The sequence below is a fragment of the Sinocyclocheilus grahami genome, unplaced genomic scaffold, assembly GCF_001515645.1.
Source record: "Sinocyclocheilus grahami isolate Dianchi unplaced genomic scaffold, SAMN03320097.WGS_v1.1 scaffold47.1, whole genome shotgun sequence".
In the NCBI taxonomy this organism is placed as follows: Eukaryota; Metazoa; Chordata; class Actinopteri; order Cypriniformes; family Cyprinidae; genus Sinocyclocheilus; species Sinocyclocheilus grahami.
In genome coordinates, this window is record NW_015505226.1 from 3,440,595 (window position 1) to 3,507,474 (window position 66,880).

At 37.4% G+C, this 66,880-nt stretch overlaps 3 protein-coding genes across 4 annotated transcripts; all 3 read right to left on the bottom strand.

Moving 5' to 3' along the window:
- Positions 1 to 9,606: 9,606 nt before the first annotated feature.
- LOC107582741 (sclerostin-like) lies at positions 9,607 to 14,598 on the bottom strand. Its single transcript, XM_016268712.1, has 2 exons — positions 14,292 to 14,598; positions 9,607 to 11,538 (listed from the first exon to the last, which is right to left on the bottom strand). Exons 1-2 carry the CDS (start codon positions 14,536 to 14,538, stop codon positions 11,144 to 11,146), a joined length of 642 nt encoding a protein of 213 aa, XP_016124198.1. The 5' UTR covers positions 14,539 to 14,598; the 3' UTR covers positions 9,607 to 11,143.
- Positions 14,599 to 25,935: 11,337 nt separating this feature from the next.
- On the bottom strand, positions 25,936 to 36,637 carry LOC107582744 (dual specificity protein phosphatase 3-like). Of its 2 annotated transcripts, XM_016268718.1 has the most exons (4): positions 36,086 to 36,637; positions 35,820 to 35,995; positions 30,493 to 30,719; positions 25,936 to 27,387 (listed from the first exon to the last, which is right to left on the bottom strand). In XM_016268718.1, the coding sequence occupies exons 2-4, from the start codon at positions 35,984 to 35,986 to the stop codon at positions 27,179 to 27,181; spliced, it is 603 nt and encodes a 200-aa protein (XP_016124204.1). In that variant the 5' UTR covers positions 35,987 to 35,995; positions 36,086 to 36,637; the 3' UTR covers positions 25,936 to 27,178. The 2 variants fall into 2 exon arrangements, with proteins under 2 accessions (XP_016124204.1, XP_016124203.1); XM_016268717.1 differs by having other exon boundaries at positions 35,820 to 36,637.
- A 23,982-nt stretch (positions 36,638 to 60,619) lies between these two features.
- LOC107582746 (ADP-ribosylation factor-like protein 4D) lies at positions 60,620 to 62,902 on the bottom strand. The gene is made up of 2 exons (XM_016268719.1): positions 62,653 to 62,902; positions 60,620 to 61,895 (listed from the first exon to the last, which is right to left on the bottom strand). The coding sequence occupies exon 2, from the start codon at positions 61,768 to 61,770 to the stop codon at positions 61,168 to 61,170; it is 603 nt and encodes a 200-aa protein (XP_016124205.1). The 5' UTR covers positions 61,771 to 61,895; positions 62,653 to 62,902; the 3' UTR covers positions 60,620 to 61,167.
- Positions 62,903 to 66,880: the final 3,978 nt, after the last annotated feature.

The window sequence follows — 66,880 nt, forward strand, 5'->3', positions numbered from 1 at the left end:
GCTTACAAGGAGCTAGCACTGGAGGATGCTCTGGAGGAGCAGGCACAGCAAGGCGCTTTCGAGGAGCCGGCACTGGATCCAACTCAGGGCCTGGAGCCGACACTGGAGCGAGCTCTGTGGCTGGAGCCGACACTGGAGCGAGCTTGACATCGGAGCGGCCAGCAGACTTGAGTGCTGAACGGCCGGCGGGCTTGTGTGAGCCACAGCCGGTGGGCTTGAGTGCTGAACGGCCGGCGGGCTTGTGTGTGCCGCAGCCGGCGGGCTTGATATCAGAGCGGCCGGCAGGCTTGACATCGGCACGGCCGGCGGGCTGGAGAGAACCGCGCGGGCTTGACTTCGTAGCGGCTGGTGTGCTTGACATCAGAACGGCCAGCGGGCTGGAGAGAGCTGCAGCCGGCGGACTTGACTGAGGAACGGCCAGCGTTTCTGGGCTGAGGACAAAGACGGTACTTGGAGGAGATGGGTGGTCGGAATATTTGGCTGGGTATGTGGAGGGTCCTGGGGAGGGGTGAGCTGGTGAGGCGCGGTGGTTTTCGGGAAGGACTGGATGATCGTTCCGAACTCTTTCTACCTCCAGATTAACTCCATTTAAATAAAGGACGAGGCCATGGCGGAGTAGGAAGCACGGGGGGGCCCTGGCGGATCAAACAGTTCAGGAAACCATGGCGGAGCTGCCCCCTCCCCCGCCCCGGCCTCTATGGCTGGAGCCTTACTAACCCCCCCCCCCAAATACTTGGGGACGCTTATGGGCTCCAAGGCCCTATCAGGGCCAAAACCGGGGACTGGAGCCCTCCCTGGGCTTAACTGGGGATCTGGAGCCCTCCCTGGGCTAAACTGCGGATCAGGAGCCCGTCCTGGGCTTAACTGGAGATCCGGAGCCCTCCCTGGGCTGAACTGGAGATCAGGAGCCTGTCCTGGGCTAAACGAGGAATCAGGAGCCCTTAACTCTCATTTAAATAAAGGACATGATTAACCAGCTCGATCAGGGGAAAACTATGCGTGGGAAAATCGCAGCCGATTACGTCATCATCCAGCCCCAGCCGAAAACAGACACCGAGAGCGGAGTTGAACCAGCTCACCTGGTTGGAGAGCTCTAGGAACTCCTCTACATACCTCTCAGATTCCCGACCACCCTGCCGCAGACACCAAAGTCTGTCTTCAGCCGTAATCATTTTGTTTGGTCCGCCGTTCTGTCACGTCATCATCCAGCCCCAGCTGAAAACAGACACAGAGAGCAGAGTCGAACCAGCTCACCTGGTTGGAGAGCTCTAGGAACTCCTCTACATACCTCTCCGATTCCCGACCACCCTGCCGCAGACACCAAAGCCTGTCTTCAGCCGTAATCATTTTGTTTGGTCCACCGTTCTGTCACATTTCACTTGGGAGGAACAAGGAGTAGCTGGAGAATACTTTAACTTCGATAATAAAGGGATACAAACACAGGAACTTAGGTATGACGTTTAACAGCGGACAGAGAACTAGGAATTGGGAACACTTTAAATACACAGACACCAAATGGGACACACCTAGGAATTTCACTTGGGAGGAACAAGGAGTAGCTGGAGAATACTTTAACTTCGATTTTAATCAAACAAATAAAGGGATACAAACACAGGAACTTAGGTATGACGTTTAACAGCGGACAGAGAACTAGGAATTGGGAACACTTTAAATACACAGACACCAAATGGGACACACCTAGGAGCAAATGAACTAATGAATCAAACACCGCTGGATACAAATTCACACAACGAGGGCAGGAACAGGAAAGACCAAATAAGGAAAACAGGAACTAAGACGGGTAAAACAAGGAACCCTAAGTCCACAACACTGACATCAGTAAGATTTTTTTTTTTAAGAAATTAATACTTTTTATTCAGCAAGTTGTCTCCAACTTATTCCAGTGGTTATTTTTAAACAGGCCGTAATCATTTTGTTTGGCCCACCGTTCTGTCACATTTCACTTGGGAGGAACAAGGAGTAGCTGGAGAATACTTTAACTTCGATAATAAAGGGATACAAACACAGGAACTTAGGTATGACGTTTAACAGCGGACAGAGAACTAGGAATTGGGAACACTTTAAATACACAGACACCAAATAGGACACACCTAGGAGCAAATTAACTAATGAATCAAACACCGCTGGATACAAATTCACACAACGAGGGCAGGAACAGGAAAGACCAAATAAGGAAAACAGGAACTAAGACGGGTAAAACAAGGAACCCTAAGTCCACAACACTGACATCAGTAAGATTTTTTTTTTTAAGAAATTAATACTTTTTATTCAGCAAGTTGTCTCCAACTTATTCCAGTGGTTATTTTTAAACAGGAGCTGTGAGAATTATCTGGAACACAGTATTAGAATTTGGCAAAAAGAAGAGGCAGCATATTTAAGTTAGCAGAATTTCAAAACAGTGTTTGTGTCACAATCGCACCTACGAAGCTTTAAAATGCTGCCTAGAGAGGATGCTCACTTGTTTTTGGAACTGAGCTTGTGATTCCAAACACAAGATGTTATGCAAGATTAATAAAATTGAGATGTTTGTTGACCTTCAAAATATTTAGGAATTATGTAATGTTGGTCATAGTGTGTGCAGTTCCACCCAGTGCTTGTGCCCTCTACTTATGCGGCTGTGGAGAATGTGAGGTATGTGTGTCGCAGTTTTAAGGGAGTGTAAAAAGCAGTCACATCTTCTGTATATGTGTGCTTCATCCAAGCTTTGGCTTTGGGGGAAAACACCTGCTGAACGATTACTGCTTTGTCTCCACAGCAACTGCGAGTTCACCACTTTCTGGTTTCATTTATCAGGCCCAGACAAGATGAAACCATCGTAATCACCGATCTTGGCCATTGTAAATATCAGGGACATTTCTCGACCATGTCCTTTTATGGGAAAAATGTGCTTGCCTGCAGATGTATCTTTTATGCTCAGATGATCAGATTTTTCATTAAGTGGTAAGCGATTGCGAGATGGATGGAATTTGCTCCGACCCACACCATTTGTTTGTTATTTGCACGTCTCTGTGGTCTAGCTGCTGTGGGATTTATTGTCCAGATGAATGCACTGAAGCCAAGGGAACCTGCAACATGCTTCACAGATTTCAACACTTGCGTTCACCCAGAACGGCTCATTTAGAGAGGTGACCATAGGGGATGCAGGGTAGAACGCTGATGCTTCCCTGTTGACTCCAGCCCTAGGTCTTGTGGATCTCAGGATAATTTACATTCAGCAGTACACGTGTACTGTATGTCTAGGGTTTACCATTGCTATGGCTATCAGAGGACTCTAATGTTTCAGTGGGGCCTCAAAACAATTCTGACAGATTGAAGCATTCAAACTATTCAGTTTTTGAAAGGAATGACTGATGCCAATAGGATATTTAGGAATATAACTATTCAAATAATAATAATAATGTTGCAATTTTTTATTTTTTATGCTTCCTTTGGAAGCTTGAAATTGTTTAAAGTTGTTTGAAGTTGTCTGTTAATATTGTGAAAATTTCATATGAAGCATTTTATGGCTGAAATGTGATGATAACCAAGAGAAAGTGAGAAAAGAAAACAGGCTTATGACTTAAATTTTTTTTTTTAAAACTACCTCAGAGAACCCGGAAAAAAGGTCTCCCATCACTCATCTGGTGGGATTAGGACTGATTTCTCCAAGGGTTTGGTGACAATGGGAAATTTCAAGTCAGAGCGTCATCAGAGAAAGTGAAATTCCTGGTTTACGCATTTCGGTTCAGGCTTTCCGAAGATGTTGTGTTATGAGCTTTCTAGTTGTATTTGATACCTGTCCGTCAGGGGCTGTACCGAGCTTTAGCGTCACTCTGGATCTAGTGGGAGTTAAAAACTGTAATTTTAGCCAGTGTCTGGTAAAGTAGTTCACAGATCATGAGGCAGGTGACCCTTAGACTGGATTTGTATATCTTGAGTTCACATATATTGATTTAACTATTATTATGTGCTTAATAGATATTGAGAAAAAATTGCATGCCATTATGTCATAAAATGTAATTTTATTTCTACGTAAACATTTACATTTAATTCGTTGGCAACTAGAAAAGTATTATTGTGCAATTATAATAATCTCTCTCCCTCCTTCTCCATCTGTCTCCGTCTCTTACACGCTCTCTGTCAGAAATCTCAGATGGTCTCAGATTGATAATGTGCTTTGCATATGTTTGAAGGAAAAATATTGAAAACACATAGTTAGGATGCGTGTCAGGAGGACATGATGATTTCCACCACATTTATTTTCCCTCTGGCTTGATTTTTTTTGACGAATTCATAAAGAAATATTTGGCTTATGTCCATCTTATTCACTGGAAAAAAAGGTTTAGTGACCCTGAAGTTTAGTTTAGTGAAGAAAAAAATGCAGATGCAACCAGATTTGTATTCTTAATATAAAGTTTTCGGTTGCAAGTTAATGCAAAGAAGGCTGTCCAAGTATTTTGGAATGGCCATGGCTGATTTGAGTGGAAATTCTACATGCCAATTTACATGTTTTTCCTACACGCTTCTCTTCTAAACTGTTTTTGGATATGCATCTGCTAAAATCATCCCACTGCGTGTCTCCTCCATCTGAGGTTAAAATGGGCTATTCACCCATCTATCTTCATTCCATCTTGAAAGGAAAAATTGAAGTAAATTCAGATATTTCTGAAGAGATCTATGAGAATCAGAAATCAGGGGTCTGTCACACCTTTGAGTATCTTTAGGTCAGACGGAGACAAACTCTGAAGAGACAAACTCTGGTCATGTCAATGCATATTACATTTTTATCAACTTAAAAGCATATTTCTCTGGTGAGTCCTCCTGAATTCGCTATACTTACAGGGATTTGGGAGTTTTTGAATCAAAGTTTACACACCTCTGTTTGGTATTTCAAGTGAGTGAGTTTGCATGGATATTCCCAGAGGCTGTATGTTATCTGATAAGACTAGAAAGCTGAATTGATCACTGCATTCAAATCCCTCTAAGCTTCAGAGATCCAAAAGATATCTGCTAACCCCCTTTTGGGCTATGCACCAGGCCACACGGCTAGGAAATAATTTTCACCGCATTTTTACTGATTGCTTTTTTTCTTTCTTTCTTTCGTTTTTTAAAGGATTCAAAAGAGACTGATTAATCAGAGCACTCAAAATACCAAAAATCAAAACAGTTCCCATGTGTAATACAATCAAACAGAGGGCACATGTAACTCACACAATGACATATTTTTCAAGAAACTGGGGACAAGAACAATTGTATTTCTTCAATTTTATGTCCCAGGGCTTGATTTTTATATTGTTTTACTTTTATTTTATAACTTTTTATTTTTGTTAGATGAAAGTCACATTAAAAGTGTGCCCTCATCTATTGTATTTGTATGCTGCTTTTTAAAAGCTTTTTATTTATAGATTTTATTGTTTTATTGTCCCTTGTCCCTTGTCCCAGACCAGATATTCAGTCTTGAACTATAACAAATACAAAATTAAATTATTACATGTAAAATCATAAAATCTAAAACAAAGAGTCAAATAAACATAATCCATTCATAATCCATAATCCATTTAATATTTTTTGCTTCTTTCTATAATAATTGGTTGTGGCATCATTTCTACTACAACAAATAATTTATATTATTTTTATTTATTATTATTTTATATTTTTAAAAGGTAGTGTACTTATTCATTAAGGAGGCATCAGTGTCATTGCTGAACATGCTTGAGAATATGATGAAACATGATGAGGTCAATATTTCTTGTGAGCAGCATATTTTTTATTATGCATTCTGTCAAGTCAAGCTGCAATTCTGTCAAATTTTGCAAGAAGTGGGAAAATATTATTTAATTTTATATAGGATACTAAAAATGCGATATATTATTTGGCTATTTCTGAAATTACAATAGCTTTAGCAAGACAAATGAAAGAATTCTCTATTCTCTTGTAATTCAAGTAAATCTGCTGTTGGGCAAATCAAATAAAAAAATAGTGAGAGTGTAAAAAGTGTGTTTTAATGTTTAATTATTAACTATGTTTAATTATTTAATTATTAAAAAGTCCACAGGACCGAAAGGGGGCATGATCACAGAAAGCAGAGCAAAAACAAAAAAAGCTAAGTTTAGAACATTTAATACAATTTAACGATTTGATAAATGTATTGACCAGAATGTGCACCAGGACAGATCTGCTCTTTCAGTAAGAATAAAATTAATCAACTTGGCAATGATGAGGTGATATCTTATATGTGGTTCCCAGGTTTCTGCATTTCTTCTTAAGTTTTTTTTGGGATCTTAAAGTAGTGGAGTGGCATTTTCACAGAGACATAGTGAAACCACCCGATTAGAGCTGTCAGCCCCTATGTTGAGTGGTGAGGTAATGCTACAGAGACATGAAAAAAAATGAAACTGTTCTATCATGATCAAAACCCGCTGTGATGCACATCTGGGTGATGAGAGGTAGGCGTTTTCAATGGTTGGTACCATATTTTATATCCACCAGTGAGATTGTCAACAAATGGATAGACATTATGCAGACAATCATTTTTTCTATTTTCATATCAAATACAGATGTTTGGATGCAAGCAGCAGGTTTTTGCTCTTTCACTTTTGCTTAATATCCAACAATATGCATTTCTTTTTTTTTAATCTGCAGAACACAAAAAGGGGTCAAAACAACATTAGACCCCCTTAACTTTCATTATATTGCCAAAAAAAATAATCCAATTAAAATTTCCTTTCCCGCTGTATATCTTTGGCCTACATCGGATGCTGCCACTTGGTTGGGACGGTCATGGCTCATCGAACGCTGCTGACCCATGATGCTACCATCCACCCCTGGACACATCCGTTCCCCCCCCCCCCCCCGTCTTCCCCCCCCCCCCCCCCCCCTCCTCCCTATATGATAAAGAATCATAAAAGTGGTCCATATGACTCTGTTTAATTAAGTTATACAAAAACATACAGAAGACTGACATTTAAGTTATTATTCACGGGGTTAGTGAGAACTGCCAAGAACCATATCAGTCATGAATCAAAAAATCATTCAGACTGGTTTTTAAATCAATTAATTCTCACAGTTTCCATAAATTTATTAAGCAGCACAACTGTTTCCAACATTGTGTTTCTTAAGCACCAAATCAGCATATCAGAATGATTTCTGAAGGATCATGTGACACTGAAGACTGGAGTAATGGCTGCTAAAAATACAGATTTGCCATCACAGGAAAAAATACATTTTAAAATATATTAAAATGGAAAACAGTTATTTTAAACTGTAAAAAATATTTCACAACTTTACTGTTTTTACTGTATTTTATGCAACGTTGATGAGCATAAGAGACTTTAAAAAACATGTACAAATCTTACGGACCCCAAACTTATGAACAGCTGTATATATAATCTTACATATTTCATCTTTATATAATTTAAACCCCATTTACACTTAATTTCATTAATTCATGTTTATTTTCAGATTGTAGATTTTGAATCCCAGGGTTTCAGTGTTTCTCTTTTGGGACACACTGTATGTTGGGGAATTTTTGTTTCTTGTTTCATGCATTTGGCTCCTGACAAACTTCTGTTCCTTTCGTCTAACATTACGCTCAGTAAATATACTATACCCACCCTAGGAAAAACTTGGACATTGACGACATTAGTTGGGCCATTATACAAGTCTAGAAGGAAACTTGAGATTCAAACAATTGTGAGAATTTGACCTTTACTTTTTTTGATTGAGCCAAAACTTACAACATAATCCCAGCTAACAGAGCAATCATCACTGAAAAATATATCACTGTGGTATTTTGGTTTTTGGCAATAACAGAAACCATCTACTCTAACATAATATGTAAATCAGCTGATCAGATGTTTTATTGACTTGCATTTGGAAGAAGAACAGTGCCTTCATTAATGACTGTATAGACTCATGCTTTGTCATCATGAACTTATTTAGGTACTATGCAAACTCAAGAACTACTTTTTTTATTTAATTTGATAGTACACAGCTTCAGTTCAGTGAGATTTACTTAATCACCATCATGTGTTGGAAGTCCACAGTGTACCACTAAAAAAAGGTCAGCCTGTGTGCATTGAGACACTGGAAGGTAAAGACGTCATCTTAGGTTGAGCTATGACTTCAACAATGAATGTATTCAATACATTATAGTCAAAGTCAAGTGGCTAACAGGGTTAAATGACAGTTTTAGAGCCTCCTCATTTTCTTAACCCTCCTATTGTCCTAAATAACTGCACCCACCTGGTCCTTGGATCAAACTCAGTTATGTCTATTATGCTTTGAAAAACGTTGACTTCAGTCACATATTTGTATATATAAAAAAGTAATTTTATTTAAAATTGCTATTTAATATTTATTTCATATAAACAATTTTATTTAAATTTGAATATATTTTTATTAATAGATTTTTTTAAATAAATAAATGTATTTTTCTGTATGCAAGTTTTCAACTAATGTGAAAATAGAAATAATAATTGTCCCATAGCCAATGTTCCAATATCTTCTGTATTTATAATACATTATTTACCAAAAAACAGATCAAAATACACCCAAGGACAAAAGTAGGGTTAAGAAGTGCATACCCAGCTATTGCCTGATCTGACCGACAAGGTCTCTGGAGGAGTTAAGCGTCTGAGCAGCGCTGTGGCGTCTGAGATACTGTGGAGCAGGCACAAAAGTGTTAAACACACACTGAGAAGTGATTCCCAGCTGACCTCTCTCACACACTCCTGCTTTCCCTGTGGCTGTGGAGGTCTGTGCCAGGTCCCTGCCAAATAACGACCACAAACAGCGGCCGTAACTCAGGTCAGATGCTTTGTCAGCATCAATTTATTTAGGAACTACTCAAGTGACACGTTCAAGCACTTGTTCTTGAATTACTTGGAAATGCTTCTGCCTGCCAGCTACTTTTGAGCGAAAGCATGGCATGTCAAGTGTCCATGAATTTGGGACGATTATATTGGAATTGAATTAAAAATATGTTCTCAATAGTTGTTGGATAGTAGAACAAGAAATGAAAATCATTTAGATTAGAATGTTTCCCCAGTGTTTCATCTTTTAGTCACAATATAAGAGTATATAAACACTTCGAACATGTAATAAAAAGTAAATTTGTTTGTTTTACAGCATAATGACTCCATGTAGTTTGTGTACTGAGCAGCCTGGACCCAGTTAGACTAATACAGAGAATTTCATCATGAGGAAGCACTTAAGTGTGCAACAGACAAGATTAGAAGGACTAAAACAAGTCCGCCAATACACATTTCCTTGTCAATCTATGGCTCAGACTCTGCAAGTTTAAACAAACAAACAGATGAATGGAAGCCTGTGGGTTGAGTTCACTATACTGGATAAAAAGAGCTGTTTCTGTTGTGACTGTACTGTTCCTGTCTGACGAGGGGATTCTTTCCTTTTCTCACCTTTTGTAAAGGTGTCTTAGACATTCCAAAGTGCTACAAAGCCTCTACTTCCTAATTGTGGAATATTGTTTACAGAGGGCTCATTGATGGACAGATTTAGCGTGCAGGCACGGCCCGAGAGGAGAAAGGATCTGTCAAAGCAGTCTGACAAGAATGATAACAAACACACATCTTTTCACATATATACGTTGCTTAACTTTATTCATGTACTCTTTTTCGTTATGAAATTCACTATAATTACATATAGTACAATAATGGCTATTATTTTCTACAAAAAGAATGCATAAATAATTTAAATGATGAAATTGAAAAAAAATAAATACGCAATTCATTCTTTGTAACAGTCTTTTGGTCGGACAGAGAGTGTTTATCCATTCGTTGGAGAAGGATACCACTCAATGCGGCTGCACAGGTACAGTATGTACAAGTTTCTATTCATGGCAAGTCAGCTTACATTATAAAAATCTCTTCCAGTTGCTATTTCAAATACACAATTGAAAAATAAGCAAATATTATCAGCACTGTTTTGAGAGAAAAAGAAATAAAAGGCAGGGAAGTCACGAGCAGAAAATGTTGAACAATTGGCATTCTCTTATCTCTTTATCCTGTATAAAATCAACATCCAGACCACAATTTCAAAGTTTGGTTAACTTATTTGTCTCTCCTTTTCCAGTCACAAGACAAGAAGGATGACATCTTTGCTGAAGACTTCAGTAATGGATGTAGGTAACCTGCTAGCGATTGCAGATAGCTGAATATCTCCAAATGGTTTCCATTGAAGGAGGGTGCAGAAAGGTTCTTTGCCCGCGAGGAATTGCTGCAGATTCTTGCACACATGTGGGCCTCTTTTTTGGGTGTTCTAACAAACAGGAACTGACCATGTCTTGAGGAAATGGCTTTTTATGACTCAAATCCTAAACACAGGAATGGAACTATTTGGTAATTAGGGCAAGTCACAGGAATATCGTTTGCAGTTCTTGACCTCCGGGGACTTGGACCGTGGAGGGCTGACACAACTTTTCGAACTCTCTGTAGCTGCCACTTCCGATCAATTTCTTGTGGAAATGTGAAGTTGCAGAAACTCACATGGTGACTGGCTCGGCTCCCCAGCCCGTCAAGAGGACTCGTGGTGCTGGTAAAATTGACCAAGGTTAAGAATTCTGGGCCTCAGCGATCTGTTAGCAGTGGCGTGTCTTTTGGGCCCGACACGGCTGGATGGTCAAATAACACTCTGCTCCCAGTCCCAAAAGAGGAGGACAAATCTGGTACGCAAACATTCACATGAGCGCTTGGTGGATTGGTTGAGCGCTCAGTGTGTTTCCCCGTAGTTAGCTTACCCTTTCAATGAACTTCAAACTTGAATTGAACTGCTTGGGCAAGAATATAAGGAGTTATTCCTCCTTCCTCAAAATATCATGAACTATCACATTCCCTGAACTAATCTCACATAACAACATACGTCTTTTACTCAAGTGTCCATTAGTCCACTGGCATTCTGTGATCAAACTGGGACTATTTCGGCTCAAGAGCACATACAAACAGTGAGACATCTAAAATACATTGGAAACTTGTTGGCACGCCAACAAGTTTGTTAAAAGCTAATGTGTTCATTCCTTCCCTTGTAGTTGAGGATTGCAGTTTCTGAAATATGTGTGCATATGTATATAGGTGTATTTGTATGTGTGCAGGAGAGAGTTTCTGTATCAGTTCATGTTTTCCCCTCAGTACGAATTACTGTTGACTGATGGCATTTTACTACGGTGCTTCTTATTGCGCCGGGGCTTCTTGGAGGACAACTCCTTGACGTCTGATTGGTTGTGATGGCGAGTGTAGCGTTTGCACTTGCAAGACGTGACTACTCGGATTTTGTATGTCCGGTTTGGTCCGTTAGGACACTGGAGCTGTATCCGCTGGATGCGGGAGTGAGCGGGAATGCAGCGATAATCGGATGAGCTGCTTCTCCACCATTTTCCCCTTAGAATTGAGTTTGGCATAAGGTGAGCTGGAAGGCATTGACCAAAACACACCAGTTCCTTCACAGGTTTGACACTGCGACAAGATCCATCTGTAACGTAGCGGGTAGAACGCAGCTCCCGGCAGCTTAGTTCAGAGGCTTCTAGGAAAGAGAGGACAACCAAAACAGAGTTAAATGTTTACAAAATGGTTTAGGGAAACATCTTAAATAAAACACAGCTACCAGAACTGGTATTTATTATAGCCTGTTTGACATACTGGATTTTGGACTATTCACAGCTATAATAAGCTGTTTTGTTATTTACACAGGCATTAAGTAAATTTCCTAAAGTTGACTTTGTTGTGTTTTATCGAGTTTCCCAGAAAAATTTGTTGTGTGTCCAGCTAGCAAGGAAATGCATGATAAAATCTTTTAATATCAGTACAATATGTTTTTTTTTTTTTATCTGGTTTGGATTTGGCTAACAAGTTGTAATAGATGTGCTCTTGATTGAGGGTGGAATTGATGAGAATCCCAATTAATTAGAAACCTACAGACACTAAACAACATACCAGATTGTTCTGTACAGAAAGGACTGATTGCTTGTGAACAGGATCAAAAGACTTCGGACTCTCTGGGTTAGAGCTAACTTTTTTCCAATAAGATTTGAATTTAATGTACTCCTCAGAAAACACACTGACAATTATTTTTTTCGCTTTTAATGTGTCAGTTAAAGAGATGAAACTGAGATTGGAAAGATCTGTTTCATTCTGCAATTCTCCTCATGGAGAAGAACAAAGGATTTATGTGTGTGATGAGTTCAGGTTCTGCCTCCCCTGATTCTTAGAAAACCTGATCTGATGTTTTATGAGGAGCGGGACGAGAGCCAGGGGAAGATGAACATATCTCAACATGACCCCACACTGACCACCAGAGAAACTACACCACACGTCACCCCTTCAAGAGCAGCACATGAGAGTGTGATATCTTTCTCCACCCCTTAACGAGCGACTATAACGTACAAGCTTGGCTGGATAACTGTTTCCTTATGCTGAAACACAACATGATTTAGGGGTGTTCACTAACATAATTAGATATCCGAAATTATCTTGCATCTTTGGTTGACTTTACGAATTGCTCAATCCTTAATTATTTTTATTATTTATTGTTATTGCCATAATTTCATTACTCTGTTCATGGAGGTTCGCTTGTTATTTTTGGAATATATTTTTGGAATATATATATTTTTGGAAGTAATCTGTGTATTTATTTAGCAATAAAATTAGACAATTTCTCAAACACCTCCCCAGACTTTGCCTTTTTTTTTTTTTTGCAGTCTTGATTTGTGCTCTGGAAACAAGCTCTAAGAGACTTTTTTCTTAATTCTGACATTAACATACACAATCACACACACACACACACGTTGTATATTGTTAGAACTAGTGTAGGTTTGAATTCACAGTAGTTTTACTTTTCACAGGTGGGAGTCATTCTCTATCGTGGCAATACCCTGAAGACATGACCCCTTAGAATAACTTCTCACATTTTCAACTATGCTGAAACCATACTGTTGCAATTAGATGGTTATGGAAAGGCAAACCTTGTCTAATTATGTAAAATTGGGGATACAGTAACAAAAAAGGGTTATCGAAATTAGTGCATCACTTGTGCTGGTGAAAAGGTGGAACGACATGCATTCTTTCTGAACTAAAGCTTTTAAAGTAATCTGTGTATTTATTTAGCAATAAAATTAGACAATTTCTCAAACACCTCCCCAGACTTTGCCTTTTTTTTTTTTTGCAGTCTTGATTTGTGCTCTGGAAACAAGCTCTAAGAGACTTTTTTCTTAATTCTGACATTAACATACACAATCACACACACACACACGTTGTATATTGTTAGAACTAGTGTAGGTTTGAATTCACAGTAGTTTTACTTTTCACAGGTGGGAGTCATTCTCTATCGTGGCAATACCCTGAAGACATGACCCCTTAGAATAACTTCTCACATTTTCAACTATGCTGAAACCATACTGTTGCAATTAGATGGTTATGGAAAGGCAAACCTTGTCTAATTATGTAAAATTGGGGATACAGTAACAAAAAAGGGTTATCGAAATTAGTGCATCACTTGTGCTGGTGAAAAGGTGGAACGACATGCATTCTTTCTGAACTAAAGCTTTTATTTTGAAGCGGCCACATCTGTTTAGAGCCAATATAGGTATATCCAGTTTCGTAGAAGTAAATGATGATTGTATGTGTAGCCTACATATACACCTTGCACTATAAAATACAGGGCACATTTTTAAAGTCATTGGTTGGAGAAATTATATTATTAACAAATTATTGTAGCAAATATCATTACAGATAGTTGCTGTTTAGTTACCCATTAAATTTTCAGCTGATAATCCATTTTAGATAACAGATCTATATAGCGGAAATTGTCTAATTACATTTTACACTAATTCCTTTTCATACCTCCAAATTTTTAGACACATTTAAAACACACAGTACCCAAAAAAAAAATTTGTAACTTGTAAACATGCAAAAACTTACTAAAAGACGCATAGGCCTATTCCTTAAAAGTGTTGAAATATATTTTATATAGTTTTAGTATTCTACTTCATTTTACTTAAAACAAGCTGTGCTTGCTTACATAAAACATCGAATCACTAATGTAAGATTTACTTAAGAGGTTGCTTAAAAAAGAGCTGAAATAAAATTCAAAATAATTATTTTGGTACAGATTCATTCAGTGTGTTGATGTTGATTGATACGGCCCAATTTTTAAGGGAAAATAGCCCACAGATAATCTTAAAAGAAAAGGGGAAAAAAACAATTTGCTATTATATTTTGACTACATGTTTGTGTTAGTGTTGATCTGCTTTGATAGAGATCCTTTTTCTTTTTACTTACCATAAGTACGGGAGTTGGTTGATGACCTCCTTCCTCCGTTCTTAGCTCGGTTCATTGTGTTGTTGTCAGAAAGTTGTATCTGCTCCTCGGGTCTATTCGTGTCCTCCGTGTATTCAGGTAGACCTATAATTTCTGTCGCATCATTTTTTAAAGCTCTCCATCCGTGCGCAGCTGTGAAACATCCCTGTAGCAACAACAGCAGCAACAGCCGCGCGCCGCACTGCACGAGCGCTAGAGACACCTGCATACTGAAATAGTCAACGAGACGTTCAGCGGGCAAACTCTGACCGGGTTTCTTCTCCTCGTGAGAGGCTTGCCCTTTTAAAGTACCACAGGTTTCGCAAAAAACCCTGATAATTTAGCGCAAGTGGGAGGGATTTAGGCAGAGCCGCTCATTCAGAAACTGATAGGGAGGAAGGGGCACGCGCAGAAGTGTAAGGTCAACTTGGAGAGAGAAAAGTCATCTAGTTTTCACCAGAAATGAGACAGCATGTCTTTACTGCTGTTTCATACTGTGTCGTTTTCTATTGTCTTTACTTCTAGAGCAAACCTAAAACAGCCAGTCGGAAGTTTGGACACTTATCATTATTTTCAATAATTTTGTATAGCCTAGCCTACTATTTTTATTTTATTTTTTTAGAAACAGTGTGCAAACACAATGACTTGACTTGCATTTAAATTAACGTTTTTAAAAAAAGGAAAGCGCGCTAACGTAACTTGTGTTTGTTTGTTTGTTTGTTTGTTTTGGTAGCGTATTTGGCGACCGGTGAAATGTGCGTGCTGTTACTAACTTGTAATAAGTTTAATCAGTGCTGAAACGTTTGAAAATATTGTATTTACTTGTTTGAAACCTTTTGTTTTGGCTTCCTTTGACTCTGTTTACGTGCAAATATAATAGGGACACATTTGCAGTCTGACAGTATAAATTGAATTAGCAGCGTGACGCGCACACGATGCTGACGCTTTATGGCACATAACTGTCTCACATTAAATGCATCGCTTTGTACGAACACTGCCCTCTTGAGGGAGCCCAAACAAACAAACACCTTGAAAGGATATTATTTCTTATCTCTGGCATACTGTATGTTCTGCTTCACCCTGTCGATTAAGCTAAGCAAAGGATAGTTTGATGTCAGTTTGCATGACACTGGTTAAGCAACAACTTTTAATGCTACTCTGATACATTGTGTCCGCCAAGTCGTTCAAGCTTAGAAACCACTTTGGCAAAGAGAAAAAAGCAGGATAGATGGAATACTTCTGAGATCTTTTGTGACTCTTCTTTTCATCCTGTCATCATGAAGATCACAATGTCCACCACAGGCCTAGTCTGATTGTAGCCTATGTCCTTTCCCTATCATTCACTAGCTGTTTTTATATCTCTTTGGGTTTGTGCACAGAAAACACACTCCAGGCATGCTTTATCAAGATAGCAGCTTGAGCATAAATAACACTTTGATGTGTTCCAGATTTACAAGAGCTGCCAGCAAAAGATATTTTTATAAAGAAGAAAAAAGGTAACACAATGTCAAAGCCACATAAACAAAGCATTTAACTCATATGGACTGATAGGGCTGAACTCACTGCATATGAAATGCAAACATACTAACTTGCAGCTGAGCATTAAAAGTTTTCAGATAAGATGGAACTGGGTCAAAATTAAGATGAAATTTTACTCTTGCAAAAACAAAAAGTGTTCTCAGCCCTGCTAATAATGTTTTGCCCCCTGATTCATGGTATACATATATACACACACACACACACACACACATCTATTGCAATAGTTTCCATCTATAAATTCTTAATGGTGGTTCAAAGTATCCAAATACTTTTTGGTGCACATTTATTTATGTGTAATTTTATTTTATTTTTCACACAGAACCAGAGTCTGCAAACAGATTATGGGATACTCTGACAGATGTAGTCATAGTAACATTTCACAAAGTCTGCCAAGAGGACACATCGATGTAATATGTCGTAAACTGAGCCATTTAGCACCAAAACATCAGTGATTTCTTCATTCAAATGCATAAGCTACATTATTTTAAGCCGTCCTGGGGACTGATGTCTCATTTAGAAATACAGTTCTTGCAAATATTATTATAAATGAAGCATCTGTGCAATGTTACAGAAGAAAAAAAATGTATGGATCATTTTTATCTATGATTTATAAAGTACAGCTCCCCTGCAGCTCATGAACATATAATCTTACAGTAATACTTCACTTCTCAATCTGCCAAGTCATTTGCATTTGTCATGATTAGCTGTTGAAAACAACAGTCTGAAAATTGAATGGAAATAGAAGCACATTAGATGTTTAAATAAGCCATGACTAGCTGAATCATACTAAAAGCACTTCCAAGTCTAAATCATATTTTTAAAGAGTTCATTTGAGTTTAAGAGCAGTAGAAACCTCAGCTGTGGTTTCAGTGTGTCTAAGCAAATCTTTCTGACCACTGGGTCCATGTGCTAACGGCTCTGTAACTATTTGATGTAGAGTGCTGCCACAAGTGCATTTGTAAACACTGATCACCTAGCACATTATTCAGTCCATTTATGCATTGATGGTTCCTACAACTTAAGAACACAGGCTGGCAGTTGCAGCTAGCATGCTGAGAAAAAAAGAACCTATAGCTAAGCTATTAAACTCATTCTGATGGGGTTATTTGTGGGAGAAAGACTATAACTTCAGTAGTTATGAGAGAATCGTATTTAGAAATATTGTGCATCATTGTTCTCTGATTCACTTTGTTACAATCCAGATTGCTAGTTTTCCGTAATTCAAATCTGGAAAATCAAATCTGGTCCAGGAATACTGGAAGTGAGATTTGGCAAAACAACATCACATCTTGAAATTCTCTGATGATTTGGCATTGTAATTTACACTGTGCAATTATAGATACCATGTTTGTTTAATCTTAAAGCAATAGTTCACTCAAAAGTGCTGAAAAAAATTGCTGAAAATTTGCTCACCTTTAGGCCATGCAAGATGTGCAGGACTTTGAGTAGATTGAGTCCATCATTAAGGCATTTTAATTTTAAACCAAATAAATACAAGTCCTCTATCCATAATATCGCTTCCTCCGTGTCCATTCCCTGTTTTTCTCTCACATCAAAATTCACAACATATTTGTTTAGAACTGGTATGAACTGTTTTCACTTGTAAATGTGCTTGATGGGTGCATATTTCTCTCCTGATTCACTGGAGAAAGCAATATAATGGAAGTTAAAACATCTTAATGATGGATTTTTCTTATTCAAATGCAAATGTATTTCTGTTCACAAGACATTGATTGATAGATTGCAGGTGTGTAGATTACTTGTGGATTATTGTGATGTTTTTATCAGCTGTTTGGACACTCATTCTGACGGCACCCATTCACTGCAGAGGATCCATTGGTGAACAAGTGATGTAATGCTTAGGCCATGCAAGATGTGCAGGACTTTGAGTAGATTGAGTCCATCATTAAGGCATTTTAATTTTAAACCAAATAAATACAAGTCCTCTATCCATAATATCGCTTCCTCCGTGTCCATCCCCTGTTTTTCTCTCACATCAAAATTCACAACATATTTGTTTAGAACTGGTATGAACTGTTTTCACTTGTAAATGTGCTTGATGGGTGCATATTTCTCTCCTGATTCACTGGAGAAAGCAATATAATGGAAGTTAAAACATCTTAATGATGGATTTTTCTTATTCAAATGCAAATGTATTTCTGTTCACAAGACATTGATTGATAGATTGCAGGTGTGTAGATTACTTGTGGATTATTGTGATGTTTTTATCAGCTGTTTGGACACTCATTCTGACGGCACCCATTCACTGCAGAGGATCCATTGGTGAACAAGTGATGTAATGCTACATTTCTCCAAATTGGTTCTGATGAATAAACAAACGCATATACATCTTGGATGCCCTGAGGGTGAGAAAATTTTCAGCAAAATAAAATTTTTAGGTAAACTATTGTTTTAAAGGCACAATATGTAAGATTTTTTTTTTTAAATATCCAAAAACCACTAAAACAGTGTTATATATTTTGCTGACTTGTGTACTTACTTTATCCCAAATGTTTCGAAGAATGTTTAAATCCAGAGAAATAAGCAATTTTAACTAGTGACACGGAGCGTGTCCATAGTGTCATTGTGTCACCTGCCAATGACGTCATACACCCTCGAGTTCCGGTTTTGTTTTGTAGAAAACATGGAAACACCAAAGACGCTTTAATATGTTGTGCGTTTTAATAGACCGGTGACGACCGTACAGAGTAGCATTATAACAGAACGTTCAAATGTATCTAGTATGATAAAACAGTGCTGCTTTTTTTTCCCCACATACGCATGACCGGAAGGAGCGAAAGCGTCGACTGTGGCATAATAAAAGCTCCGCTGCTTTCGAGCCGTGTGTCGCGCTCGTTCAGCGGCCTCGTTTCGCTTCGACGGCTTTCAGCCTCACTCATAGTGTCATTGTGTTGCCTGCCAATGACGTCATACACCCTCGAGTTCCAGTTTTGTTTTGTAGAAAACATGGAAACACCAAAGACGCTTTAATATGTTGTGCGTTTTAATAGACCGGTGACGACCGTACAGAGTAGCATTATAACAGAACGTTCAAATGTATCTAGTATGATAAAACAGTGCTGCTTTTTTTTCCCCACATACGCATGACCAGAAGGAGCGAAAGCGTCGACTGTGGCATAATAAAAGCTCCGCTGCTTTCGAGCCATGTGTCGCGCTCGTTCAGCGGCCTCGTTTCGCTTCGACGGCTTTCAGCCTCACTCTGCTTCATTCTACTACGTTAATAAATCATTAGCTCAACCATGAACATGATTTCTGCCCGAGTCCCGTCGGATTGCATCGGCTGTGGGGATGAAGACGATAACTCCCATGATTCCACACTCAGTCACGGCGTCATCAAACTACACATTTGTCTATTTGTTTATTTTGAATACGCACCCTCTAGCGGAAAAAATTACATATTGTGCCTTTAATGTAAAGTTGACTGTGATATTATTGCTGTTTTTTTAAAAATGACAATCATGCTGTACTCAGGATTTACTAGCGCCATTCAGAAGATATATTTTCTCATTGAGATTGATTAAATGTAACCGCATTGTACTTGTAATGGAAATAGAGAGTGTAAAAATTTGCATGATTTCACAAGATGTTACAATTTTTGTAAGACGGAAAACCCAAAATATGTGTATCAGTAATTCATGTGATATTTGCAACTGCTTGCAAGAGCCGAAAGTCATTTTCATAGTACATGAATCACTCATTCACTGGGTGTTAATTTTCAGAGTGAAAGTGTCTCTGAATGTATGTGGAAACTGAAAGCAGATTTTTAATTGCAGAAACACAAAATGATGATGTGCTTTTCCGGTGGAGCGTCATCTTTTCCCAGAATGCTCAAGAAAGGTGTGTTAATTAGCCATGAACGTATAAAAAGGCTCAGCTGCTGAGCATGCAGGAATTTATTTGGGTTCTAAGAGAGGGAGGGGAAAAAAGGAAGTTATTTCAAGAGCATGGTTCAAAAAGCTCCGCAAGTTTGCTTTTTTATAGGATCAATAAAACCAGATAACAAGCATGTGAAAATAATCTTGCTCTCTGGTATCTAATCCAATAAAGACTAATTATAAGCAGGACTAATAAACAGGGTCATGCCACTGGCTGTCATGTGAAGGTAGCTGATGATGGAGTAGCAGGAAAGATATTCCAACTGGCCACCCACACTGAAGAAACTGTGCTGAGAAAATAAACTTGCTTTGGGAAGGGACAGGTTTCAGACACCTCACAGTGTGGACTTTACTTCCGTCTGTTTTTGTCAATGCTGTCGATTTGTCATGGACTGCCAAAGACAACAGACGTGTACGTAAATCCTACTTTGTGCTGATATATTGTTACAACCTTCTTCGGTTTGGTTTCTTGTAAGTCAGAGGTTACTCTAAAAGGTCATTATTGTTGTCAGCCAATCAAGCTATTTATTTATGCACAAATTGTGTAGTCAAAAGTGTTATTTTGAGGAAAATTCATAGTTAGACAAAACACATGCCACAAATCCATTTTAGTGTTACTCTGTGTTTAATGTTATTTCCAAAACATTTTATGAACATTTCTGGTTGATTTTGCTACTTTGGATTTCTGGTGTCTGACTTTAGTGTCTTCCAAAACTAGCAAATGGATTGATACTTGACCTTGCATATAAGGGTCAACTGAAACCTGTCCTTCATTAACTCATGTTTGTCTTTTGGATCTTTGCTCTGGCTGTATTTGTACATCAATAACACAGCCGAAGATCCTTTTTCATGTGGTTTTTGTGTCTGTGGCTAAATAGAGATCATTACGGTTGATCCCCCACAATAATGAAATTGTGCTTTAGATGTGTCTTATTTGTTGTTCTACACAACTAGCAACAAGTACAGTGTGCATATTTCACAACTAAAATCCAACAATGCCTTGGGAGAAATAACAGTGCATCCAGCTTTAACTTTCTTCTCATTTGCTTCCAAATCAAACACTCCCACCAGCGTATTGCTTGGACCCTTAGGAGCTGTGCAGCCATATTCGGCTGTTCTTTACATGACAGTTCTTTAATAAATATCAGACGCACTTGGCAAGGCCCCACAGGAACGACACAACAGCAGAGTGCAGGAAGATGAAACGGGCAACACCACTGCGGGCACAAGTGCTTGGAAGAGGATCTGAAGCCCATCCATTCCAAGAATGTTCTCTCCCATATTTCCCAATAATTAGTGTTGCTCCACAGATGTTCTTTTTTTCTTACGTTTTCATTATGGGAGCACGCAGCGAAATGGGACAAAAAAGTTAAAAAGGGGAAACATCATATGCTTTTCATTTAAGCCAGTCATTAAGGAAGACGACAAAGAACAGGGGGATATCATCCACAAGAATTATATTAATAGTGATTTTCATAATGCCATTAATAATTGATTTTGATTTTTGAAAAGATCAAATTAAAAGATTATTAAAAGATTTTACTAAAATTGACTGCCAAATTATCTATCCAGAATTTGGCCAAGCCCAACCAAGAAACATTCTTAAATGGCTTCATGATTACAAAATCTGTCAGGAAATGTTTGAAAAAACTTTAAACACAATTATAACAATGTATTTACACAGACATATTATGCATACCCTTCACGAATTTGTTCATCCAACAATTCTAATTCGGTTATCTTTTATTCCTCCTCACATCATCTAAATTCATTTGTTTCAAGAATGAACATTTGTGTAGGCCTATATTAAAAGAATATAAATGCATTACATAAAGTTTTAAAAAATTATTGATTCATTTTATTTAAATTTAAATTTGATTTAATATACAATTTATTTAAATATAAAAAATGTTATGTAAAATTGAATATATATGTAACATTTAAATAAATTACAATTATAAAAATATCTATTTATTTTATTATAATTTCATTTTAGTATGTTTAAATATTACATTTTCTCATATATATATATATGTATATATATATATACAGATATATATATATATATATATATATATATATATACAGGTATGTATATATATATATATATATATATATATATATAATTTGTTTAAATAATACATTTTATTCAAATTAAAATATTATATTTATTTTAATTTTAGATATATTTATTGATTAAATTGTAAACTGTAGACAGTGTATAAGCAAAGGGAGTGAACATCCCAGCCTGCTCTGTCTTAGCCGCTGCGTTTCTCCTTTGGGTCTGGTTCTGTGGTCCTGCGTGGTTTGTGAGTGCGACAGGGAGGAGCCCCTGGACAGCACTCTCAAAGGACCCCACAGCTGGGCTCGGGTAATTGCAGTGTGCACAGGGTCATGGAAAGAGAGCGGCCCTAGTGTCTGACCAATTGATTTGAGTGTTTTCAATGATCCTTGTGGATACATGAAGTCTGAGCTGGTCATCCCCAGTGCCAGGTGTGCCGAACAAATGCTAAAGGACCTTAAAGACCATTTGCATTTGAAATTGTCCTTTGTGATTCTATGACAGAGTGCTGGATATGAGTATGTATATGTGTCAAAAGAAAGTATTATGTTAGTGTGTGGGTCATGGTACAAGGACACTGGACCCAAGAGGGAGACAGATTTATGGATGCATTTGTCTCCATCTGTTGGAGACAGACTATAAACGCTTACCATAAAGCATTTTTAAGATATGTTTCTAATTTATGAATAAACATAGTGCATAAATAATGTACATACAGTACTTCCATAAATACATAAATACTCACACATGCTGACCCAAAACCTTAACCCTGTACTCATATTTTATAATGATCTCTTCAAATACGGTATATAACATACAGTAAAACATGATGCCATGCACATTAAATCTAGTTGCGGATGTAGTGAAGTCATTAATTTGCTCAGTCTTTGTGGATTTGCTGAGGCAAGTCAAATGTTGCAGTAATGTCTGTACACAGCTGAACGTTGCCCTACTTATCTGTTACCTAACAGGAGTAATTAGGGGCTGTTGTGAGCACTTTTTCAAGTGCCCCATTCTGTTGTAATCAAAGACCACAGAGGCCCACAGACATGGATTGCTTGCAACACACATGGAGAACTAATAGGGTATTGTCATGCAAACTACCCTTGTACATGAGAAACGAGTCCCTCTCATGCTCTAGGAAGAAATGCAAAAAGTAATTTATTATTGCATTGAGCAATATGAGTAATATGAGACAATGAAATGCAATAATAGTTGTTTTTTCTGGCTTTGGAGTTTGGAGAGACAATACAAGAAAAAAGAAGAGAGGAAAAAAATGTTAGCAAGGTTGAGAATACTTTTTGATATTACAAGCATATATATATTCAAAAGCATGGGATCAGAAAAATTTCAGAAATAAATTAATTTGCAGCAAGAATAAATGTATTCTGTTCTTTTAACATTTCTATTCATCAAAGAATATAAAAGTATCATAGTTTCCACAAAAATTAAGCAGGACGATGTTTTCAACATTGACAAATTGTTTCTTGAGAATCAAATCAGCATATTAGAATGATTTCTGAAGGACCATGTGACACTGAAGGCATAATGACTGCTGAAAATTCAGCTTTGCCATCACAAGAATAAGTTACATTTAAAATATATTAAACTGAAAGATTGTGTATGCTGTGTGTATACAGTATATATTTATATATATATATATATGTGTGTGTGTGTGTGTGTATAAAATACAGCACACACAAATGTATCACCCTAACTTTTCACCCTTATATTCACCCTATTTTATATGAATTTGTAATTTAAGTTTTATGGGTTTAACAATGCATTCTCCCAGTTAAAACTAACTAAACTAGTTGAATAAAAGACAAAAAAAGCATGTTTTCATTTTTGCCATTTATTGTCTGACATCATAAAACAAAAGAACATTGTCCAAAGTAAGAAAAATAACTGTGATTTAATCAAGTGCACTTCAACAAAGTGTAGAAGCGGTACACCTTGCTTTGTGAAGTGAAGACATAAATCAAAAATATATAATCCATCTTCAGGATAAGGCTTTAAGGTGGGATGTTTAGACAACCTGTGTCATGTGAATGCATTCATTTGACCTCTATTTCAAGCATTCTGTAATTCCTTTCCTGATTAAGTCAGATTAAAACGAAATCATAATTCTGTCATTTAGTCACATCAAGCAACTCCCGAACTCAAAATGCAAAACATAATTTGAGAGTGTGAATATTTGTGCCAAACCCTCCTGCCAAATTTGCAACTGCTGAGGTTTCCATGTCCTTCACAACAAACAAGTGGTCAATCATTTTCAATATCAGATTACAGCAACAACACAAAGCATACAGGAGTAAGAGACGGCACATAGACGATATAGAGTTACGTGTAGTCAGCAGCATTTGAGCAAGTGAGCGAGCACACATGAATGCAACAACTATGTGCTTGTACAAATGCGCATGGACAAAACAAACTTTGAAGCAAAAATGCACAGACAATACTTTGCACTGATGCCCAAAAATACAAGTGCATCAAAAAAAATGCATCACTTTAGACACCTTAGCTTGTGTTCAGCCTTGGGTAGTGTTTCCTCAACATCGGTGTTATTAAAATAAAAACAAAAATAGCACACATAAATACAAAATGACCAAGCAGCATTTTGATTCGCTGTTATACTATTGAAGCCATTTAGTGGTACAACCATTTTCATTTAATGTTCCCTGTATAATTACATTGTTTACAATTTCTATACACTGAGTAACATACAATCGATACATATGAATAAAAGGCAATACATAGCAGGACAGTTTGTGCAAATCACATGGGTTATCAACAGCAGATGGCAGTGTTTCTCCTTCCACAGATCCAGATCAGAAAAGGGAGTGTTTGTTTGCCACTGGCACAAAGCATCCTCATTGGTTCATTTTTTTTTGTGAGGCCACACAGGTTTCCATAGCTACAGTTGGTTAGGTTGTATAAAGCCTAGGTCTCCAGATTATAATAAAGGAATGTTTATAGTTTGAATGCTTTCGTACATATAGGTATTTGTCCATTTTAAATGTTCTTAGACAAAAAAAAAAACAGCTACAAATTAAAATTATTGTGGATTAGCTACAGTAATATGAATGTTGTGAGGTAGCCTGCAACAGTGTTACCTTTGAAAACAGACTTTGATCCTCTAATACAAAGTAAATGATTTTTAAAGAGAAAATAATAAAGCAAACTACTCTCCATCAGAGTGAAAAGAAAAACTAGATAATATTGAAGTTTCTAGCAAACAACTGGGTGTATGAAACAAAAGTGGTGTTTTTGGGTAAGTGTGCCATGGCATTTTAAAATAACGTGGATGTTGACTACAATATATTAGATATTTCTATTGTTAATAGATACTGGTCATACACAAATATTATGGACAGTTCATACATTCATATATGTCAACATCTAAATATGTATATACACAAGTATATATATCTGGTATATAGAAATATAAAAAAGAGGCATAAGTAGTGCTTTGTGTAATACTCTAGCCTACAATTTGTACTATAGTATTTTCCCTCAATAATAAATATGCAGAGGCCCAGGAGCTATTAATATTAGATCAATCAAATTTGACAAGAGAAATTTGAATCATTCAAAAAGCTACGTGTTCGAAACTGCCGCATGCACTTATTTCAAATGAAATGATGCTGGTTCTTCTTTAAAGAGGTCATATTATGAGAAATCTCATTTTTGAGTTAACTTTAAGAATTCAAAACTTCCTCCCCAGTCCAAAAAGACCATTTACTGAAGCTAAGCTACAAAAATGTCTCATTCTGAAATGCTGAAATTTTTGACGTCAACAAAATGGATACTTTAACATATGACCACCCATATATACACATCAATGCAGCCAAACCAGTCCCAAAGAAGCTGTACAGAAAAAGGATACTGTTATTCCTAAACTGAATTACTAACGATAAGACTAAAATGTGGGAAAGTTCTGCTGCTACTGTCTGTCTGTATTTCAGTCTGATCTGAATGGTTTAAACCGCACATTTCAATGCAGACCATTTTGTGAATCACAAATCAATATAACTCCTTTCACATGCAAAGAGGATGCTTACATAGAAGTCTTAAAGGCACAGCAGCAAAAACAGCCTGTTTAATTGGACTAACATTATAAGTGGACCTCGGGGGAAATAATTAAATGATAAAAATATGTACGATATGACCCCTTTAAAACCTGAAACAAGCCAGCAGTGCAGCAAAATGAGTTAGTTCCCATGCTAAAGTGATTCTGTTTTAAGGACAAAGCTGAGCCCGGAGTCGACCTAATCTAATTCAACAGCTACTCTTAAAAATCTGATCTACACGCCACAGACGTCACTGACATGCTTCCTGCGGTCTCTGAACTAGCAGTGTGAATGGGCACTAGGCCTCTGGATAAAAAACCTTGTGTAAGGGCACATCATTAGGCAGTTGGCATGGCAGAGGCTCTCCATCTATCGGACGTGTCTCTCTGGTCAAGGCTGACTGTGATCTTGTGGTAGCCAAAATGTGGCATGAGACTTGGCAGTGAGAGACAGTGATTCCAGAGTAAAGAGATCTAATGGGGCTGATGCATTATCACTGCTGCATAGAACCGGGTTGAACCTGTTTGTAGCGTCTGTTGAATCCGAGCTACAACATACAGTTGGCTTGTTGTAGATATAAATTGTTGATTGTATGCTACCGTTCGGTACAACGTGGAATGTTAATTTATTTTATGGTGAGCGAATGGGGTGTGTGCTGGTACACAACAGTTTTGTCCTCCTGTTAAGTCCTGATTTAAAATGCTGGAAAGCTATCAAAAATCTGTCTGTAGGTCTGTAAATGGGTTAAAAGGTGTATATTTATACCTAAATACTATATTCCTCCACATACAAATAGAAATGGGATGAGCAATCACAGTATTTCTGGCAATTAGGAACCCAAAGGATGATTGTGCTCTACTTTACAATCGTTGCAGATGACAGTTGGGCTAATATGCTCCAAAAGTTGAATTTGTGAGATATACAAAAAGTTGGCTACTGGAATGCTTTAGGTGTACCTAGTGAAAAACGGAAACTAATTATCATGGGGAATGATGCAAAAACAAAGCAGACATAAAATACTGCCCTTGCTCCTTATACAGCCTTAATTATTCAGATATGCCAGTAAATTTCCTTTTCCCAGCCATCTGGAAGCAGGAGTAATTACTCAGGACACTGACAACACCTCGTGTGAATGAGTATGTGAAAGTGTGTTTGAATACACTTTGTATACCTCCATGCTTATGCTCTGGATGTACTGTTTGCATACATTCTGTTAATATACTTGGACTGGAAATAGTGCACACTAGTTTGACTGTGTGTCTGCATGTGTAAATATATGTGGGGGTAGAGCACATTCTATCATTTGGTCTTCAACTTGCCCTCCTTTGCCAGCTTTTCGTTGAGTTGGCACAGCTGGCGCAGGAATCCATCATTCGGGCCGATCTCTCTCTTGTGTCTTACTGTAGCCGTGGCAACTCGTACATCCATCTTGTGACGGAGCACGAGGTAAGCGATGACTATAGTGGGTGAACGGCTGTAGCCCTCACGGCAGTGAACGTACACCTTTCCTAGAAGACAAATAATTAATAACAGTTAGAAAAGGCTGGGTTTGGACCACTACCCAAGATCTCATCCTTTGAAGATACAAGTGCGGCTTCTGCTGCAACATCAGCCTTACATACCTCATCGTGAACCTTCTCAAATCAACCTTCAGACCAATTCCCCTCCAAACATGCAACCACACACATACATATACATTATAGATCAGCCCAATCTCCTGGAGAAATTCACCTTGCCAGCCTCCGCTGTGCTTGTTTGGCAGATGCAGCAGAGGATCTGAAACCTGATGCCTCCGCCAAACGCTTACTTATGTTTTCCCATGAGTCTTTGTGCTGTTTATGTGTCATGGAGATAACCTTCACTGATTCTTAAATCTCTGCTCCCTGTAGATCAATGCAGAGCTACGGCGATGCAAAACTACATATTTTTTAAATCAGCTGGATAATTGGTTTCTAAAAGAGCAGGTCATATGGTTTTTTAAAGTGTCTTAATATTGTGTTGGAGTCCCCTACAACAGGTTTGAATCTAAAACTAAAACTTGAATCTCATTTTCTCAGAATATACATTGAATATTAGAATAATTTTTCAATGATTTCGAAACGATTTGTTCGAAGCATTTCTGAGCTTACGGTCTGTAATCCCCTCACTTCCGTAAGCCTACTCTGCTCTGATTTGTCAGCTGGCCAAGTCCGTTGTGATTGATCTTTCCGTATGCAAAGCGTGTCGGAAACGAAACTCCCATTACCATAATAAATTTTTTTGCTCCGGAGGGTTACTTGTAAAAAAAAAAGATGTTATAAAGTTACAAAAATGGCATCGATATTACCTTGTTCTAATTCGAGCCTGAGTCAGAAGATGATACCGATGCAGTCGCTCAACCGGAAACTCCATCGCAAGCATGACTTGATCAGGACGTTTCTCAGTGGTAAGTTTAAATTTGTATGTGGTACTGTGATGTGACAGCAGTTTTATTGCATTCATAATTGCATGCATAATTATAATTAATTTCTTATTCATTCATAAGAAATTTATTATAATTTCATGACATGATGTAAACCGTAACCGCAAATGTCTTACCTTGTGACGTATATAGGTAACAGGCAGAAGATTCGAAAATATGACGACTCGTTAAGGTGGTTTAGAGTCGACTCTTTATTTTGAGCGACAATAACTTTATTTATCATGCACTTTTTTGAATAACAACTTTGCAGATTGTTTACATAGAAGGATAGCTACGTTACAAACTGCAAAAATATATATTTTCCGAAAACACATATGACCTACTCTTTAAAACATTAAGGATGTCCTGTATAATTGTGTATGTTCACATAGGATATGTTGTGTGTTCAAAAACATCTGGGCAGAATACAATGGAATGGATCAGTATAGATATCAGTACAGACCTTGAGGTGATTTTAAAACATTTAACTGTTTTAATTTGATACGCCATCCTGTTGTAAAACCTCATGGTGCAAGAGCCTCAAAAAACAGCGAGAGCCGTTCCGCATTGGCCAAACACATCCATTAAATTGCATGAGGAAGGGGCCGTTCACACAGAATATGTTTTTTTGCATTCCACTGCACTGTTTTTCCAATTGTTTTTCTATGTAAACATCGCACTAGATGGATGTATTTTACCATTGCGCTCGAGTCTTGCATCTTTGAAGCATCTCGTACATGCAGCGGCATTGTACAAAGGCAGGCCTCAAGTTAAAAAAAATTTACTTCGCAAAAACACGTCTCTAAAGGCCTGTTTACACCAATAGCGGAGAAACAATAATGTACAGTATGTGGAAAATTATGTGGGTTTTTTTACCTTAAACTGCATAAACATTTCATTACACCAAATACACAAAATACTGTTCTTTTTAGCAACATCATATGACCCCTTTAAACGTTGCTTTTGCCCATTCCGCTGCCCTGCATCTCACATTTTAAATGCAAAAACTTGTTCTGTGTGAATGGCACATTGGATGACGGCGAGTTTTTTTTGTAGTCATTTTTGACACTTTTTTTGTGAACCTGAAACCCCACAAAATCCGACCCTACTGCTCAAAATAATTAATTCTTTTAGGTTCACCATAGTGAATATAGGTAAAGCAAGAATACTGATTTTTTTTTTTTATGTACTCATATAATTGAATCTCTCGTCAATCCTCCGCAGTGCACCTTTAAAACACTGTTGCTACAAAGATCTACAGTAAACTTAAAACGAGAACAAATCTAAAACTAGACGACAAATCAGCCATCGAGACCCACCCCTATGCAGAGCATATTTTTTTAAACAGATTCAGTGTGACTCAGAGGCAGCGGGAGCACTCAGACCTTCATCCCTCCCACTGCTCATTGTGATTCAGCCAGCAAATTCACCAGATGACATCAAGCCCACTGTAAGCACGGCTGTCGCAAATGTCACAGCTGAGCTCTGCCAGGCTACGAAGTGGCAGCATATATTCTAGTGGTTTTGTTTCAGCTTAAGCTCTCAGTGAAAAGATTAGTGTCCTCCCTCAACCCAGGCTTGGCGTCTGATTTACCGCTTACTAGGCTCCTACTGCCAAGATGACTTGCAATTAAGATGCTTTATAATTGCTCCTCTGTGTTAGCGATGGCATGAAATCTATGCCATAAAAGATGGGTTTAAATGGACCAATTAAAACAACTGGTGTAGAGACTGTGTGTAGAGACTACCAGATCTTCTTTGGGATACATTATTATTTGTGAATACATATACTGTAACATTTCAATAAATCCACTTCATTTTTTCTTTTAATTTTTTTCTGTCCTATCTTTTGCTTGTTGTTTGTGCAAGCTAAGCATTAAAACAAAGGGATTAAAAAAAGAAAGCTGGCACAAGGGAAAAAGAGAACGGTCAAGTTCTGAATGCCACAGAATACTTTCTAACTCCGCAAAGACACTGCTGGCTTCATACTTCATGAATTATCAAGAATCTGTGTCAAATGGACTGAACAAGATTTCTGTAATCTTGCGATAGTCTTGTCGGTGAATGGAAAATGTTTTCTTTACAATTAATTTATGTAGGTCTAATGTGGGTATCTGTTAAGAAACAAAAGCATTTACAAAAAAAAAAAAAAAAAGAAGCATGAGCAGCCGACCTTTTCCATGTGCCAGAGCCTTATCGATGAAGTCTGCTGCTTCCTCAAAGAAGTCACTGATGTTGAACTGCTCAGTGTCATTGGCCTGTATGCCATGGTACGTGATCCCAGTTCCTGTGTAGAACTCTGCGTTGGTGTTCACATGCATAAAAGAGTTTCCCTCTGCGACATTCAGTATGTGTGTCACACCCAGCCGCTGCAGACGCATCACATTCTGGGCCACAAACCTGGGGAGCAGGAGCAGAGCACGTGTGAGACTCACCTGAACCAAACAAACCAATTTTGTGATGTCTTAAAGGGATAGTTCACCCAAAAATGAAAATTCTGTCATCATTTACTCACCCTCCACTTGCTCCAAACCATTTAGCTACCGTCAACTGTTTGATTACCAACATTTTTCAAAATATCTTACGTGTTTAACAGAAGAAAGAAATACAGAATTGGAACAATTTAAAGGCGAGTAAATGACGACAACATTTTCATTTATGGGTGAACTGTCCCTTCAGGGCAGTGTTGTAGGCAAGACCAGCTCATTTGAATCAAGACCAAGACTAGAAGAGTGTTGAGTCTAAGTCAATAAAACCAAGACCATGAAAATATCTAACTCAATATTTTTATGATCTTGGTCTAGTCATGGAACATGTGGACACGGTTTTGACTTGAACTCGACCCTTTTTTGGTCTCAAATAAGCTGGTCTCAACTACAACATTGTCTTAAGGGGTGTTTGCTGGCCGCGATCTAACAAATCAACCTGAAGTCGTTTTAATTTTCAATAAAATCCTGTTCACACTTATGCCGAGTTCACACTGCACAATTTTAGCACTATTTTTCACTCGCCGACAGGTTTTGCGAAATCGCCAACAAATGCACGAAATCGGAGGCAAATCGGTGCTCATTCACACGAGTGACAATCACGAAGTGTGAATTATCAAAGACGCAATCTGAGGGAATCGCCGACACGTCACAATCACGCTGTGTGAAATGAGTTCTGACTGAAAAACACATCGGCGATGACCTACAGCCAATGAGAGACCAAGATACAGGGCAGCGGGAAGTTCGGGGAGAAGTTATATGAAATGTAGTTTGCGGACCAGTGTTGCCAAATCTGCGATTGCCGCCGGTTGTTTTTATTTCAGCAGGTTGAAGCGACCCCAATAACATATTACACGATTTTTACTGGGGGACCCCTCGAAAGCAATTGGGCTAATTTCAGGCTAGTTTTGAGTAGTAATTGGGCAGGTTTTGTAACGAAAACCTGGCAACCCTGCACCAGACAGAGCTGTCGACGATTCTTCCTATTGTGAAGTCATGCAATGTGAATCCCCCTGTCGCCGATCCATCGTGCAATGTGAACACAGCAGCAACTGAATGCTGGCCCAGATAGTCACGCAGTGTAAAAACAACGGCGATCCGACGAGTTTGAAAACCGTGCAGTGCGAACTCGGCATAAGTTTGCAAGGTTTGTGAAATTACATTTTCATTAGACATTCAAAGATTTGTTTAAATGATGTAAATGCGTGTTTGCTGAATGCTGACGGCAAACGAGAAAGTATTATAATGTTTGCCTTTCTATTACTAATAATATAAAAGCAATAGTTATAATACATTGTATACATTTTAATTCCTTTGTTTAACAGTTCTATCAGATTATTAGACAGACTTCTATCCATATTAGACAGAACTGTTAAGCACGACAGCGAACAAGAGGGATAATATGAAAACTGTGTGCTCAGGCGCTGCTGTTCTCAGCGCCGTCAAAATAAAAGTACGGCGTGCCGTCAAAATAAAACGCCTCGCCTCGAACGCATCGGCCAAACAGAAAAACTTGAAAACTTTGAAAAATGTCAAATATCGGCCGATATATTAGCCTTAGCGATATATCGGTCGACCACTAAACACAATCTTATTGCAATTCATTTCTTTTTTTTTTACAATTCACATAATTTCATAAGAAATACTTTTCCCATCAGATTGAGTCTGCATCATTCCTTAATACATTTCTTACGGTATATAAAAAAAATGTATTTACCTTTCTTGTGTTCTTTTCTCTCACTGCTGAATACCTTGTAATCATTCATTCTTGATAAACAGTTACATAACTCCTTATGTTGCGTACGTTTTATGCATTTGTGACAAACAATGGCAATCTGTCTGCTCACAGTTTGTAGTTCCAGTAAATCCAAGACCCTGCCAACCCCACCCAGAAGCTTCAGCTATGGATCGTTCAGCTGTGTCTAGTATGAGATTGATTGGAGTGAATTGTGGAGCCGCTTTTAGTTGGCAGAGATGTCGGCCTATGTCAGAGGGTCCCTGGGGACAGCAGTGTTCTAAACCAGAACAGACACACCAAGGAGATCTTGGCTGCTGCCCAGAGGCATACAAAGAGCCATAGGCGTCCAGTGTAGTGCCCAAAATAGGACTCTGAGTCCACAGAGAGAAAACAATGAATGAGAAGAGAGATGAGCAGAATGCTCTGTCATGTAGTTGCATTGTCTCTATTTTGCTTGAGCACCTGGAACTCTTTCATCTTTGTCTCCTAAAAAAAATCCAGCCTCGTTACGTCTCTCTAGACCAATCCTCAGCGAGAATGCAGTAGATGAAAGACTGCATACAGTATATGGGTAACAGATAATATATATAACCTAATCCAATTAAAATACAGTTTCAAAAGAACACTCTAAATAAAGATCAAGTTTCCAGCCCTTTTGGTTTATAACTGGAGGATGTAGCAGCCCCTCAGTCTCTGTTTCTGCCAGCAGTGCAGGCTCTTCAGTGGTGATGAAGTGATGGACTCTGATGCGCCGCCCAACACCCATAATTCAAACTCTCCCCCAGTGAGATCCTGTCTATATGGAGCCTTTGCAGATTGTGGTCATATTTCTCCCTTTGTGTATGTATGTGTGTATGCATGTGCATGAGAGAGAGTGTGCAAGACAGAGAGAGAAAGTGTTTGCTTTGCATCTTGTTCACCTGTCCAGCACTCTGTTCACTGCAGTCCCTTCACATGCATTATTAATGTAAGTCTTACAAAGAGAGGTGTGCTATGAAGAAAGTGGCCCATTGCCCCATACTGCACCTTTACATACGGTAAAAGGTCCAAATCGAGTACTAGCAGGTTTCTAGAATTTTGTCTATTGTGTATAATCATAATGACTTTGTATTTCTAAAGACAGTTTCGTTTAGATCATATCCTAAAGTCATAATACAAACGGAATGCCAAAGGTTTGGCACACTCTTATATCTGCACTCAGTTTAATGTGCTCTGTAGGATTGGCAAGAATGTGAACAAACAAAACAGTGCAATGCGTGCTGAACACAATGTGGACATTCGATCTAGATGGGTAATTATGGATGGGATCATCGCATTTCAAACATTACTCTTTTGCAATATCAGTCCTAATATAATACTTTGTAAATCAATACAATACAATGTGCAATATAATACATGTGCAATGAGTACTCTTTTGTGCATACTGTATAAAAAACAGCAGAATATGTTGTGCAAGGTGTACTTGTATAAGTGTTTTTTTATCTATCTATCTATCTATCATATCAGAATTGTATATAAATAAATCTAGAAGCTACAGGGCAGATACAGCCATTAGCAGCTCAGTGAAAATGTTTTGTCAATATCTACAAATGACCATATGTAAATTCCTGCTGCACAGACTAATGCTGGGTACACACCACAAGATAATCGTAGTTTTTGAGAAGTGATTTCTGTTAAATAAAATATCTCCTTTTGAAGTGGACTTTGAGCTTTGTAACTTTGCAGATATTTTTATGCTCAAACAGCAACATTACAGACTAACTAAAGTTGAAAAAGTGAAAAAGCATAATAGGACCCTTTAATAAAGGTCTCCTGAAACGAAGCGAAGCGGTGCGTTTGTATAAGAAAAATATCCATACTTACAACTTTATAAACTGTAATCTCTCATCTCTGTAATCCTATAGCTTCCACTAACTGTCGTACTCGTGTACATGAAAGAGTGGTGTCCAGCGGAAGACGTAGGACGTAGGCAAACGCGGTGACGAATGCGGAAACGCAGAGGTGAGAGCAAAAATAAACTTCTCACCAATATTCTCACCGGAGTTTACACTATGCATCCTACGTCATCCACTGGACACCACTCTCTTGTGTATGCACATATGACAGTTAGTGAAAGCTAGAGATTAGTTTATAAAGTTGCAAATATGGATATTTTTCTTATACAAACGCATCAGAGTCATGTGTAGCACTTTTTATGATGGATGGATGCACTTTTTTGGGCTTCAAAATCTCGACCACCATTCACTGCTTGGAAGAGCCAGGACATTTTTTAATATAACGCCGACTGTGTTCATCTGAAAGAAGAAAGTCATGTACACCTAGGATGCCTTGAGGGTGAGTAAATCATTGGGTAATTTTCATTTTTTGGGGTGAATTATCGCTTTAAAATACTTTCCATAATGTATTAGACAAGGAACAAAACAAGATTGTGCTTTAGACTGTTTACTGCATCAAAAACAATTTATATGTAAAAGCAATGTATCTGTGCCTGATATCCTAAAAAATTTATTCCAGGAACAAATCACTATGTAATCATGAACCTAATGCAAATTTTAAAACATGAAAAAAGTAACGTAATCTGACTACCTTTATAGACTTTTAGCTCAAAACCACATGCAAATAGTGAAGACAGCGGACTTGTCACACAAGTTGTAAACAATGGATTCTGAGTCAAAAGTCCCAATTCTACAGATGCATATTTTCTTTAGCACATAATTCAAAAGTCTATCGATGCAGCTGAATCGGCACGAATTTTAATCAGCGCATCGAGAAAGCCAATGACTCGTTAAACCCCCTTGAGGTCTTTTTCTCTTAATAAGATAGAGGAAATATGCAATGAATGTGTAATAGTAACGGTTTAATACAAAGAAACAGGTGACTGAGGTCGAACTGAAGTGATTTTGTAACAGTGATCTCAAGAGAGATAGCTAGATGGTACCGATAGAGGACGGTCGTGGAGAAAAACAGCTTCCCTTGCAGTCTGACTCAAACTGACTCACTATTTAAACGTTAGCAAAATCTCCTGTGGCTTCGTGATTGTTCTCGTAGGCGTAGAGCTGACGTGCTCCATTCACAGGTTTGTTGTTTTACACCTGGACGCTGTAAAATATTCAGGTAATATTTACTGAGAGGGTTTATTTACCGATCCGCTATACAGATCAATTGCCTGTGCCACCTCACGAATCAACACATTTGTCCAGCAGCTGAAAGCAGCTACCTGTCAGTGTTTTTCTGCAATCAATAGCCCAGAAGTCTCCATAAGATTGCTGAACTTACGCATTGCCGATGTAAATCTTGGGAAAGACCTCGTTGAAATGTTGTGCTGGAAGGCTGTAGAAACCGCTGCCGTTGGACAGCAGCTTGTTGAGTTGTTGTATGGTCGCCTCGGTGTCTGGCACGGTGACTTCCAGCGGTCCCTTCGCGGGGCTGTGATGTTTCTTCATGCTTCAGTCCTCCAGAAGCAAAAAAAACAACAACAACAAGTGTTTAATGATGAAGATGTGACGGCTTTCAATTCCCCAGCATTTTATTTCCTTCCTCACTCGGTGTGGTTAGCGTGCTCTCCTGAACGCACGCACGCTCGCCGCTCTTTCGCAGGCAGACAGACAGACAGACACACCCGGGACTCGCCCACCGGCGGTCTGATGTGATGCTCCGGTGAGGTCGGTAACAGAACTGGCGGAAGATGGCGACAACGCACCAAGACAAGTCATTGAGAGCTGCTTTAAAGGGAACATCACTCTCTCATCGAATCCATCCGCAGTTTAGACAGGTTAGACAGCATTTCACGTGTCATTGTGGCCTGTTGTGCGTAAACCAGTGCCCATAGCTCACTCTATACTCGCAATCTGTTTTGTAACGCTCATAGATCTAGTAACACTATCTATTTCCAAGCAACAGCCCCTCCCTTCATTTCAGGCCAGATTTGTGTGTTAATTGATGTTGTGACAAGCAGGTTTACTGAAAGTAATTAGGATTATTTATTTATTTTTCTCTCTCCTGTTTTAATCCAACAAGTGGCTTTTAACACTAGTATGTTAACTCTGAAACGTGACCCACCTGTGATTTAGATGTAATTTGACTCACAATAAAGCGCTCCCATAAGCAAAATGTGCTATTATCTGGTCCAAAAGTGTATGTGATAGAAAGAAAATTAACTGAATATTGATGAAGTAACATCATTTGTGTGAAAAGACAGGGCACACCTGTGGGCATTTAGGAAAGTGCTTGCGGATTCATGCCAAATGTCATAACTGTTTTTTGTTTTGTTTGTTTGTTTCCAAACATGAGTCAAATAAATAAATAATTTATAATCATATAAATAATAAAAAAAATTAATACTGTTAAACAACAATACAATTATTTCTGTAGATAGCCATTGTATACTATATAGCCTGTGTATAATATTTGTTTGCTTAACTTTATCTGTTGTCTCTTGCCATGAAGCTGGCATGGCGCTAAGTTATAAAAACAAACAAACAAGGAATAATGGCGCATGGTTTTTCATTTGAATCATAGTCACACAACACAGATCCTTGCAAATTTCACATATTAAAACACATTTATATTTCCCTACAGTAAACTTTAACTGAGAATTTAAAGGCCTTTTAATAGGACACTACTAATGCCCTTAGTAAGGCTTTTGAAGAAATGCATGCTCACTACTTCTACCTTGCGTATCAGTAGCATTGAAATTAATAATAATGCACTGTTTCATGGAAGCGTGCAAAAAAAAATATCATAAGCCTAAAATTGTAAGAATCTATTTAACCACTAGAGGGAGCAAAAGTAAATTATTAGATGGTAAACAAATCTGTGCAGACAGCATGTTTAAAGGAACACTCCACTTTTTTTTGAAAAAGTAAGAGTTAAACAGTTGAGTTTTACCGTTTTTCGAATCCATTCAGCCGATCTCCAGGTCTGGCGGTAGCACTTTTAGCTGTAGCTTAGCATAGATCAGGGGTGGCGAACGTCGGTCCTGGAGAGCCGCAGCCCTGCAGAGTTTTGCTTCAACCCTAATCAAACACACATGAACAAGCTAATCAAGGTCTGAACGGTTACTAGGAAGCTACAGGCAGGTGAGTTTTAATTAGGGTTGGAGCTGAACTCTGCAGGGCTGCGGCTTTCCAGGACCGGAGTTCGCCACCCCTGGCATAGATCATTGAATCTGGTTAGACCATTAGCATCTCGCTCAAAAATTAAATTACCAAAGAGTTTAGATATTTTTCCCATTTAAAACTTGACTCTTCTGTAGTTACATCATGTACTAAGACCAATGGAAAATTAAAAATAAATTTCGATTTTCTAGGCCAATATGGCTAGGAACTATACTCTCATTCCAGCGTAGTAATCAAGGAACTTTGCTGCCGTACCATGGGTGCAGCAGGCGCAATGATATTATGCAGCTCCTGAAAATAGTCCCCAGCACTCTCCCTGTGCAAGCAGGTGGTCACGTTGGTTATGTTGACGGAAGTTAGCCAATTTTCAGAAAAATATCGAAACTCTTTGGTAATTTTTGAGCGAGATGCTAACGGTCTAATCAGATTCAATGATCTATGCTAAGCTACAGCTAAAAGTGCTACCGCCACACCCGGAGATCGGCTGAATGGATTCGAAAACGGTCAAACTCAACTGTTTAACTCTAGGGGAGTTGTAAATTGAGCCTATTTTTTTTTTAAGTGGTGTGTTCCTTTAAGAAAAATCACGGAAAAGGATCAAGGGTCAAAACACAGTGAAAATGAAACAAACTATGTTTGCTCTGCCTTCTTAGTCATGCATGTTTCTTTTAACTTGTCTGACTGCAAATGTTTTCCTCCAATTAATATAGATAGATAGATAGACAGACAGACAGATAAATAGATAGATATGAAATAAAACCCTTCTGAATTTCTTGTTTCCTGTAACACATTTTCACTAAAAACCACAAATGAAATCCATAATTGAAGCAACCTGTAGTCACAGAATTCAGCTGACGACTTTGAGAGAACAGCTGATCAATGAGAGAAGATTAGAGCTGGTCTTGTGTCCAATAAGAGTTGACCTCTGGTGTGATCTCTGTTCTACAGTTGCATAAATACAATCAATCTGATTTGTTAGTCCGTGATAATATTCTGGAGCAGCAAGCTTAAAGTTATTGTGAGCACCATTTTTTATTTGTACATCAAGTCGAAATGTCTTGTCTTTGTACTCGCTGTGACTTTGCCCTTTGTGGATGATATGCTATTACAATATTTGACACTGAAAGGCAGTCATTGTCTGTTGCCATAGCAATACAAGGAAGTCCCATACAAGTCAGTAGCAATAAGCCTATCATAAAGATGCCTATTACAATTTTTTCACTTGTGTTTACATTTCTTACTGAGAGAGTGCTTGTGTAGATTTCTCTTTCTAAAATGTAGCCAAGGCCATGATTTGAGTATTTGGGAAGCCATCTGGGTGATATTGACTTGGAGGAGGGACTGCATCAGTTAAATTGTCCTTTTATTGACAACTTGGGACTCTGTCCATCCAATTAATCTAGGAACAAACTAAACCACCTGAGACCCTGACAACATATCAATCATTCATCATACATTCAGTATAGCTACTTATATTGTTTTAATCTTTTTTTTATTATTATTTTGTAAATCTGTCATTTTTAAAAGAAATTAACATTTAAATATAAATGTAATTACATACAAATCAAATATATATATATTCACACACACACACACACTTCTACTGTCATGGTGTCTACTGTGTAGGAGCGAGGAGTGCGGAGACGTAGGAGATTCACGAATAACAGTCTTTAATAATCCAAACAGAGGTAACACAGGGTATGCAGGAGACACACGTAGCACCATCATGACACAAACAATACCGGACAAGGAAACATAGGGCAAACAACACTTTAAATACAGGACTAAACGAGGGTAATTGACAAGACACACCTGAACCAATTGACTAATTAACAAGAGAGAGAAACTGGGTCACGGGGTGCACATGGGAGAAAACACAACAAAACAGGTTCATATCCCTGACATCTACAATGTTTTTTGCTCATTTGGCTTTTTTTTTTAAAGAAAAACTTAACATTTAAAAATATAAGTGTTAGTACTAACAAATATAAAAAATAATAGCATTGTGTAGTTACGTTATAGCTGTATATTTTCCAGTTTCTTTTTGTAAGAAAATATTTTCTACAGAATTATTTTTTTTAAAAAGAACATAACATTTTAAAATAAAATAAATATTACAATAAAAAATAAATTAACAAAAATTATTAATTGCTATTATTATTGTTAAAAATATTTAATAATTAAAATAAAAATGAATATAAAATGTATAAATATAATTACGTGCAAACCTAACATCTTTGTACATTAGGGTTTCATAGGCCTGCATGTTTGTCAAAGATACATAATTCAGAAGAATTATTCTGGAGGTAAAGAAAGTTTCCTCCAGAAGTGTATTTTGCCCTAATGTTCTTAGACCTAAAGAGAAACTTCAAAGATTCATGAAAAATCTTACTGCAGTAGTCAGTATCATTTTTCAGCCAGTTGGTGGCACTCAGCTCTACATTTTTGTTTTTAAGAGCACTAAACCACAGAGGAAGTCAACACAGCTGAGGACAAGATCTTAAAATGTTATTATCATCATAGCAAATCATATTTTGGAAAATATTACCTGCACAACACAGCAATCATTCTGATTGTGACCTTGGCATTTTTACTCAGCATTTACTGTAATTATTGCTATCAGATCTTTCTGGAAGAATATTTGACTAATGACCTTCAAGACAATATAGCCCCCTGAGACAGCACTGCACTATAGGGAGTCATGCATAATCTAACCATCTGTTTGCTGAAGCACCTGAGCAGACTCAGGACATGACAGCAAGAAACAGAGCCTGACTTTGCAGAGGTGTTCAGACCAGTGAACAGACCTCCTTGACCAGTGTCAGATCGTTGTGGGTGGCTGTATAATGTCTGCATGAATCTAACACTTGAGACATGAGGTCATGATGACACATGTTTGTCATTGAGATGAGGAAATTATGTTTTAGAATATATTTAAAACATTAAACCGTTATTATAAATTCTAATTTTTTTTTTTTTACAATTACTTTGTTTGTACTGTATTTTGATCAAGTAAATGCAGCCTTGGTGAGCATAAGCATATTGCTGATATGTTCTGTTTTTTCTACACTATTTCTACTTTTGTGTATATTGTATATAATATATTTATATATACATAATATATTATATATAATATACATTGCACACAATAAGTGGAACAATTAATATTACTTCTAGTTTACAGGGAGTTAATTATTGCATTATTCAGGACTCCAGGCGTGTGTATTTTTAGACAATTCTCATAGGAGATTTAAACACGTTTAATAACACTATATACATTTTGACAACAAGTGTCTCCAAAATTGTCAACACAGTGCAATACAACTTGATGCACTGGCTGAGATTGTCCAGGGAGATGCCTCAGTACTGTAGGGAGCATAAATAGCTTTAGCTTTCAGTGTGTTTGTAGTGGAAATGCCCTATAGCTTTTTTTTTTTTTAAGTAATAGCTAAAGGACAACAGCACCAAAAACCAAATCGTCACATTATTATAAAAGTTTATCTAAAGCTCATTGCACTTTTAATAACAGCCATCCTGTATAAAGTTCAGATATCCATTCTGGCGTCCTTTGTTGTGCTGTAGTAATTAGAGTTCTAACAATCATGCCGGACCAAATAATAATGAATACAATAGTGGTCTTGTTGAACACAAATAGCTTAGTTTTTCTTTCAAAAACTGTATTAGTGGAATCAAACAAACAAAAATATTCTGTAGAAGTGTTGTAATCTCTCTCTCTCTTCCTCTTATCATCCGTGCCATGAAAACAGTCCCCATCAGTGCTCAGTAGAGTACTGTTTTCCACATCATGAGTTCAGTATGTAACTGGCCCTGAACACAGGCCCTGGTGGCTGTTCCTCAGAGCCCTCTTAATTTGAAGGCTGCACTTGTTTTCATTCTCTGAGAGGACTTTGTTTTTTTTTTAGCAAATTGTATCTTTGAATCCAAATTGATGACTGTTCTGTCACATGAGGAGGATTAGGTGCTTGTAAACCCAGGGTTGAAATAAGGCTACAATTATATTATGCGAGTTAAATACTTGCAAACTGTAATTATATATTGTTTGACACCAAATAGTATGTTTCAGAAAATAACTCACTGCAATTTTAGAGGGGAGAGAGAGTCTAGATTCTGCTGCTTTAAATAAAAAGGTTCAAAAGAGCTAGGGCTTTCAGACTGCAACACTCCTTTGAAAGAACACAGGATGTCACACCTAAGAACAAGGCTAGACTGGTGAAATAGGCCTGTCGGAAAGAGGTTAGGCTTTATTAGGTTAGCCAAAGGGACAAGACCATATTACCTTAGCTAACGCCTCCGAATGGCTTAGTGTGTCTCAATGGAAAGATTATTGCCTGGACACAACAACAAATAAACAAAACTAACTCAGACCTTATAGAACTTATTACTCTAGATTTAAAAGATCTCATTCATGAAAGTTCAGCACAAGTTCAGTTCTATCTTAAGCCTTTGCAAATGTAGTATGTTATGGTGCCAAAGCCAAGTCCTGTGAAAATGCTACCCAGAAATGGACCTAGAGTAATGTAGCGTTTTTCATATTTTCATTCCTCTTTAAACAGTGGCCAGTATGATGGGCCTGTCCAAAACCACAGCTTGGCATACATACTGTACACGTGACAGTCTGAGCAAGCGTTCATGACACTTGGGGGGACTTTTCGTGTCAAAAGGTAAATGAAGACAGAATTTTATTTTTTTACTATCCCTTTAAATTTTAGGTTAAAATTTTTCAAATATGATTGAGGATCAGTTAACAGTTAAGTCCTGAATAACAAACTTTTTTTGTAAAATAGAATATTTTTGTCATGGTTTTTGTCTGTATACATCATTTTTTAAATTTACATTATCTATAATTCATGTAACATTACTGAAAATATGATATAAAACATAAAATGCAAATGATTATTATTATAGTAATTTTCTATCTATATAATTCCATAAAGATCATCTGTGATCTTTTTACAAGCAACATCTGCTGAATATTATGTCATTCAGCCAAAAATCTAATTTACAATCTATTGATTTTTACTTTAGACATATAGAAGAAAGATCACTATGCATTATTTATTACTCTGAATCAGGGTTACAGATAACTACAACTAAAACCATTAAAAAAATTAACTAAAATATACTTATATAAAAATAAGTATAGAGTTATGTGCCCTCTAGAAGCTTGCGTTCTGCAAGTGAACGGCGTATTATTGTGCCATCTCAAAGAGGTACAAAATCACTTTCACTGACTTTTTCATTAACTGTTCCCTCCTGGTGGAATGACCTGCCCAAATCAATCCGAGCAGCTGAGTCCTTAACCATCTTCAAGAAACGACTAAAAACACATCTGTTCCACCTTTATTTGACCCTCTAACTCTAACACTTTCTATTCTATTTTAATTGTACTTTATCTATATTTATCTTTTTTTATTTTTTATTTAAAAAAAAACAAACAAACACTAGCTTTGTATTTTTTCTATTCTATCCACTTGTTTTTCTTTGTGTGTGTGTATATGTGTGTGTGTGTGTATATAAAATACCTTACTACGTGTACTGCGTTAGGCTAACTGAGACAGAGCAGGGGAACGTGAGGAACAGTATTGAGAACTGCTGCTTTTGAAAATTGATTGTGAAACTTGTGAATCCATTAGAATCGTTAGAAGACAGAATCGTGATTCATATATGAATAGATTTTTACGTGCACCTCTAGTTTTCTCTTCCTCTTCTCTAAAGCAGTGCAGCATGGCCTCGCCCCTTTTGCTGCCTTTTCCTGAGGGCGGGGTTTATCTGGGTTTGTGATGTCACGAACCCGGGAAGTAACTTGTTGTAGTCCCTACCAGCCGTTAAGCAACATTACACACTAACTAAAGTTAAAAAAGTTAAATCACAATCAACCACCCCTTTAACTGAAATAATAACTTAACTTAAACTTATAATTCTTAATTTCATTCAAAAATTTAATTTCAACATTTCTCATTTTCTTTGTCAAACTTGAAAAAAAATGAAATCAAATTTATAAAACAAGATTATAACACAAGATTACTAAAAATTCATTACATAGAAAAAAAAATTATTAACTAATTCAGAATAATAGTATCTCAATGATAGCAAAGTAACACTGCTCTGAATTTTGAAGGCCATGTGAATTCCAAAGTAAGCATTGCTTATTCCCTCTATATGTCCACTGCATAGCCCTCTCGTCTGTGCTCCTCTCTGCTTGTGTGCATGTGTGTTTGCGTGGCCCAGTGCATTCACTAACCTTGAGTGTGCCAGGCCTTAGTGTGCCTGGAAGCTCAGATCTATTTTTAGCTATTGCTGGATTGTTTTCCTAGTGGCTTCCTCCTCCTCCTCCTCTTCTACTATCCCTTCTCCTCACTGCTCACTCCTTACACTGCACACTGCAACTGTTACTGGGCAGATTAGTTGAAACCTAGTTCTGAGAAGCACATGTCACATGTTTTTTATGTGAGAATGAATGACTGCACTGAGCTGGCCTTGAGCTCAGAGAGAAGGGAGCTGTCAGCTGGAGGCAGTGCACGACGCCTCTCCACAGCCTCAGCCCCCGCACATGCATGCTTATGTGGAAACACGAGCTCCACTTGAGTGAGATGCTTATGTGTATTGTGTGTGTATCTGTATGTGTTGAAGAGGTGAGAGAGTTTGTGTGTGTGCCTCTGAGCTTTTAACTGTAAGTAAGGGATGCTTTAACTTCAGAGTATACTGTAGTATCTATCTATCTATCTATCTATCTATCTATCTATCTATCTATCTATCTATCTATCTATCTATCTATCTATCTATCTATCTATCTGTCTGTCTGTCTGTCTGTCTAATCTTGCAAGTTGAACTTGAACTACTTTTCTAGTTTCTGAGAAGTTTTCGGAATAACAAGGTTACAGCCTGATTGTGTGATATTGCTTTTATACAATGGCTCCAAAAACAAAAAGTTAATAAATGGTTATCTCACATTTTAGACACAATATTGCTTTGCCTGTTTTTGCTCAAACCAATGAAGATAGTTCCAAACAAAGTGACAGCAACACACCATAGTGGTGTTTCATCCCTGAATGATTCAGCATTTTCCAACAAATCGGTGAATGAATTAATGATTTGTTTTGTTTGCAAGTGATTCAGAGTTCTTGAACAAATTGACTGAATGAATGATTCAATGACTCACTCATAATACCTGTCATTGTGTCCGAGATTGCATACTGTCTGGATAGGTACTTAATTTAAAGTGTCCCTATTATGGATTTTTGAAAATTTTTGAGCTAGTTGGGCGTGGTTTCAGCAACCAGCTCCCGCCTCTTTGCCCATTTTCGATTATCCGGGAGTGACGCTCGGTGACGCGCTGCCAAGATGGCGATGGCTGGCTCCGCCCACTTTCGGCTTCAAAAATGCTCTTCAGAAACCTACGGGTGACGTCAAGGACTCTACATCCATGTTTTTATACAGCCTATGGGCTTAGCAGGCACGAGTAAATGGAAATGAGACCAATCGACCAATCACACGCAGATTAGCATCACGCAAAGGAGGGGTTTGGAAAAATGAATCGTTGTGCGAATCGTTTGGGAGGAGCAAATAAGGTTAAAATAAATGCATATTATAAGACAATGAAAGTGTTTTTTGACCTTGCATGCATGTCAACCTGTTGTTGGGGACTCCCAAAACCAAAATATGAACCTTTCATTACCATAATAGGGGCACTTTAATTAAAAACGTGCAACCGTTAAAAATTTTTTCTATATAGTATGAATCTGTGTAGTATGAAGGAAATCTGGACATACTATATCCGCCATGTAATCATTGTCATGTGACTTACAGCATCAGTTGTGTTGCTTCACTGCCATTCTTGACTCCTTTACTGTTGAAACACTATTCAAGGACTTAAACTGACATTTATGTTTATAATAACCCCTATTATAACCCCCCCCCCCCCCCCCCCACACACACACACACACACAGTACAACACCTCCTCCTCCTGTAGGCCGACTGGCCGCCCTCACATTACTTTTGGATCTAACATCAGTCCAGAAGAACATTATGCACGTGTGGCTTTCTCAATCATTTACAAGTACAAGATTGTCTCATTGCATCTCAATTTATATATCTACTTGAAGGGGGCAATGGAGGGATTTTATCTATTAGGAGATTACCATTATCTATTTGGGTGTATCTCCTCCCTCTATCATCTGATCACTTAACCTTGCAGTGGAGGATCAAGTGAGGACATGAAAACTTTGCTGCCAAATTTGCCAAAAACAGCGGTTAGCCTTACTCTGTACTCCACAGCGGGTTCCAGAGGACAGATTAGGGTCAGACTTCAGCTATTGAGACAGGTGGACAGTAGAGGTTATCCATCCACAGTAATGTCATTGTGTTACCTAAGCGTATTGTGTTATGAGAGAGAGCATATGCATGGGTTAATGTATGCTCTGATTTGCATTTATATGCAAATGAGCTCATGTCAATGTATAGATCAGTTCTAACCACTTAAGCGCACTTTTATCCAGTCAGTATATGTGCAAAAAAGTGCACAAAATCTCTTTATTTAGGGCTACTGATTTAAAGAAAAACACCATCCCTGAATAAATAATTCAGCATAAGAATAAACTTTGCTGATCGTTGAGGAGAGAGAGAAGCTTTTAAGAGTTGCTATAAGTACTTGTGAGTGTGTGTGTGTGTGTGTGTGGTTTATGTGTGTGTGTGTGTGTGTGTGTGTGTGTGTGTGTGTGTGTGTGTGTGTGTGTGTGTGTGTGACCAACCCCTCTACACCACCACCCTTTTTTTCCTCTGCAATGCAGTAAAGTGTGTGAACCTGCCTGGGGAGCAGAGATGCAAGCCCCGGTGCTGCTGCTCTGTATCATATCCATTTTCTCTCTATTCTCCTCTCTTGTGCCATACATCTATGCTTTTTACATCCATAATGCCTCAGAGTCCCCATCGTCCTTTATAGTCACCTTTCTGACAGCTTTGTTCCCCTCTACTGGTGCCTTGAAATTGCGAGCTGTCAGGCACCCCTCATGCAGTCAGCATCACAGCGACTTTGTGTTTGACTGTCCATCTGTGCAGCCCATCGCACATAGATGAACTACATTGAAATGATTGTACTTTGAAAGTCTGAGCTGTTTTTCTGTGATTACAGAGTCTTTCAGGTTCTGTGCTGCACCAATTAGCTCAGGTGCTGCATACATTAATGCTGACCCACATATCGCAAAGTGGGAATTGTGCGACGCAGGAGACAGGGAGTGCAGCGCTCAACACATTCCTAAAACAGTGTGTCATAATGTTGCACAATACTTAGGAGAAATATTATGGACACATTTAATGGAAATGCGTATACATACTATATTTAGTATCGTTAACTAATGACACCAGAATCTATTTCTGCTTAACCCTTTATTTTCAGTTATATTATTATGTGTACATTAACCTTCACTCTGAAAAATAAAGGTTCCAAATGAGGGTTTTTCACAGTGCTACCATAGAAGAACCATTCTGGGTTCCCAGAGAACCTTTCAGTAAACAGTGAACCAGTTTTTCTAAGTGTGAAGAACATTTTAATAATCCGAAGAACCTTTTTCTACTATAAAGAAAATTTTATAGAATGGAAAGGTTCCCTGAATGTTGAAGGTTCTTCATGGAACCATCAATGCCAATAAGAAAATTTTGCTTACAAGAGTGTTGAGTATATTTTCTCTGTCTTCTTTTGCGATCATACATGTATAAGTTAGAAAAAGAGCAATACATCATTGGTGTCCAATGAATAATTAATATTAAAACTACAAGCAATTATTGTTTCTAACTTAATAACTGGTTCTACTTTTATTGCGAATATACTATAAAAAATGTTAAAATGCATTTTATTTTAAACTGCATATTTGGAACTGGCCGTTGAGCATAAAATTAAACTTCTCATTTGCAATACTAGTGAGTTTTCATGGGGGCTCATTGGGATTAATGAGACGGAAATGGAATGAGTGCAAACAGTAGACCAAAATCAAAGCTTTTGCTGTTTGTTTTAGCAATTAGCCATTCTAAAATACTGCAAAAACCATTAGCTTATCTCATTATTTGCATCATTTACTGGCTGTGTCCCTGTTCTCCTCTTAGCAATAGTGCCATGGTAGATTAACTGTAGCTCTTGACTTCTGTTTTCACATGATTGAGGATTATCTAGAATTGCTTAGCCTCCCTCTCTTAAATAAGACCACAGAATGGTCAAATACAAGCAGTCATTCTTGTCTATTTTTAATAGCTCACAGTAATTAAAATCACAGTTCAAGCTCACAGTAATGGTAAAATTTGATGAAGGAACTATCTTTTCGGTATTATGTATTTTACAGTCATAAAAATAGTTTCCATCTCTCATCTGTGGGCTGAGGATCTTTAAAGTTAGTGAGTATGTGTCTGTGCGTCTTCATTGCTTGATGTTAAACTTTAAACATTCTGATCCTCTCCAAACAAGCCCTAGTGATGTTTATGCAAACGCCGGTTACTTACTTGAGTCAAGTGCTGGTTCCAAGAAGATGAGTGAGTTTGTCCCCAAACATGGTATAAAGCAGTAACAGCAAGATGTCTTCTGGTCTTCAGTGCTAACATATGAGGCATTGGAAAAGTAATGCTGCCTGCTCTTTATAAAGCTCCCACAATTTTTGAGACCATTTATCTGTTTATTATAATTCATGGATCATATGTGAGCATTGGGCATTTAAGGTTATTTTACAGCAATGGATACATTCATTTTTGAAACCCACAAGCACTGAGTTGAGTAGAGCGATGTCCGTTCACCTTTCTGAACTCAAGCTGATGACCGCTCTGGAAGAATGGGTTCAGAAAATAATCAACCGAGCGTGCACAAGCCAGAAAATAATTGTCCGGGAAGCTTGTGATGGACCGGGGAGCAACAGGGATAAACAAAAGCGTCTTTATCGAGGTGTCCATTTAAGGGCCATGGAGTGAATACCCAATCTGCTTTGCATGGGTTCCTCCTAACAATCATGAGAGGAGCCGTGCTTGGCTTCCAGCCCTGTGCTCAAAACTGACCCACACACAGCGCATGATTAACAGCTACCTCTCACCTGTAGAGCCTGCCAGCTGCCAGCATGAAAACTATTTTCACTGCCACGCACTAGGGGAGAATGGTTTTTTAAATAGTGCAATTGTTTTCTAAAATAAAGGGTGTGGGTGCCATGAAAAGTCCACTCCTAGAAAAAAGGCCTAAATCATGTTTTTCTTTTAATGAAAGAACAGAGTTGTGGACCTCGTGTTTGCACAGGAGTCATAGGAGGAAATTTGCTAAGAATGTTTTACCGTTGTCATTTATTTACGCATCCTGTCTGTGTTGTTTAAGCACCTGATTCAATAGGAAGTATTCAAATGATATAACGTATGTTCTGAAACCAAACAGTATAAACATTAGAATTATTAAACATAATTTGATGAGCAACTGTGTGGTTGCACTGACAAGAATGACAATTACTAAAATCAATTAAATTTAGAAGGCAGAGAGCTATTTATTTGCCATTTAACTTTAGACACATTTACTGCCTGATTAAACTAGTTTATAGCTGATTAATGAATAAAATACATTTCAATTAATAAAATGAATGATATAATATTAAATCAATAACATTAATAATAATAAATTATTCATGTAAAATATCATTACAATTAAGAATTTAAAACTTAATTAATCCTTTTTTTTTTGCAATTGTCACAAATGTTCAGTGAATTTGGCCTTTATTCTTTTTTTTTGGAGTGTGGGAGCTTCTCATATGATCACATACTGATGATCATGTATCATATACTAATTCTAATTCAGAGATGAGAGTCCTTCTGAGTCTGTGAAAAGACAAGAGCAATGTTCTCTATTAAATGCGTGAAGAGGACCTCTTTTGTTACCAAGTGAATTGGTTTACTACATGAGCTCCCACACTCACATGGGCTTCACTTCACACGTGTTCCTTTCTCTCACACCATGACCCCACTTACTATTCTCCATGGCTGGTTGAGCAATAATGGCACTAAATACTGTATCTAGCATATTGTATTGTTTGCCTGCAATACCAGGCTGCTTGCTAAACAAGTTAGACAATGGGATGCTGGAGCAAGAGGGGTGTCCTGCTGTACAACAAAGGTGTCAGCACCAGTGTGCATTCTGCCAAAGGCAGTGTAGGGGAGTGCGAGATCACTCACCCACACTAAAATCTGCTTTACTATCAGAAAACAAATGGTGGGTGGTGAAAGAAGAGCCCTGAGTGTGGGTAGGCAGGCTACTGATGGAGTGATATGATAAAAGATTTTGATCTGTTGAGATGCTTCTAGTATGGTACAAAAAACATGATTTTTGCTGCATCTGCAACTGTAATGCAAAATATAACAGCATAAAGTGTTTTGTAAATCATTTGTTCAATCAAATGTAATAGCCTACACTCTTAAAAATAAAGGTGCTTCACGATGCCATAGAAGAACCTTTTTGTCTAAATGGTTCCATAAAGAACCTTTAACATCTGAAGAACCTTTCTGTTTGACAAAAGGTTCTTTGTGGTGAAAGAAGGTTCTTCAGATTATAAAAAGGTAAGAAAGAGATGGTTCTTTAAAGAACCTTTGACTGAATGGTTCTCTGTGGAATCAAAAATGGTTCTTCTATGGCATCGCTTGAAGAACCCTTTGAAGCACCTTTATTTTTAAGAGTGTATACAGTAGAACTCACAAATGAGAACTGAATCAAAATCCATTTGACCAATTAGATAACTAGTGATTTATTCGCAAATCACTAGTTTCTAGATTTTAAACAGCTTATAGAAACATTGTTTTTTAGTTCCTGCAATTTATTAATTTGTTCCCACAATTTATCCATTCATTCCCCCCATTTAGTTAAGCAATGTTTATGTATTAATTAAGTTGTGGGAACAAATACTGAAGTATATTTTATTTTTTCACCCTAATGTCATGTCTGTGGCTCCATAATACATATTTGACACGACAGCTAAAATATAATAAGGGAAAATGATTATCAGGTCAGTATATGGTAATCTCTATCCTCAGACAAGGATTTATATATTTTACTGGGGCACAGCGGTTTTTCAGTGGGGCTTGTGTCTCAGTAAATAGGGTCTAGCATCAACATCCCAGATCACGCTGTATATTTTTGGAATCACTAAGAGAACCAGCTCATAAGAATCACTTGTTTGGGATTCTGTTCTTATCTCACTGTATGATTTAGTAAACTAACTTGTTCAAAAGTGTAATATTTGCAGGAATCTTGTTGCGCTGTATGCTCTGAATTGACTAAAAGAATTTGTATACTAAAAAAACAGCTCATAAGTATCTTTTGTTTGGGGCATCGGACTACGCTAGTCGTGCTGTATGTTTTCGATTCAGTAAAAGATATGGCTCATCAACCCTCTACGGACACCTTGGCAATTGAATCGCCGTTGGCTAGTAATTTTTTTTTGTTTACTCGCCAGACTGATAGATATATATATTTATATATCGTGGTCAGAATTGTTGGTACCCTTGGTAAATATGATCAAAAAAGGCTGTGAAAATAAATCTGCATTGTTAATCCTATTGATCTTTTATTTAAAAAAATGTCCAAAAATCTAACCTTTCATTAAAAAATAAGAATTTAAAATGGGGGGGAATCTCATTATGAAATAAATGCTTTTCTCTAATACATGTTGGCCATAATTAATGGTACCCTTAGAAATTCTTATGAGTAAAATATCTCTAAAGTTTATTCCCATTCATATTTGTAATTTGTAGCTCACCAGGGTGATTATGAACATGAAATTATCCAGCCATTGCTTCCTGTTTCACAGGAATATAAAAATGAGGGAAAACAAAGGCCAAATTCCCTTAATCATCCATCACAATGAGTAAAACCAAAGAATATAGTTCTGATGTGCAGAACAAGATTGTTGAGCTTCACAAAATAAAAAGTGACTTTCAGAAAAGAGTTAGAGTATTGAAAACTCCCATTTCCACTATCTGGGCAATAATTAAGAATTTCCAATCAACTAAAGATGTTACAAACCTTCCTGGAAGAGGACCTGTGTCTATATTGTCCTAATGCACAGTGAGGAGGAGAGTTTGAGTGGTTAAAGGCTCTCCAAGGACCACAGCTGCAGAATAGCAGAGATTAGTTGAGTCTTGGGGTCAAGAAAGCCTAAACAAAATTGTCAAACAGCACCTACACCAGACGTTGTTTGGGAGGTTTTCAAGAAAAACAATCAAGAAAAGAAAATGCTCTCATCCAAAAACAAACTCCAGCATATTCATTTGCCAGACACTACTGGAACTTCAAACAGGACTGGGTTCTATGGTCAGATGAAACTAAAAATTTGTTTTTTAGCAGCAAACACTCAAGATAGGTTTGGTGCACACAGGAGTAAAAAAGTACCCCATGTGTACAATGAAATATACTGCTGGATCTTTAATGTTGTTGGTGTATTTTTCTGCCTGAGGTCCTGGACATCTTGTTTAGATGCATGGCATCGTGAATTCTATCAAATAGCAACAGATAAAAAATTAAATGCTAGAAATCTTATAATGGGCCAAGGTTGGATCTTACAACAGGACAATGATCCAAAAACAAACATTAAAAAAAAAGGGTCACTGAGCACAAAACGAATATTCTGCCATGGCCATTCCAGTCCTCTGACCTGAACCCTATAGAAAATGAGTGTGGTGAACTGAAGAGGAGAAGCACCATCATGCAGCTGGAAATCTGAAGGGTCTGGAGTGATTCTGATGAAGAAATGGTCTCTGATCTCTTGTCAGATGTTCTCCAAACTCATTAGGCATTATAGGTAAAGACTCAGAGCTGTTATCTTGGCAAAAGGTTGATGCAAAAAGTAATGAATAAAAGGGTACCATTAATTGTGGCCAACATGTATTAGAGAAAAGCATTTATTTCATAATGTGATCCCCCCCCCACCCCCACCCATTTTAAATTCTTATTATTTAATGAAACGTTATATTTTTGTAAAAAAAAATTTAATAAAACATCAATAGGATTAACAATGCAGATTTATTTTCACAGCCTTTTTTGATCATATTTACCAAGGGTGTCAACAATTCTGACCACGACTGTACATGAAAATGTTTGTAAAATGGCACAGTTTTAAATATCTGAAACATCAGTCAGTCAAGCATTATAATATGATAATCAAATATTATTTAATGATAGAACTTTAGTAATTAGAATTTAAACTTGATAACCATGTATGAATGAATATTAGTAATTTTAACTGAACTGACTGGTGGTGGTGCTTTTTGGTCATTCAGTGTTTCTGTAAAACAAATTGTGGAAAAACAAACAAAAATACTGATAAGATAATAATGATACGAATTCTACTGATAAGGATTTAAATTTAAAACGCACTAAGGATTAATGAGCTGCTGGATTCATGAATATTAATCAGGTTGTGGGCGTTCGCTCGAACTGATTTGCTGAAATCTAAACAGGGACGATAATAGGTGAGCGCTAGCCAATGAGATTGCCGTATGCGCATTAGTTCCGCCTACTACAGGAAAACCCGGCAGTTCTTAAAAGCTAAATTATTAATTATTTTGACGATAAAATACAACAAAGAATATCGTTTACATGTAGCGCGTCAATTCTCTCTCTCTCTCTCTCTCTCTCTCTCTCTGCGTGTGTGTGAGACAAAGTGACGGCAAGGTGTGCGAAGAATTTACGGTACGTTAAATACAGGTGCGGCTGCGCATCCATTTAGATGAACTGAAAAACAGCACCGGTCACTTGATGGAGAGTGAAACTCTGGAGCGCTCAGTCACAGTGTTCGGCGAGTGAAAATATATATGTGCTAATCATATACTCAGCCTCCAACTCACACATTGGCGAGTAAAATCTGAGAATTTATTATAATGTTAGAAATTCCACAGAAAGGGCTCCCCGAGCACCTTTGCGCCCCTTTTTGTGATGTGTGAAATTACAGCTGTACAGCTGGAAAAATTGCATCTCAGTCTCCTTCTGGTCGGTGCTACAGAGTACTGACAACCAGAACAGTCAGGCACAAGAGCACAAGAATCCCACAAGCTATATTCAGTCTGAACAATTAATCTTTCATAATTATACATCGTCCATCACAACTAACATATTATATTTATATTAAACTGCACACTTTGTAAATAACATATCTGCACACTAATAAACATATATGTACATATATGTACACTGGTCACGCTGTTTTTCATATGGCCTTTGTTCGGAAATCAAGCTAAACTGGGTATGGTTTATGTTTTGGATTTATAAAAAAAAAAAAACCTGGATCATAAGAGACATTCATTCAGGAATCAAAATACACTGATGGCTGTATGTTTGGTGCAGTGCTCTAATGTTGATTAAAACACAAAGAATGCTTTCAAACTCCCTAAATATTTTGCCTCTGAATGTTGATTTATAATGCTGCAAGTTGTGGAGGAACTCATGTGAGGAAAATTCAGTCATGTCTATTCTCATAACAAGCGTAAACACAACAGGACTATACAAAGGCTTTTCATGTTGTTATGCCACTGCATAGTAGAGCAGGAAGCTCACTTTTAATACAGTACTTTATCCACATCAGTGTGAGCCCTGTTAATGGAACTGAATGGAATTCCTGTGTTTTTTAATTGAACTGGTTCTAAACTTAAATTTTTTTGTCAACATTGATGGGGAATATTTCCTTTTTTATTGTGCTATCCTATTTTCAAAATACACAGAGCTGAAGTGCACTACATTTATGGGATGTTTAAAGCAACACTTGACGATAATGAAACTACCTGAAGCTTCAGACATGCTGAGTCCGAGAATTTTTGTTTTGTGCTGTTGTCGTCAAAATTGAGTCGCGTACATTAACTTAATGAAAGCAGAAGAACTTATTGACCCTATCTTGCAGAAGAGGCATAGGGTGTTTACTACAAATCATGTATGCTTATAAAACCTGCTCTACCTCTGATCTCACCCAGGAGTACCTGCATTTATTTGTTCTTTCTTGTAAATTAATTTCTAAATCCTAATTTTTCAAGATCCTAAAACTTTCTGTTGATTTCCAGGTATAAATTCCAAGATTTCCAATGTACCAAAAGAGATTTATCAATCGCTCTTAGAAACCACAACACTGCAATGCTTAAATCAGCTGTTGAGTTTAGCAGTGGATCAGATATTGCTGCATTAATCCTCAAGAGCTGTCTGGCCAGATGGGATACTGGGGTAATCCTGGTACAGGATCACTAGACCTCTGAGAAAATACTGTTGATAAACACATAAAAACTGTTTTTCCTGCCTGGACTTTTATAAAGGCACAAAGAATATCGTTTACATGTAGCGCGTCAATTCTCTCTCTCTCTCTCTCTCTCTCTCTCTCTGCGTGTGTGTGAGACAAAGTGACGGCAAGGTGTGCGAAGAATTTACGGTACGTTAAATACAGGTGCGGCTGCGCATCCATTTAGATGAACTGAAAAACAGCACCGGTCACTTGATGGAGAGTGAAACTCTGGAGCGCTCAGTCACAGTGTTCGGCGAGTGAAAATATATATGTGCTAATCATATACTCAGCCTCCAACTCACACATTGGCGAGTAAAATCTGAGAATTTATTATAATGTTAGAAATTCCACAGAAAGGGCTCCCCGAGCACCTTTGCGCCCCTTTTTGTGATGTGTGAAATTACAGCTGGAATGAGGCCAAAATTGCATCTCAGTCTCCTTCTGGTCGGTGCTACAGAGTACTGACAACCAGAACAGTCAGGCACAAGAACAGTTTTTTCCCACAAGCTATATTCAGTCTGAACAATTAATCTTTCATAATTATACATCGTCCATCACAACTAACATATTATATTTATATTAAACTGCACACTTTGTAAATAACATATCTGCACACTAATAAACATATATGTACATATATGTACACTGGTCACGCTGTTTTTCATATGGCCTTTGTTCGGAAATCAAGCTAAACTGGGTATGGTTTATGTTTTGGATTTATAAAAAAAAAAAAACCTGGATCATAAGAGACATTCATTCAGGAATCAAAATACACTGATGGCTGTATGTTTGGTGCAGTGCTCTAATGTTGATTAAAACACAAAGAATGCTTTCAAACTCCCTAAATATTTTGCCTCTGAATGTTGATTTATAATGCTGCAAGTTGTGGAGGAACTCATGTGAGGAAAATTCAGTCATGTCTATTCTCATAACAAGCGTAAACACAACAGGACTATACAAAGGCTTTTCATGTTGTTATGCCACTGCATAGTAGAGCAGGAAGCTCACTTTTAATACAGTACTTTATCCACATCAGTGTGAGCCCTGTTAATGGAACTGAATGGAATTCCTGTGTTTTTTAATTGAACTGGTTCTAAACTTAAATTTTTTTGTCAACATTGATGGGGAATATTTCCTTTTTTATTGTGCTATCCTATTTTCAAAATACACAGAGCTGAAGTGCACTACATTTATGGGATGTTTAAAGCAACACTTGACGATAATGAAACTACCTGAAGCTTCAGACATGCTGAGTCCGAGAATTTTTGTTTTGTGCTGTTGTCGTCAAAATTGAGTCGCGTACATTAACTTAATGAAAGCAGAAGAACTTATTGACCCTATCTTGCAGAAGAGGCATAGGGTGTTTACTACAAATCATGTATGCTTATAAAACCTGCTCTACCTCTGATCTCACCCAGGAGTACCTGCATTTATTTGTTCTTTCTTGTAAATTAATTTCTAAATCCTAATTTTTCAAGATCCTAAAACTTTCTGTTGATTTCCAGGTATAAATTCCAAGATTTCCAATGTACCAAAAGAGATTTATCAATCGCTCTTAGAAACCACAACACTGCAATGCTTAAATCAGCTGTTGAGTTTAGCAGTGGATCAGATATTGCTGCATTAATCCTCAAGAGCTGTCTGGCCAGATGGGATACTGGGGTAATCCTGGTACAGGATCACTAGACCTCTGAGAAAATACTGTTGATAAACACATAAAAACTGTTTTTCCTGCCTGGACTTTTATAAAGGCTGCTTAAGGATCCCAGTGCACCACACCAGCATTACCAAACATGTGCTTTTCCAATGTTTAGGATTAACATGTCTAGGATTTTACAGTAAAGCAGACACAAAGAGTATGAAACAATGCATTCTTAAAATGGTCAAAACGTCTGTTTAGAATGATAAAATTAGATTTTGTTGATAATACGTGAAATGTATCCTTATTTGTTGATCACAGGAGCAAATCATATTGAGGTTTGTATTACAACATTAATGAGGTGTGTTTTGAATGCTCTGAGGCCCTCTGTTGAATTATGTGAAACCTTTGACACTTTTGGTATTTATGGAAGGCAATAATTCTAGTGGGGCCTCCTGCCTAATGAATCACACTTACAAAACCAGGCATCTAAGAACCATGCTGAATATGAGTACATAAATAACATTTACAAGATATTTGAGAACATCATCCATGAAATAAAAAAATAATAATAAGCTCATTAAGTGAGCTTATTGTAACCCATTAAAACTCCACCCCATCATTCCAGTCCAACGGCCATCAGCCGTTTCAGAGTGTTTTCTTCAGCCTCTAAAGAGGGAAACTTGTGTACTCCCCAGCAAACCTTTTGAGCTGGGGTATAGATTTATGACCCACGCTATCTTGCCCTGGGATTGTGTTTGGTTCTCGGCAATCCCACTCCCCAGGACGCTTTCTCATCTCAGTCCCAGTGGCAGCTTTATGAGCCTGTGGAAAATAGTGCTGGCTAGAGAGATCCCCGCCTCCTGACAAAAACGGTTAAACGATAAACACATTCACATCCCCCAGTGTGAGAGGCGGTCTTACAATCATACTGCGTTTAATCTCTTCCAGACCCGTGAGGTGTCTTCAAGACAATATTACATTTAGCAATATAGAGTTTTGGAGATTTTAAGAGACACAGCAGCCAATAATACTCCATATCCCTCTCTGCCCCCTCTGTCACCCCCACATGAAATACATACCCAGCCACAAAGGCAATTAAAAGGTCCTGCGCAGCTCTCTGAGGTCACCCATGGTTACACGCTCACAGTTGCTGAGGTGACAAATAAGAACGTCTGGGCCGTTTGATTTGCCAGCTATTCCACAGAAAGGGCTCCCCGAGCACCTTTGCGCTCCTTTTTGTGATGTGTGAAATTACAGCTGGAATGAGGCCAAAATTGCATCCCAGAATGGCAGCTTTTGATGTTATTGTCCTTTAATCTAGACCAGATTTAAAAATAGAATGCTTTCTCAGCTGCACATACTGATGTAAACTGTACTGTTGTTTTGTATGTAGATTAATTTTAGAGAGCTATTTCCATTCTAGATTGAAATAAATGAGGATAAGGTGTTGTACAGTGACTGAAAATACTTTGGGGAACCACTGTGTGATGGATGTGACATGTTTGTAGCATGCACCTGCTGTTTTATGATTCCATTTCTTAATCCATTCATAATCCCAGAGGCTCCCTCTGCCTTACTTGGGTCCATGTCAACAACACACTAACGGATCATTTCACCAACATCCAGATCCTTATGGTGTTAGACACAGTAGTCACAGGATATGCTTGAATAATTTTTCAAATTGACATTCTGTTAAACAGATTTGAAAAAAGGGGTTGTTTTCAAAGGATCATTCCTTGACATGTTTTATTTTAGATGCTGTCTAAGCCTCTGTATTTATAGTGTTCAAATAATATGTTAGAGTTATGTTAGGGTTAGAGGGGGCCAAAGCCCCCTAGTTATTTAGTTATTAATAACCGCATTTATAATATTACAGTGCTCTACACCACATATATACAGTACACTACCATTCAAAGGTTTTGGGGTGTGTAAGATTCAAAAATACAGAAAAAGTGTAATATTGTAGAATATTGTTAGAATTTAAAGTAGCTGTTTTAAATTTTGATATATTTTCAAATGTAATTTATTCCTGTGAAGACAAATCAAAATTTTCAGCAGCCATTACTCCATTTTACACTGTCACATAATCCTTCATAAATCATAGTAAGGTGATTTGGTGCTCAATAAACATTTCTTATTATTATCAGTGTTGAGCTGCTTAATGTTTTTGTGGAAGCTGTGATATTGTTCAGTATTCTTTGACAAATATAAGGTTCAAAAGAACAGATTTTTTTGTAGCAATCTTTTGATCGATTTCTTGCTAAATAAAAAATAAGTTCTTTAAAAAAAAAAAAAAAAAAAGGAGAACGTTCCAATAGATTTAGACAGAAAAAGATGTCTAAAAGTTGTTGTGTGCTTTTTTTATTACAGGTAAAATCAAATAAAACTATGTATTGTGATTTTTTTTACATAAGGATCATGATTTTATTAAACATAAGCCCCAGTTTAATAACTCTAACAGTGATTTAAGAAGCAGAAGAACATCAGATTGTAACTGTCATCACTGTAAATAAATATCTTTGTTGTTTTTTTTGGTGTGCCTTCTTAGCATTCCTATCTTTTTTTCTTCCTAATAATGCGCACCTGGAAGCTTTGGTAATTTTGGTGATTTGAGCACTGCTTACAAAGCCACATGGAATAGCCTTTGAGTTATTGGCTGCACTGATAAAATTCCATCATGAAGGTCTGGAGCGTATTTACTCAAGAGCTAAATGTTGCGTCTTCTAAGCCTAAAAATACTGTTTTTCCCCAGACTCAAATCCACTTCATTGTAGTAAAATATTTAGAAAAACATTTACATAACTAAATCCGGCTTCTCAGAGAGGATTACTGTTTGTCTTCAGCTGAAGAGGACAGTGCCACTTCTTAATTAACCGGCTCAGCAGGGGGACTTGCCTCATTCTTAAGATAACATTGAGAGAACCAGTTAGGCGAAATGCCACTGAAACCAAGTCTGTCACGACATTTGGCTTCATCTTCACAGCCCCACCCTTGTGGAGGTCGTGGATCAGAAACCTTCAGAAACCCTGACAAGCATCTGTTTTCTGAAGTGGAGGCAGGGTGTAGACCGCAGAGATCAATAAAATCTTTAAAATTTAACTTGGTGGTGTCCCTTTTAGCACAGTAGATGCTTATTGGATATTGATGAATGAATTTCAGTCTGTTTTAGTCCATTGTTTGGGAAAAGCAGGCACTGCTATTGAAATGTAACTCTAACTTTAAATAACACGTGTATTGTTTTGAAAAACATACATGTTATATAGTATAACAAATATTTTAATCCTAAACAAATTATCAAAATGGCAATTTACATATCCTGTCAGAGGCCTAGAAGTCTTATTAAGTTACCACATTCACTGGATCTCATAAATCAGGCCTGTTTTAGTCTCCTCATGCGATTCAGCTCACCATAAACCCAGAGCACCAATGAATCCAATCAGAGCAAAGCAGCTGCTTCACAGGGAAGTTGATAGCAAAGTAAATAGATTTGTCTGTCTGTGCATTGGTGGGGGTCAGGACATTCAAAAACCATTTGCTCTCTCTTAAAACAATGCAAACTCAAAGGAATACTAGATTCACGTTAAAGACGCCACTGCAGCATTAGAAATGATCACCCGCTGTCCGTTTTGTATGCCTTTGCCTCTTTTTACATACATCTTACTTTGGTTGTTTAATAAATCTTGCATATTGTGTCAGCAAATGTGATATAATGTTGCTTCCGCCCATTTATAGGCTCAGCTTCTGAATTATGCTATAACACCAAGGTTACATCAAACAATGTTCTTTCAGCATCAATGCATTTCCTGTGGGATGCTCTCCCTGAACACAGACGACATTATCATGAGCGCCTACTCTGTTAATAATTTAATAGGGGCTGTTTTCTGTTTCATCACAGCAAATTAAAACCTTATTTTATGTATATATTTGTGTGATTTTATGTTTTCAAGGCTAACAGTACATACAGTTTATCAAATAAATTATCATTAAAAATAATCAATTATAATAAAGATTATCATTTATTTCAGCAAATACCACTGTCTGTGTCAAAGCAGTCTATAATTTATTAATTCTACAGCATTACAAAAACTATTTACAGCATGTAAAAACAAACAGGTTTTCCAACTAAAACGTAGATCTGTGAATAGCTAATCTCTGTAATTTGTATAACACTTCAGTTTCACAACTAGCAGAGTGTGAACATTTATATGGCCTTTTTTTTATATCGGCACTGGCAATCAAGTGAATGTTTGTAAAAAAAAAAAAAAGATGTCTGAAGTCTGGTGAAAATGTTGCCAAGCTAATTTAGTCTCTTTCTTGCATGAAAAAGAAAAGGCAAGGACATAGGCTTAAATTCTGCTGATGCTACAGCCTATCAATGCTATCACATATTCCTTGATTACAAAGGGGAGCTGCACAGAAATTACTAGGCATGGAAGAAAGCAGTTCAATACTGTGTGTCACATAAAGGTCAAATCTGTTTTCTCCTGACCACTGGGCCATCTGGAGCATTTTCTTCATTCAGAGATTCGCTGCAAAATCCTACAACCGAGGAGCTTCGCAAGTGGTATATGCAGTTCCATTCAGCTTATCTTTTTTTCTTGCTGTGCTTCACCATTTTCTTTCGTTTGAGGATCATATCATACAGTTTTTCCAAACCGAGCTGTAACCCCAGCCCATCAACCGCACTGCATCCTTGCACGTGGTGTAGGGTGGAGGCACTCAGTTCATGTACAGCCAAAACCTTCTCCACATCAGAAACAGGCAGTGCAACAGAAAGGTCCTGTTTGTTAGCCAACACCAGCACTGGCACTCCTTGGTTCTCTGACATACGCGTGATCTTGTGCAACTCCACCTTAGCCTCCTCCATGCGCTCCACCTCCGTGGAGTCCACTACAAAGACCATGCCGTCCGTGCGCCGCGTGTAGGACTTCCACAAAGGCCGAAGCTTCTCCTGACCCCCCACATCCCACACCTGGAAGGTAATGGCACGGCCATTTCCCACAGGAACTTTAATCTTCTCAGTGTTAAATCCCTTGGTTGGGATAGTTTCAACAAATTCCTTCAGCTTCAGTCTGTAGAGAAGCGAGGTTTTGCCTGCAGAGTCCAAACCAATGACCACAACGTGAAGGGACTGGAAGTTAGGCAGGAACGGTGTATTGGGGGCAATCTCTGTCAGCTGGTTTCCCATGGCAACTTGGTTTTCGCACCCTCTTGTAAGGACAAGCAGATTTGTCTAAGTGTTTGGCATTTGCACCTACTTCAAAGGTACTGCAGGCAGAGAGGTGCTGTAAGATCGGCGGCACCGTGTGGAACCTAATTAAAGAAAAAACAAAAGCTGATTATCATCACAGATATGGAAGTTATTTACAACTTAACCAGATTCGCCTTCGAGCAAAAGCAGACAAAATATGAAAAAAGTATTTGGATCTATACGATAAATATCTCTAAATTAAATTTGCAAAAAGGCTTTGGTGTCATATCAACAGTAGCTCACTGAAAGGCTCAAATTAAAATGAACAAAAACGTAAACAAATAATTTGTTTGTAGGTAATGACTGTCTGTAATTGAGTACTTAGAGAGGTTGCTCTGTATGCTTATTTGCAGCACCAAATCCTCTTAACAGTCCAAACAGAAATAGATTTCTAAAAAAAAAAAAAATGTATATTTATGTTATCTTTACTTTACCTGTTTGAAGGCAGATATCAACATCAGATGTTGTCTTATTATTATCAGATAGTTTAGAACAAAACTAAGCGAGCCACACTTTAACGTGGCTATAATCATTTTCTGTACTGTAACTGATTTTTATTACATTTTACGCATATAGTTTAAATGGAAATTATGGGTATGTCAACATCTAAGTAATATTACCACTGTCAAAACTATGAAATCTGGTAACTTACAGCATTTAAAGTTGAAATAGTAAAATCCTATTCCAAACAACTTGAAAAAGCATGAAAAACATTACAGACTGTAGGTTAAAAATCGAGTAAATTCAGCAGATACTTGAGAACGAAAACCTCGCTTGTAAAACGATTGTTTAATCATTGCGAACATTAACATCACTTACCTAACAGGCGTTTATCTTCTAACAGGCATCGTTTCCATTTCTCACTTTAAAAACACAGGCGCCCAGTTATCCAAACGACTCAAAACAGTGATCATTTTTCCAGAGCCTCTCTTCCCTCGGATGCCGGAGACCTCAGAGCTGAAAGTGGAGCTGAGCGCACAGCACAACAGTCCCCGCATGTGACGTCAGAGGAGCCCCTCGTGCCTCCCGTTGTTTCCTGCCCAAACAGCACCCCTGTGTGGCGAGCCGGAGGCATCGAAACTACCAAGTCGGAGATCTTGTATCTTGTTTTGTCTGTGCTTGCCGACTGCGAAGAAAGTTTTTTTTTTTTTTTTTTTTGCATTTAAACAACTTTTTAATGAACATATAGGCAGAAACAGAACAAATAAAGAAAAGAGGATTAAAAAAACAAAAAAACAGGTATTAATCACAGTACATGAAAGATCTCATATCTCTTCAAAAAAGAACTACATTTTTTTGTTATTAAGTACTCTTAGTGATTGAATTAAATATTCAGTTTGGGGTTTTGATGTATTGATATATATGTTAATGCAGTGATGTTTTAAACAACGTTTCAGTAATAAATACATAATTGTATTTGTATAAGAACACCTTCAGAAGTCAAAAAGCACGTTTTTATAGATGTAGACATCACAAAAGTATACTTTAAATTAAAAACTACCAAGTCGGCGACATTGTATCTTTTTGTCTGTGCTTGCAGAGCGCGAAAACACTTTGGGGTTTTAAAGTATTTACATAAATCACGTTTTTATAGATTTACACACTACAGAAACGTACTTTTAAAAAATGTAGTTGGCGTTTTGTGCATATTTTTCTGACTAAAGACGTAAATGATTTTTTTCCGACTAAAGGCTGTTAACTAATTACAAGCTGTCTATTGCAGACTTTTCGATCAACTCTGCTCATTTTAAGAGGGTTTTAATAAATGTTTGTCATTTAAAATAATAACAATAAACAATGAAAATGGCGTATTTTTATTGAAGTAATGATTGAACATTACAATAAGTTTTAACAATTAAACAATTAAGTTACAGAAGATTAGAGAAGAACAATCTTACTCTGTGAGAGAGCATTTAAGAGAAGAGAGAAAAAATAAATAAATAAATAAATAATAATTAAACAAAAACATGCATATAAACAACTAAACAATAGTTCAAATTATCTTCCTTCTTAGGACAAAATCCAAGACTACAGTGGGGGAACTATACTAGAAAAACAAATCCTCCATGAAATTAATTTGCATTAGAGACTCTTTCAAAAATTCCATTTCTCATAAAAATAAACTACATTTTGGTATGCATTTCCCAAATTGTTGTTCATGAATGTAATATTTACCTTGCAAAATATAAAAGTTAACGACATAATCATTTTGCTTTTGTGCGAATAAAAAACGACGTGACATGCGCTACAGTCGGCTTTTCTTGCCATTTTGTTAAGAACTTATATTCTTTAGTGTAGTTTGTCTTAAATTAGGTCAAACTATTGCATGCTTTTACTCTGCCTGTTATAGACATTGTAACGGTATCAGGCTTGCGCTAGATGAATGGCACAGGACAGGACTAATAAATGTTACACTACAATTCTTAAACTGCATTGTTACATTATGAATTTATTTTACCTTATTGCATATAGGCTACTGCCTATATCAGCTTTGTCCTGTAGTGTCAACATTTATGAGCAGCTAAGAAATCAGTTCAGTCTTTATTTCTTTATGAGTGTCATGACAAAGGAAACATCTCAGCATCTGGGTTTCAGTTTCATTAATCAGGATATGGTTTCACATTACTTCGCATTGACTTGGTCTCTCTTACAGGCCAGCGAGTGGTGTAACATGTCAGCCATGCACTGGGAGGCCCGTCGCCAACAGCAGGTGCTGGACTGCAGATTATCTGCTAGAGTTAAGCAGGTGCCCATGTTAAAAATCCTAAATGTATATATAATTGTAATATATTTCATGCATATATGGATTTTTATTGTTTTTTAGGAAGGCAAGCAAGATAAAAATGAAAAGTCTGCATCACCTATGACGCCATGAAACAGAACAAATAAAGAAAAGAGGATTAAAAAAACAAAAAAACAGGTATTAATCACAGTACATGAAAGATCTCATATCTCTTCAAAAAAAGAACTACATTTTTTTGTTATTAAGTACTCTTAGTGATTGAATTAAATGTTCAGTTTGGGGTTTTGATGTATTGATATATATGTTAATGCAGTGATGTTTTAAACAACGTTTCAGTAATAAATACATAATTGTATTTGTATAAGAACACCTTCAGAAGTCAAAAAGCACGTTTTTATAGATGTAGACATCACAAAAGTATACTTTAAATTAAAAACTACCAAGTCGGCGACATTGTATCTTTTTGTCTGTGCTTGCAGAGCGCGAAAACACTTTGGGGTTTTAAAGTATTTACATAAATCACGTTTTTATAGATTTACACCCTACAGAAACGTACTTTTAAAAAATGTAGTTGGCGTTTTGTGCATATTTTTCTGACTAAAGACGTAAATGATTTTTTTCCGACTAAAGGCTGTTAACTAATTACAAGCTGTCTATTGCAGACTTTTCGATCAACTCTGCTCATTTTAAGAGGGTTTTAATAAATGTTTGTCATTTAAAATAATAACAATAAACAATGAAAATGGCGTATTTTTATTGAAGTAATGATTGAACATTACAATAAGTTTTAACAATTAAGTCTAGCCTTTACAGAAGATTAGAGAAGAACAATCTTACTCTGTGAGAGAGCATTTAAGAGAAGAGAGAAAAAATAAATAAAATTAATAATAATAATTAAACAAAAACATGCATATAAACAACTAAACAATAGTTCAAATTATCTTCCTTCTTAGGACAAAATCCAAGACTACAGTGGGGGAACTATACTAGAAAAACAAATCCTCCATGAAATTAATTTGCATTAGAGACTCTTTCAAAAATTCCATTTCTCATAAAAATAAACTACATTTTGGTATGCATTTCCCAAATTGTTGTTCATGAATGTAATATTTACCTTGCAAAATATAAAAGTTAACGACATAATCATTTTGCTTTTGTGCGAATAAAAAACGACGTGACATGCGCTACAGTCGGCTTTTCTTGCCATTTTGTTAAGAACTTATATTCTTTAGTGTAGTTTGTCTTAAATTAGGTCAAACTATTGCATGCTTTTACTCTGCCTGTTATAGACATTGTAACGGTATCAGGCTTGCGCTAGATGAATGGCACAGGACAGGACTAATAAATGTTACACTACAATTCTTAAACTGCATTGTTACATTATGAATTTATTTTACCTTATTGCATATAGGCTACTGCCTATATCAGCTTTGTCCTGTAGTGTCAACATTTATGAGCAGCTAAGAAATCAGTTCAGTCTTTATTTCTTTATGAGTGTCATGACAAAGGAAACATCTCAGCATCTGGGTTTCAGTTTCATTAATCAGGATATGGTTTCACATTACTTCGCATTGACTTGGTCTCTCTTACAGGCCAGCGAGTGGTGTAACATGTCAGCCATGCACTGGGAGGCCCGTCGCCAACAGCAGGTGCTGGACTGCAGATTATCTGCTAGAGTTAAGCAGGTGCCCATGTTAAAAATCCTAAATGTATATATAATTGTAATATATTTCATGCATATATGGATTTTTATTGTTTTTTAGGAAGGCAAGCAAGATAAAAATGAAAAGTCTGCATCACCTATGACGCCATGTGAACCTGCGGCTTCCAGTGAGTCTCTAGGTAAAGCAGTTCAAAATAGCAGGTCAAACATCTGAAGAACACTGAAGAATTCTCCATTGTTGCATGCCATTAAGAACATAGTCACTGCTTTAGAGGTGACTGAATTTGAATGATCAAAAAACAAAATTAACAACAACATACGATACATGGAATCCCAATCAGTGTAAACTAATTATTTGTGTTCTTTAGAGGCCGACAAGCAATGCATCTGCAAGTGTCATGCCAAGATGAACAAAAGATACACAGTGAGTACATCACTGCATATTTCTTTAGAGAGACTGCAGTGGCTAAATTTATACTTGTTTAACATTTTCTTTAATGTATCAGTAAGATTCAACAAATCCATTAGTTGGCATGGTCTATTTAAAGATTTACATAGAGACTATTTTGACAATACTATAGAGACTGTATGTTTTATTTTGTCCAGACCCTCTATATGGCAATATATAATATCACAGTAAT

Excerpts from the sequence above, each read along its gene's own strand:
- LOC107582741 (XM_016268712.1), bottom strand. The coding sequence starts at position 14,538 with ATGCAGGTGTCTCTAGCGCTCGTGCAGTGCGGCGCGCGGCTGTTGCTG. Across the intron at positions 11,539-14,291 it reads AACCAACTCCCGTACTTATG|AAGCCTCTGAACTAAGCTGC; the intron begins GTAAGTAAAAAG and ends TCTCTTTCCTAG.
- LOC107582744 (XM_016268718.1), bottom strand. The coding sequence starts at position 35,986 with ATGAAGAAACATCACAGCCCCGCGAAGGGACCGCTGGAAGTCACCGTG. Across the intron at positions 30,720-35,819 it reads AAGATTTACATCGGCAATGC|GTTTGTGGCCCAGAATGTGA; the intron begins GTAAGTTCAGCA and ends CCTGCTCCCCAG. Across the intron at positions 27,388-30,492 it reads GGCTCTGGCACATGGAAAAG|GAAAGGTGTACGTTCACTGC; the intron begins GTCGGCTGCTCA and ends TTTGTCTTCTAG.
- LOC107582746 (XM_016268719.1), bottom strand. The coding sequence starts at position 61,770 with ATGGGAAACCAGCTGACAGAGATTGCCCCCAATACACCGTTCCTGCCT.